Source organism: Scardinius erythrophthalmus, assembly GCF_964197995.2.
Source record: "Scardinius erythrophthalmus genome assembly, chromosome: 14".
NCBI classification, from domain to species: domain Eukaryota; kingdom Metazoa; phylum Chordata; class Actinopteri; order Cypriniformes; family Leuciscidae; genus Scardinius; species Scardinius erythrophthalmus.
Genome location: NC_138234.1, coordinates 4162610 through 4234698, shown reverse-complemented (window position 1 = coordinate 4234698; position 72089 = coordinate 4162610). Strand labels below are relative to the sequence as shown.

At 41.0% G+C, this 72089-nt stretch overlaps 1 protein-coding gene across 2 annotated transcripts; it reads right to left on the bottom strand.

Moving 5' to 3' along the window:
• Positions 1-20262: 20262 nt before the first annotated feature.
• On the bottom strand, positions 20263-62386 carry LOC308701469 (uncharacterized protein). 2 transcript variants are annotated; one of them, XM_081383783.1, is made up of 6 exons: positions 62154-62386; positions 55533-55580; positions 54509-54591; positions 54308-54436; positions 26460-27275; positions 20263-21522 (listed from the first exon to the last, which is right to left on the bottom strand). In XM_081383783.1, the coding sequence occupies exons 4-6, from the start codon at positions 54354-54356 to the stop codon at positions 20708-20710; spliced, it is 1680 nt and encodes a 559-aa protein (XP_081239909.1). In that variant the 5' UTR covers positions 54357-54436; positions 54509-54591; positions 55533-55580; positions 62154-62386; the 3' UTR covers positions 20263-20707. The 2 variants fall into 2 exon arrangements, with proteins under 2 accessions (XP_081239909.1, XP_081239908.1); XM_081383782.1 differs by lacking the exon at positions 62154-62386 and adding an exon at positions 55902-56046.
• Between the last annotated feature and the right edge of the window lie 9703 nt (positions 62387-72089).

The window sequence follows — 72089 nt, the reverse complement described above, 5'->3', positions numbered from 1 at the left end:
AGTTAGGATTCCAGTTGTTTCCTTCTTGTGGGTTCATTGAGAAGCGTGGCTGGTCCCATGGCTTTTCCATGCGGTTGGTGTGGTAGCCGTCATTGGCCTGGGGGTCACGTTCTCTGTGCACCTTGCGAAGGACTGTGGTGTTGTCCTGCCACTGGGTGTCTTCCAGTGCATAGCTTGTGTCTTGGCTGAAGGAGTTTGACACTGTGGATGTTTTCAAACCTTTCTTTGAGGACATCTTTTGTTTGATGTAGGCTTTGTGCGTCAGGTCACGTAGCTGTTGAATTGTCATTGTGTCTGCGCTGGCCATGACATGAAGATGATGACTCAATCCGGGATGCAGGTTCCTCAGAAAAAGGGTTTTGAAATTCACATCCTCTTCATGTTCAGGTGAGTTATGTGCACCAAAGAAGGCTTGTCGAAAACGCTGGTAGTAGGCTTGGGGAGTCTCGTGTCGACCTTGTTTGGTTTCCAAGGCGATTAACACACCGTGTTCCGACTCTGGGCCTGTGAATTCTTTTATCAGTGTCTCACATAGTAGCTGGAAGTTTGACTTTACATGAGCAGGTTGTCGGTCTAGGAAGCTTCGTACCTCTGGACCGGATGTGGATCGGAGGAGGTATAACCTGTCTCTGTCAGTCACATGTGGTCTCACCTCTAGGTGGAAGTTGATATCTCGGATGTAGGCTTCAATGTCTTGGCCCTCCGTGGAGTTCGGGTTGAACTGAGTGATATTCTTAACCAGCTGGTTGAGATCTTTAAAGGTCATCCCCTGTGCAGGTTTGGAGTCTGCCTGGATGAGCTCTCGTTGTTTGTTGGCAGTGAACAGTTCTGTGGTGAAGGCTGGTGATGTTTTGGGTTGCGGCCATTCACCTTTTCTGTTGTATGGCAGTTCTTGGATGGAGGACTCTGTTCTGCTCAGCAGTGGTGATGCTGAGGGAGGTCTCTCCCTTCTTGGCTCTGGTTTCTGTTGGAAGATGTGCTGGAGTTCATCTCTGACCGCGTAGAGCTCGTCGTTGGTGTCATCTCGCTGTTGGGTCAGATGATCAATGTCAGCACTGCACCTTTCCAGGTGGTCTTTCATAGCATTAATTTTAGAGTTCTTATCTTTAATGTCAGCTTTAGCTTTCTCTAGCTGATGTTCAGCAGCCTGGAGTTGGTTTACCAGGTGCTTCTGGACAGTCTTTAATTCTTGTTTGTCACGTTCAGTGACTGCAAGGGCTTCTTGGAGCTTGTCAACTTGCTTCTTTGTTTCTTGCTCCACTACATCAGGCATGAGTTTGTCTTGAGCTTTCGTTTTGAGCTGGTCTGTGCAGCGTTGGGTGTGCATCAGCTCTCTCAGGAACTCAGTGGTCTGACGCTTGAAGTCGTCCTGGACTTTCACATCAAGCTTGTCTATGCGGCTCTGAGCACGTGTCAGCTCCTCCTGAAGGTGGGTGATGTGCTGGTCGCTTAGTTTCAGCTGGGCTGTGAAGGCGTGGCTTAGGGAACAGGTGATCTTGGTTAGTTCCACGTGGTTGTGGTTTTGGCTTGAATCATTTGTCAGGAATCTTCTCAGCGTTATCATTATTATTAAAAATAATAACAGTTCAATTGTCTTTGGTGTGAGGCAGTCTGTGATGCCTCTGAGCCAGGCGTCCACGTCAGTGGGGTTTGTTGTCCGCGACATGTTGGCACGCTGGGGTGAAGAGACTGACACAGATCTGTGTGGGGTGTAAGCCTGTATGTGGTTGAACAGCTAAGTGTCGTTTCAGTGACTGTACAACAATAGTGAAGTGTTGTAATGTCTAAGTGTTGGTCTCAGTGTAGACAGGTAGGCTAGTGATGTGGACACTTCGTCACTCAACTGAGCGAGGGAAAGAGAGAAAAAGGTTAAAACAAATCTCAATTGAAAGGATTTTTTTTTTTTCAGTGGGAGAAATATTTTTATAAATATTTTCTATCAATGAAAAGCTGGTTTAAACTCGTGATGTGTCACTCAACTGAGTAAGGGGAAAAGAGAGAGAGGTTAAAACCAATTTCAATAAAACAAGAAAGAAAATTCTTAAGTAGGAGAAATATTATTTTTCTCGTAAATGCTTCCTATCGGTGAGAATCTGTTTCCAGAAAGGTAAACAATATTATTGTTTATGTTTACAAGGAAAAATAATACAATAATAATGCTGATACCTTTTTTCTAAGTTTGACAGCATTGACACACCTTCAGTTTGGACCGCTTACAGCTCTGCTGGGATGCTTTGAAGGCGACGGTTGCTCAACACTTGTCTCTGTTAATTGATCTTGGATAAGATGTCAAATTGTAAATTGCGTTTACAGATGCAGGGAGAGTATGGAGAACAGAGAGGGTTTGATTGAAAATCAAATACCTAATGACTGTTTTCTTTGGGAAGATTATCTTTCTTTCTTTAGACTCGATTTATGGTTCTTCCAGGTGTGTTCCCTACAAATGTGAAGAATGGGAAAGCAGGACAGAACAGGAAGGATGTAAGAAGGAAAGGAGGGAAGGAGATTGGATCCACAAATGGCTCTGGAGCCTTTGTCGAACTATGAGTATAGAATTGACAGTTGCCAACAACTAAACATTCAAAAAATAAAACTTTGTAAGAGAGGGTTCTCTCTGATTTATTTGAAACTTGTAGTGAGATGCCAATGTCTCCTATTGAGGCTCAGGTGTTTCACTCCCAAGCTAGGAATCAAAAGAAAGGAAAAGGTAATAAAGATTAAATAAAGTAATAATGTGATGGACAAAATAAGAAAAAGGGGAATTAAATACAGAGGTAAATAAGTAAAATAGAATGGTTAAGGTTATAACCACAACTGGAAAAGGAGGATATACCGCAATAATAAATGAGCAAGCATGAGTCTAACAATATTTGTAATAGGGAAATGTTGGTTGAATAAGTTTACTTAACTTCCAAAGTTTAAGACTTATTCACCTGAAGTGATTAAATCTAAAAGAGAAATTTAGAAATTATGAGAATTATGAAATTAGATTTATTAAAAATAAATCTAGAAATCGTTAGAAATTACCTGTTTAGAAAAATAAAACTTCAATCTTGATTTAATATTTCCCTTTTTTAGATCAAATTAGAATTTGACAATTAATAATCATAAACCAGTATTTTCTTTTCAAGTAAAATGCAGGTAAATTAAATTAATAATTGTGAACCGAAATTTCCTTTTCACAGAAAAATATGGGTAAAGTATGAGACAGGTAAAGTAGGAAAGAAGAAAAGACCAACAGGTGTAACTTAACAGTCGAGGTGTTTAAATGGTTAAATCACTTTAACGTTGTTCAAACAGACACGGTATTTAACCACTGATGTTAATATTAATGATAACCGTAAATAATGCTTAAGGCTTTAGCATAGGTTAGGCCTCAATGGTAAACAACTACTTAGCTTAGCTTTAGCTTAGCTAGCCTAGCCACCAAAGGGTTCGTTGGGGTCAGAGTTCTCCCGGAAGCGTTGGTTAAGACTTCCGTGTCACGATTGTAACTATGGCGACAAAACAAACGCTAGTGGGCGAACTGTGAATTGCAGTTTGTAAACAAATAAGCAGTTACATGAAATGTCGGCACATTTCAGCAATGTTTGGAGAATATGCACGTACAGTCGTATTACGTGAAATGACGGCGCATTTCAAACTGTGCACTAAAGGACACCACTCGTAGCTGTTTTACGACGTGGGGCTTCACTCAGTGGTTTAAGAGTGATTAACTTTAAAGGACAGCTTTGTGCTGTACTATAGCGATCTCGGCGGATCGACGTCTCTGTGCAATGTTATCCGAGCACACAAAAACAACAGGGTTTTTAACTGTTGGTTGAGTTTCAACATCAAGCTTTACTTGAACACAACTTTAAATAATTCCTATTTAACTACACTCGGACATACGCAGTGTTTACACGAATTAATTGAACAGACAAAGTCACAGATAAGCTTATATCACGGGGATTGCCGTGGAACACGCACTGACAATCTGAGAAATAAAGACTAATCTGTGAGGAGAATATTCGTCCCAGTGGAACACGCACTGAGTCAGACAAATATACACTCTAAAAACTGCTGGGTTAAAAAATAACCCAACCTTAACCACACCGCTGGGTCACTATTGGACAGAACACGCGCTGGGTTGGTTTGACCCAAGTGCTGGGTTTTACCATTTAACCCATATTTCTGGGTCATTCATTTGACCCAACCAGTGGGTGAAATTAACCCTCTTGCTGGGTTAAGTCTTACTCATGTGCTGGGTTATTTCTTGTCTCATTGCCTTAATAAAATTAGAAACAAATATTTGTTATATTATGAATGTAAAATAATTATTATCTCTGTAATACAATAAACCAGAGAGGCCACTGAATGATTTCAATCTCATTTTTTTATTTATTTTTTATTTTATACATTTCTTTAATACTTTTCTTTATCGAATACAAATGTTAATCAATGTCAAAGGTCTGACATGTCCCCCTCATTTCATCCCTGAGGCACAGAATGTGCAGCAATTCACCAGTCATCTCATTTTGTAAATATTCAAACATGTTGGTCCTCACCTGTTGATTACACAAGTCAAGTCAAGTCATCTTTATTTATATAGCGCTTTTTACAATACAGACTGTATCAAAGCAGCTTCACAGTGATACTGTAACGTGAATATAATACAACAAAGTTTGTTTCTAGAAGAAAATTGCGTCATCGTCCACCTTAAGGCAAATCAATAATATTGTTGAATATAAAATGTCCCCAACTAAGCAAGCCAAAAGCCAAGGCAACTGTGGCAAGGAACCAAAACTCCATCAATGACAGAATGGAGAAAAAAACCTTGGGAGAACCCAGTCTCAGTCGCTCAGTTCTCCTCTGGCCAACGAGCAAACAGTGTATGATTATGATCCAGGCAGCATTACAGGTCAGAAGTCAGATTGAATAAGAACATTCAGAATATTTATCCAGTTCCATCTGATTGGAAGTCGGAGTCATCACACCGGTATGGAGACGAGTTTGTTGAGGATCAGTCGTGTCGATGAGGCCTTCACAGGCAGGGGCGTGTCTAGAGCATTTTCAGTGGGGGGGCCATGCTGGGGCACTGCCTCCAAACGGGGTGGCCGCCAGTGACCAAAAAAAAAAAAGAAGCTAAATTCTACAGTAGCCTATATTACGTAAATCCTATTGATTTTATTATTTTTTTAACTTGAATAAAGTTACTTGTAAACAAATGTAGTAATAAAGCACATTTTTGATTAATTTAGTTTTTTGTTATCCCTATATATCCATTAAGTTGAATTTGAGAGCCAGTGTTTATTATTTTTAGTGTTTCCATAAAACTAACAAGTTTATAAAATAAAAGCAATTTTAATAATGAGCAATTTTAAAATCCCAGAAGCAGAAACGATGTCAATTATTTTCTTTTAATAAGTAGTTTGGCCATTACAATATACAGTAGTTTTATTCACAATCTCTTTCAAATAATAAATAAATAAATAAATAAAAATAAAAAATAAATCCCCCCACTGTAATAATTCAAATGGTTTGGCCAAAACATCATAGTGTTTCATTCAACATTTCTTTCAGATTAATTTACAAAAAAGCTGAGTAACACAGAGTTAAAGTTTTAGCACTGTAACACTTCAAATGAAAACACCACAGTTTAAAAATAAAATATGGAACCATTACATTTGTGCTCTACTAATATATTAAAGAACAGTCTTTAGTCTAGAAACAATAATAGCTGCCAACTTTTTTAGTTTAGCTTGGAGTGTATTGTGATTGTCACTAACATTTTAGTAATTAAACTGAATTTTATTAGGTTTAGTGACATGTTACAATGTTTTGGTACAATTTCTGGTAAACTACACTTTTTTATTATTTCAATTCAATTATTGTGATTTGATTTAATATTGACTCATTTGGATAAATATTAGGTAGGCTACACAAGATAGGCGTTTTTTTCTCAAGAAAAAAAACAACTCACCTGATGCTGTAAACATACAGAGAGCCCTATCAGCTGGTAGTAGGCTATTATTTAAGGTTAAAAATAACTCAAATTAAATATAATGCGTACATTTTTTAAAAAATTATAATAACTTTAATTAATGATATAAGTAAAATTATAATATGTAATAGAACACATATTTAGCTAATACTCTCTATAGCTATTTTTTTCTTGCCAATGTACTATAGCCTATTATATTAATTAAATGGCTTTCCTGAGGTAAATGGGACATAATTGTTCTCCAGCTATGTTATTGACCTCTTCACACTTATGAAAAACACTGATTGATCGATATTATGTATGAGGAATATACATTTCGGTAAGTTTTAGCTGTATCTTCAGTGTTCATTCATGTTTTTTTACTATTAGCTAGTAGAGATGATCGGTTCACGTGCGCTAGGGATCTGTCACGTAACATTTAACGTTACAAGCGCCAAAACGTTTGAATTTCGTAATAAAATTGACAGAATATGAGAGCTGAGATTTTTTTTATGTCATAAGTAACCTGCTCTGTCTAGTCTGGCGGTCTCCGTGTCCTCTTTGCTTTGCGATTTTTCTGTGCGTGAGAAAATGGATGTGGCGTGAGAGAGTGTGAAAATTGCGTGTGTCTCACGGTGAATGTGTGAGAGTTGGCAGCTCTGGAGTAACAGTCGCAGAAAGAGAGGAAAACAGTCGAAAAAGAAGGAAGGCAGACCTCAACTAAAACAGCTGAAACTTCTGGAACTAAAACTTCTGTTTCGGTGGTGATGACTGGCAGCTCTTTGTTTGGTGTCTTGACTTCCCCACTCTTGATTGATAAGGACAGTAAAAGTCCAAGTCCGCGATGACCGTTGTTTTTCTGGCGCTGCACTTTTTGAATCGCGAACTTCAGTAGAGTCTATAAACTGATTGGCCGTAAAATGAACCAATCACAAGACATCTTATAGGGGGGGCACCTGGGGTGGCCAACCGAATTTCAGGGGGGGCCGGTGCCCCCCCTGGCCACCACGTAGACCCGCCCCTGTTCACAGGGCTGATGAGGCTGGCCCTTCAGGGATGCGTCATGGATGGGTCCAGGCGCAGGTCCACCTTCTGATCTGGATACGGCCCGGATCCGGCTGACATCAGTAAACTTTAGAATGAACAGAAAGACAAACATTAGCATACATGCCATTCTTCTTATTAAATAATGAGTACATTAGGTGTTATAGGAAAGTGTCCCTGGTTCCGGCTGACCTATGCAGCCTAATAATCATTTAACTGATTTGAATAATAGAAATGTAAAATGTTCTATATGAATGCCAGGTAAAAGAGATGCGTTTTAGTCTAGATTTAAACTGACAGAGTGTGTCTGCTTCCCGGACAATCACTTAAGAGTGTTGAAATAAAACTGACATGCAAGTTAAGCTTTTTTTGTGGAAGTATCAATTTATTATTGAATATGCAATTAAAATTATTGCAAACATTACCAAATGACCAAATGTGAAAAACAAACAAAATGTGTATTCAGTATTTGCAAACTGAATTATAGTAATAGTAATAAAAGAGTAATTTGGACAAATATTATCAACATTAAGGCATTAAAATAAAACAGTATTTTATTAAAAGTAAAATATTACTGTAATGTTGATAGTGTCTTTAACATTAAAACTCACAAACCCACAAAGCTGCTCGTTAATCTCCTGACTGGCAGCGCTGATGATCGCCTCGTTTAGATGTTAACTTGCACACAATAAAATGAAAGATGACATGCATGGTGGTAGGGTAGGCTATCATGTAAGTTTACATTTTTTAAGTTTTAAATATTGACGATCATTCGTTCAACTAAACGGGTAGCCTATACTTTTCTTCTCAAAACTGGCGCCTGTCTATTTATTTCTCCTGTCCTCAGTCGCTGTTTATAAAGATTGCAAGTCATACATTTAGGCTACTAAAAAAAAAACTAGGCTATATCAAGCTCTTGAAAACCTTTTTTTTTGGCAGAAACGATGGTTCGAGACAGTACAGAAGACACACGCACCACACGCAGACTGTGCTGGAACTTACCTCAGTCATTTCTTCTGACGAGTATTTCTAAAACTACACCAGAAGACTTTTCACTCACAACTCACTAGCTAGCCTAACGTAGCCTACATTAGAGACTCATTTCCCGCTGATTTTACGTGCGAGAGGTCTGTGAGGGAAACTGCGCGTATGAATTTCATACAAAACGCTTACCTCACTTTTAAATATGCAACGTCCACAATGAATAGGCCTACGATAATTACATGATGAATTTAGAATTTAAACTGCATATTTCAAAAAGGCTGCTGATATAGCTGGTTTAATTTCAACTAAGGATTTAACGATGCAGCGTTTGATTTTGTCAAAAATTCTAACCGGCTAGCTGTGGCTAATTAATGTTTCACAGAATAAATACGTTACCCCTCACACTTCCATATCAAAGACTGTATGTTGAACAGTGAAATTAGCTTGCTGCTACCACAACAACTTATTAAAAATATAGGTAAATATTCATATTAACTTACCATAAAACAGCTGCCTGCTCCGAGTGGCGTGCTCCTCGATTCAGAAGTGAAGAATCCAGAAAGTTCCACAAAGAATGAAAAAAGTAACCAGTTGCTGGGTCAAAATAACCCAACCAGCGGTTTATTTGTGAATGACCCCCTTACAACTCATTTGACCCAGCATGAGCAACCCAATAATGTGTTTACAGTACCCCAAACAACCCAACTTTTTGACCCAGCACAATCAACCCAACAATTTGTTTACAGAAACAACCCAGCATTTTTTTGAGTGTAAGGTTATACTTATGATGTTTATCACGCATCGCCGTGGAACACGCACGGTGAATCAGATAAATAACGTTAGAACCACGCTCATCGCTCTATGAGGAGAATATTCGTTCTAATATGGTTATTTTAATTACTGCAGTTTTAATTTCATTCAGCTCTCTGACTGATACAAACACACATAACGTTATAGCTATTTGAAAGACTCTGGAACACGCAGATGTCTTAAGCTATAATTAAAGTATTTCAGAATCGAGGGACACGCTCAATTGTTACCTTATCGTTGCGTGGGATCTTATATCTTGGGTTATTTTACTGCAGTTTGAATAAAATAACAAATAAAAAGAATAAAATGGGGAAGCAGACTAGACTAGAGTAACAGCTCAAGCACAGACATTCATTCAAACAGAGCGCGCGGCGCGCGCTGCATACGTCATACACACAGACTCGGAGGTTCGGATCTCTCCTCCGCATAGGCTACTATGAAAATATAATTACTTCGTATATGCTTACAATTTTAGGTTAAACTGCCCGCATTCTCCACCAATATAATGTAGGATATTTGTAATTTGTAGTGATTACAATTTAGCTCAAAGGAATTATTAATTAATTTATAGGGAATTCAAAAGAGTCACTTACAACCGAGCAAATGACTCGTTCGCGGTTCATTTGAACTGGCTGCAATTATCAACTCTGCAGCGGATATAAATATCCGAACTATAGTGAAACACTATATAGTTAGCAAGGTAACTTAGATCAGAAGTTTAAGACATTAAATTTGTAAGCACAATAACACAAGTAATATTTCTCTTTAAAATACAAACAAGACTTTATTGATTATTCTAACACATACAACTAATATCTAACACAGACACACACATTCATACGTGTTGCAGAAAGAAAGAGAGTAAGGAAAGATTAAGTTTTAAGAGTGAGTTTAAGAGTGAGATGATGTAATCCCAAGTTTCTATGCACTTATAAAACACAACCTGAATGAACCATCAATCATTAGTTTAACCCTTTTATCGTTTCCTAGGTTATTAAATCAGTATCAAATACACCAGTTCAGTTTAAGAGTCTGGAGGCAGTACTTGCTTGTCTTTGCTTTTGGGGATTCCCTTTTTGTTGCGTGAAAGGGGTTTTCCCGGTCGTTCTTGGCTGGTCTCCGTGCCTGATGTCTGGGTCACGTGGTCAGTGACGTGGCGTGTTGGCGGAATGAAAGTCTTTGTTTGAAGCTGGCTTTGCAGAAGAAACGTGGCTCGAAATCTTGTCGCAAAACTTAACTTAGAACCGAGACTCACAACGGAAAAGAAAGGAAACTAAGAAAAGAAAGGAAATTGAGAAGAGTAGATGGCTTGAATGAAGCTGTTTAACCCATGTTCTTCAGATCTTGATTTGGGTTATTTCGTCTGCGCGTTTTACATGGTTACTTGTCTGTCTTAGATCTTCATCTCCCGCTGCATTTTTGGTTCTGCCCTAAAACTCTACAAACTTTGTTCTGGTGTTAAGATTTTAAACTCAAATGTCCGCCCAGCCTCCTGGATCAGTTCTAACCAATTAGACACTGTCTTTGTTTAGGAGGTGGCGTTCTCTTCACTTCTTATCATAAATCAAGCTTATCTGTGCTCTCCTTACTCTCTAAGCTCTAGCAAAGAGTACAGAGGCCACAGCTAAGACATTATTACTATTATAAGAATCCGAAACATTTTCCACAGATTTCAATCAAGCCATCCTTTGAATTAAGAACATACGATAATATTGATATGAAACACAACACATTTTCATTCAAACATCTAACAATAATAACAATTACATGAATTGTATGGCATCTAAGCATATCAGATACACCCATCTATTGTAGGAACAATATAGAATCATGTCGTTGCATGATGCTTGATCTATAAGTCCATTGAAAATTGTTCTTGAATGATTTTATTTATGTTATAGGTAAAATCTCAGCTCTGTGGTTTGAAACGATTTTACACCCTGAGGTCTATCAGAGGTCCTTAAGGAGGGGTCTGGAATGTTGTGGGCTCGAGCAGCTTCTGCTGTTATCTTGATCGGGCTGAATTGTGCTATCTCTGAGCCAATCATTCTTTTCCAAGCTATCTTACATTGACCAGTTCTTTCTTTAGTTGGGCTCATCTTCTTTGAAGCTTGCATGGCCATAAAGTTCTTAGCTGGGGGTTTTCGTTGGTCAACGGAGACTGGCTGGCTGGAGCCTTCTTTTATGGCTCTGGGGTTGGTGATTTGGTGTCTGGAATGTTCAGTTCTGTGAGAAATTACGTTTGAACAATTCACCTGGAAGATTCATTTGTGTTTGTTTCGCACTCAATCCTACATAACGTTACTGTTTTCAATCCATACCAGCAGCCTGAGGGCGCCCTATGCACAGTATAGTCCATATATGGAATACATGAAGAAGAGCCATAATCATGTGACATTCCAGGAAGTCCCTGACACAAACAAAGCTAACAGAGATCTGTAACATGCAGATACTGACGTTTTGAAGACAATAAACATGATTGCAATGATATTTGATTTACCTGTGTTCTTCGAACCATGTCAGGTATTTTCATAATAATAGATTATATTTATAATGTAATGCTAATCGATATAGATTTTATCATCGTGCAGAATACTATAAAATAATATATTTTCTGTCAGATTTTTTTTAAATCTGAAGCCAAATCAGGTATGCATCCACTTTCCCAGCATCTATGATTGACTATCCAATTTTGAAAAATGGTCGAGATGCCAAATTAAACTGAGATATCTAAGCGGTGTCATAAGCTGGTGATGCACAAGCACTGCAAGTTTGACTTACATGGACACCTGTTATCAACAACGTGACCGTTTTCTCTCTGGTTGACCACGCATTTTGCAGTTAGCCCTACATGACTGAAATTCTACTCAATCACAACAAGTAAAAGTAGCCCACTACTTTCAAGCCCTACTCAGAGTAGGCTACTAGTCTAGACATTTGAAGCTGATAGTCAACACATCATTATCGTAATTGCTTAGATAACAGTTAAATATTTCATTGGGTTTGCTGGTAGATGAACCAACAGAAAGCTGAGGCCATCACAGCATCTGATGCATGAATAACCACATTTTTCTTAGTAGCTTATGCAATTTGAAATGTATTTCTGTACAATTACTTCAACTTACTGAAGTGAGTGCCTTTTTGTTAAAAACAAAAATTCCATTACATTCCACATCTGAACACCACCAAAGTCTTCAACCAGCAGAAATTTGGCAGACTTGGTACAAAACTGTCGGTTTATTGAAGACTGGTAAGTCATACAATGTATCAGTGCCATGACCAAACTTGTAAAAATCGTGATCAACTAGAAAGAACATAAACAGTAACATTGTTAACAGCTGTTCATGGCTCTGCAGCATTGTTAGTTAAAAAAAAACTTCTCATAGGAATACACAATAGTATGTATCTAGTCAAAGTATTTACATTTTACTAAGGATTAAGATTCAGTTGACATGGATAGATGAATTGGAATTGTACGACATGGTTTTAACCAACATGCTATTTTTACGTTTGACAAACTGCAGGTCAGATTAGGATGCAAGATGAAAAGGTTTGGCATAGCCAAGTTCTTTCAACCCAAGAAAAAAGGGGGGAACTGGACACAGGTGGAGAAGACAGGGAGAGAAGGAGGGAGACTGGAGAGAAGTTAGACAAAGATGAGCAGCACAAGAGACTGGAGCAGACAGAGGGCCAGAAGCAGACCAAGGTTCAGGAGCAGCAGGAGACACTAAGGCGGACCGAGGGTCATGAGCAGCATGAGGGGCAGAATCAGTATGAGGGTCATGAGCAGCACAAGAGACTGGAGCAGACCAAGGTTCAGGAGCAGCAGGAGACACTAAGGCGGACTGAGGGCCAGAAGCAGACGGAGGGTCATGAGCAGCACGAGGGGCAGAATCAGTATGAGGGTCATGAGCAGCACAAGAGACTGGAGCAGACCAAGGTTCAGGAGCAGCAGGAGACACTAAGGCGGACCGAGGGTCATGAGCAGCATGAGGGGCAGAATCAGTATGAGGGTCATGAGCAGCACAAGAGACTGGAGCAGACCAAGGTTCAGGAGCAGCAGGAGACACTAAGGCGGACTGAGGGCCAGAAGCAGACGGAGGGTCATGAGCAGCACGAGGGGCAGAATCAGTATGAGGGTCATGAGCAGCACAAGAGACTGGAGCAGACCAAGGTTCAGGAGCAGCAGGAGACACTAAGGCGGACTGAGGGCCAGAAGCAGACGGAGGGTCATGAGCAGCACGAGGGGCAGAATCAGTATGAGGGTCATGAGCAGCACAAGAGACTGGAGCAGACCAAGGTTCAGGAGCAGCAGGAGACACTAAGGCGGACTGAGGGCCAGAAGCAGACGGAGGGTCATGAGCAGCACGAGGGGCAGAATCAGTATGAGGGTCATGAGCAGCACAAGAGACTGGAGCAGACCAAGGTTCAGGAGCAGCAGGAGACACTAAGGCGGACCGAGGGTCATGAGCAGCATGAGGGGCAGAATCAGTATGAGGGTCATGAGCAGCACAAGAGACTGGAGCAGACCAAGGTTCAGGAGCAGCAGGAGACACTAAGGCGGACTGAGGGCCAGAAGCAGACGGAGGGTCATGAGCAGCACGAGGGGCAGAATCAGTATGAGGGTCATGAGCAGCACAAGAGACTGGAGCAGACCAAGGTTCAGGAGCAGCAGGAGACACTAAGGCGGACTGAGGGCCAGAAGCAGACGGAGGGTCATGAGCAGCACGAGGGGCAGAATCAGTATGAGGGTCATGAGCAGCACAAGAGACTGGAGCAGACCAAGGTTCAGGAGCAGCAGGAGACACTAAGGCGGACCGAGGGTCATGAGCAGCATGAGGGGCAGAATCAGTATGAGGGTCATGAGCAGCACAAGAGACTGGAGCAGACCAAGGTTCAGGAGCAGCAGGAGACACTAAGGCGGACTGAGGGCCAGAAGCAGACGGAGGGTCATGAGCAGCACGAGGGGCAGAATCAGTATGAGGGTCATGAGCAGCACAAGAGACTGGAGCAGACCAAGGTTCAGGAGCAGCAGGAGACACTAAGGCGGACTGAGGGCCAGAAGCAGACAGAGGGTCATGAGCAGCACGAGGGGCAGAATCAGTATGAGGGTCATGAGCAGCACAAGAGACTGGAGCAGACCAAGGTTCAGGAGCAGCAGGAGACACTAAGGTGGACTGAGGGCCAGAAGCAGACCGAGGGTCATGAGCAGCACGAGGGGCAGAATCAGTGTGAGGGTCATGAGCAGCACAAGAGACTGGAGCAGACCAAGGTTCAGGAGCAGCAGGAGACACTAAGGCGGACTGAGGGCCAGAAGCAGACCGAGGGGCAGGATCAGTGTGAGGGTCATGAGCAGCACAAGAGACTGGAGCAGACCAAGGTTCAGGAGCAGCAGCAGACACTAAGGCGGACTGAGGGCCAGAAGCAGACCGAGGGGCAGGATCAGTGTGAGGGTCATGAGCAGCACAAGAGACTGGAGCAGACCACTGAAGAAGAGGGAAATGTAGGACGAGAGAGAGGGCAAATCAGTGAAGAGTGTGAAAGTGAAACTGGAGCGATGGCTAGGAGGAGCAAATGTCAAGCTGGCCCTCATGGTACGTTGAATCACTGCTGTGATAAAGACATATCCAACTCTAGGCGGCAAAATTAAAACTGATCTTGTTTAGATAAATGCAACAAAAATTGTAACATGTTGTCAGTGCTGTGATTGTGTTTTTTTGTTTTCTCTTCTCAGATATATCAAAGCTGAAGGCAGATGATCCGACACAACCTGTGTTAAAGGTATTTCCCAAAACCATGCAGGGAGGGGCAAGGAGGAGCTTCCAAGGACAGTGGTATGAGGAATATCCTTGGTTGGAAATTTTCAGTGGCCATGGACGCTGCGTATTGCTTTGCATGTCGGCATTTTTCGTCTAGCAAAACTGTTTATACCTCTTCTGAGGGATACAAAAACTGGCGCAAGGCCACTTTTAAAGATGGTGGCTTTTGTGTACATTCCAAATCTGAGGCGCATTTGAATGCAATGACCACATGGCGAGATCATCAAAAGATGATGAAACGCAACATATCAGTATTAGGCATGATGAATGATGAGAATCGCAAACAGATAAAAGAGAATCAACAATACATAAAGACTATAGGTCAGGTATTGCGTCTTACTGCAGTACAAAATATCGCTCAGCGTGGACATAATGAAAATGATGAGTCTAGGAACAGAGGCAATTTCCTTGAGATTTTGCACGTAGTAGGAGATCATGATTCTTTTATTCAAAAAAGACTATCAGAAGGCCCCCACAATGCGATGTATACTTCCAAAAATATCCAAAACGAAATATTACAAATCCTGGCAGGGATGGTCCAGGAGGACATACTAAAAGAAGTCAAATCTAGTCAGTACTTCTCTGTTACATCTGACGAAACAAAAGATCTCAGCAAAAGGGAGCAATTGTCCATAGTCTTAAGGTATTATTATGAGGGAGCAGTACGGGAGGGCTTCTTAGGCTTTTGGGAAGCCGAACATTTGGATGCCAGCTCCTTAGCTAACAAAATCATCTCTTCTTTGGAGCAGTGTGGCCTTGAATACAAGGAGAATTTAGTGGGCCAAGGGTACGACGGCGCTGCAGTTATGAGTGGCCGGTGCTCAGGGGTGCAGACAAGAGTTAAACAGGTGGCCAAATATGCTTTTTATGTCCACTGCAACGCTCATTGCTTAAATTTAGTCATTGTCGATTGCGTCAAAAAGGTCCCTGAGGCTGGGGAGTTTTTAACTTTGCTCCAGCAATTGTATGTGTTTCTTTCCGGCTCTTATGTCCATCAAAAGTGGATGGAAGTACAAGCGGAGATGTTTAGTGGCCCCCCTAGAGAACTTCAAAGCCTCAGCGACACCAGATGGGCCTGTCGCGGCATTGCGTGTAGGAACCTTTTTGATAGATTGCCTGCAGTACTCAAAGTGTTGGATGACATATCAAATGAGGTTGATCCTGAAAGATCTACGAAGGCCCGAGGGTTAATGTTTCAAATTGACCTGAACTTCATTGGGCTACTTGCCATATTTAGACAGGTGCTTGGTGACGCAAAGTTTTTGTCTGAGCTGCTACAGTCCCCAAACTTGGATCTCCTAGGAGCTGTAGACTTAATTGAGAACCTCAGGGAGACCTTTGAAGAGCATCGCAATGAGGATGAGTACTTTAATGAGCTGTGGAACACAGTAATCCACACATGTGAAACCTGCAACATCCCCATCACTGTTAGACTAAAAAGAGCCAAACAGACACCCAGAGCACTAAATGACAGTTATGTCACATCCACACTTGGTCACAGAAGCCAAGTTAATGGCAAGGATACCTTTAGAACAAACATATTCCTGCCCATAATGGACTCCATTATTGGGGAAATGCAGAAGTGTTTTTCAACGCCCAGTTGCAATATAATGAAAGGCTTACAGGGGCTAAACCCAGTTAGCAATCACTTCCTAAAAGAGGATATTGTCTTGCTGCTTGCTGAAGCATATGGCTCAAATATTGAGGATCTGAAAAATGAACTCACTCAGGTTGAGAGGCTTTTAGCAAGGAGTAAAAGAGATGGAAAAAATTGCCCTTCATCTTTGATTGAACTGCTAGGTTATTTGGACCCTTTTAAAGAGGTGTTTTATGAGATGCATCGTTTATGCAAGATTGCAGCTGTTTTACCAGTTACCACAGCTGGATGTGAGCGCAGTTTTTCCACTCTAAAACTCGTAAAAAATCACCTGCCCTCAACTATGCTAACTGAGAGATTGTCCCATTTAGCTGTGCTCAGCATTGAGAGTGACCGTGCAAAAGCAGTTGACTTAAACGAGTTTGTTCAACGCTTTGCTAGCATTCATGGAAACCGCCGTCTGCAATTGATTTAACCTGTACAGTTTAATAGTCATGTGCAATAAAATAACAGCATCTTGCAAATAAGAAAATTGCATTAGGTTATAATTTCTTTGAGGTCTTGCCTCAGAAATTTGTGTTTTTGATGTTTGCCCTCAAGTGATCAGCAGTTTAGAGAGAGAGAGAGAGAGAGAGAGAGAGAGAGTGTGAGTGAGTGTGTGTGATTATGAATGACATTCTTATGTACATTTTAAATTGTTGTATGTAATATTTTAATAAATCCAAAAATAATGTTTGACTAAAAAGGTACTTCACTGAGTCTTTATTGAATCAGAGGGAAATGTTTTGACAATCATGGTTATCATTGCAACAATCCAGCATTATAATCTTGTTTCAATCCAGATAACCTAAATCTATTGATGGCTTATGTTGTATAACTAAATCTGTCCACATTTCCTCAAAACTCACTAGAAGACATCATTTGAGTTTTTTTTTTTTTTTTTTTTATCTCCTGGGGAGCATACTCCCAAACCCCCCAAGAATTGCTTTTTCACACAGTACAATTCAAGTATAGACTACACAGACTGTTGATAGTGATTACACACAGAAAGGGTCCACAATTCACAAACACAAATTTACCGTTTTCGAATCCATTCAGCCGATCTCCGGTTCTGACGGTGCCACTTTTAGCATAGCATAGAATAGATCATTGAATCGGACAAGACCATTAGCATTTCTCTCAAAAAATGACCAAAGAGTTTCGATATTTTTCCAAATGCGAGACATTTAAACTGACCAATCAGCAGATTACAGCTTCCCATATCATACTTTATGTGTGACATTAGAGGACATTAGGGGCATGAAGGAACCTTTTCATAGTTCCTAGAACTATTGGTTGAAGTTCCCCCGATTTTGGCGTGTTCACACCCGGAAACTAGGAAAGATTTTAGTTCTAGGAACTCCTTTTGGAGGAACTAATTTAATTTTTACTAATTTACTTAAACCAGCACTATAGGAACTATCCATGACGTTAGTGTTCGCTGTTTGGCCGAACGCACGCTAAACACCAGCATCCGTCTTTTAAAAAAAATGGCTGTGTAAACATACAGATTAAAGCTTATATATTTATTCTAGAAACTAACTCTACAAACATGTAAAACAGTGATAGATGAAGCTCTTAAAGGTGCTCTAAGCGATGTCACAAATTTTTTAGGCCAAAACATTTTTTGTCACATACAGCAAACATCTCCTCACCATCCACTAGCTCCCCTGAACACACTGTAAAAAAGCACAGTCTATGTAGACACCCCAGGCTCCACAAACAGCAAGAAAAACAAAGTGGGCTAACCCGCACCACAAAACATAACAAACTGTTCAAGATTATGTATGTATAGAAACATGATTATGTATTTCTACTCATTATGACTTTTAGATGTAACTGAAGTAAAATTATAAAATTATTTATTCTTGATGCAAGAAGGAGCAGACAAAAAAAAACGGACAATAAAAGTTTAATACTTGGTGCAGAAAATACAAAAAGAAAGTAAAATTGGAAGCAAATAAGACAGATCTCTCCCTCTTTATTGACTAACAAGATATCAACGCATCTCAATCAGCCTCTTCTTCAGCTTCCTGAGAAAGAACAGTTAGTAAAAAATGTAAAAAAAAAAAAAACACTTGTACTTTTAAACATATAGATTATATTAAGCAAAATTATATACTGTATGCGATATTGCTCTTTTGGGGAGGAACTTTATCTTTGAGTTGATGTTAATCTCACAGTTAAATATAAACTATTTAATGTGACAAATGTTGACAATGTTTCTTTTATACTGTTGATGGTTGTGGCCAGGGCTGTAGAGTTCTAGAATCGCCGGTGTCCCAGATATGAGGTAGTTCAGGGGGTTCGGGGTCATGCTCCCCCGAGAAAATACATATGTGCATTTCCAGACATATGAAGGCTAAAATCTCCATCACTCTTTCTTTTTCTCTCAGTGTCCCTACTATGGTCTGTCTCTTCCTCTCCTAAAGCTGAGCTGCGAAATTCTTTCTCTCTGATATTCTTTTGTCAGTGAAGAAAGTAAACATAGGCTCAACTGATATTTATATGTATCAGTTTTCCTGATTATTTTTGTCGGCCGTTTAACATTTCTATCCTAAAATAGCTATATTTGATCTCACACTTCATGACCGTTAACTGAAGCGCTAGAATATGCGCTCAGCAGCTTCTGTGAACATAAAGCCTGTCTACTTTAATTTGATTGGTCATCTCAATATTCTGATGTTGATGAGCGGCGACAGACCGCAGAGCTCAGATGAGAAGATCTTGGAGCTGTGCAATATCCTTGCAGAACTAAAGTAGAGTTAATACTATATTAGCATCAGAGCATGTGAGCGGAGTGGAGCGGGAGCGAGCGGGGAGCGCGAGCGGGCGGATCTTGGACAGAGCGCAGAGCGGCAATTTCAAAAGGACGGAGCATCGCATTTCCCGCTCCAATTTCGCTCCGCTCCGCTCACACCACGAGTCTGAAGCATGCTCAGTCAAGCCTGACCCTGAATCCATTTGTCTTGCACAGTCATCAACAGTAGACTATTTTCAGGCAAAACTCGGCTAAATAATGGAGTTCAAAAAGTAAAATGAGAATTCATACAGGTGTAGCCTATCAATATAAGTCGCTCCGAAGTAGCCTATAAGGCGCATCAGTCAAAAAATGTGCCATGAAGAAGAAAAAACATAGGCCTAGCCTCGCACTGGACTATAAGTCGCATTTATTTAGAAATTTATAAAAAAAATAAATTAAAAAAAATATTTTTATGGACGGGACAGTTCTCCGTTACGGACGTGAGCACTCTGAAAGCGGCACTAAGACTGCTTTAAAACTTTCACTCAGACCTCAAACAGAAAGTACAAAGCCTGTCTTTAAATTTAATTTCGTTTTGTATTAATTGTATCTTAATTTTAATCAAGGTTTCATCAACCAATTGTCTGGATTTAATAAGAAGTAAATATATTAGAAAATAGATAACCACGATACGAAGGCGCCGGCGTGAGCCTGGAGTTTGTCTCATGAATGAACCAAAACTCAGCGTATAGCCTACTTGCCTCACACACCTGAGACATATATATAAAGCTTGAAATGTCTACTTTTAAACAGAACAATTCAAAACGAAAGAAAACAGACTGCTCTCCCGTATGAAATGTGCATTTCTTTCAGGCGCGTTCACTACTGCGAAGATCACGAGTCAGCATCTTTCCAGCCGACAGACATAAAATTTTTTTAAATGTCTTCTGCTATATTTTACATATTAATAATCATTTTGCCGGTTCGTTGTGACAGCTTTAAGGGTGCCCTTACATGTTACGTGAACGCATCAGCACTGAAAACATAGAGATTTTTTTTCTTTTGGGGGCATTTTGTTTGTGTTCAGACTTTCTCATTTGCCTGCGCGATGTTAGAGGACGCGGTTAATAAAGTTGCGAGTAGGCCTACACATTGGATTCACGTTTATTATTATAGGCTATATATTTAAAAAAATATTTAAATTATATTTAAAAAAATACCCCAGTTTTTATGCCAGTCGTATCATTTTATTTTTGTTGTATTTATCCGCCACACACCTTGAAGGCCGAACGCCACACACCTTGATATTGTCTGATAATAAACCGGTCCGTGGCGCAAAAAAGGTTGGGGACCGCTACAAGTGGTATACATGTAGATTTTTTTCCTTTTTTGGAGCGAGCGGGGGGTGATTTGAGTGGAGCGCGAAGCAAACTGCGTTGAGCGCTGAGCGCAAATGAGCGGAGCGGCCTGATGTAGCTTTGAGCGGGGGAGCGGAGGGGTGAACAGTTCAGTGAGCGATGAGCGGAGATTCTCACCGCTCCACTCCGCTCATATACTCTGATTAGCATATTATTTCACAACCTTTGTTAAATACACCTCAGAAATATACTGAAGTCTGTACCTCAGTGACTTCATAACTGGCTGGTTTAGACAAGCTAATAGGAAAGAGAGGTGGCATCGCACTTGAAAGTGCTGAAACTGAAGATAAGCTACTTAATGTGAGATTTTGTATGAGTGTGTAGATTAGATAATTGAGTGAAGCTCTTCCCACATGCAGTGCAGTGATACGGTTTCTCTCCAGTGTGGATCCTCTTGTGTGTTTTCAGGGATTCTGACCGATTGAATCTCTTGTCACAGTGTGAACACTTGTAAGGTTTCTCTCCAGTGTGGATTATCTCGTGTGTTTTCAGGGATCCTGAATGACGGAATCTCTTGTCGCAGTGTGAACACTTGTAAGGTTTCTCTCCAGTGTGAATTCTCTGGTGCTTTTTCAAATCTCCAGCTGTGATAAAAGTCTTCCCACACTCAAAGCACATATGATTTCTTACACCAGTGTGTATTTTCTGATGTCGTTTTAAACTCTGCAGATGTGAAAAACTCTTTCCACACACAGAACATGAATGTGGTTTCTCCTGTGAATGAACTAACATGTGTTTCTTCAGGGCTGAAGCCCACAAAAATGTTTTGCCACATTGATCACATTCATGCAGTTTCTCTCCAGTGTGGATGAGCATGTGTTCCTGAAGGGTTCCTTTATGTGCAAAACTCTTCACACACTGATTACATGTGAACGGTTTCTCTCCAGTGTGGATCCTCATGTGAACCTTCAGACTCTGTTTGCTTATGAAACTCTTCCCACACTGATCACATGTGAACGGTTTCTCTCCAGTGTGGATCCTCATGTGAACATTGAGATTCTGTTTGTATGTGAAACTCTTTCCACACTGAGTGCAAGTGAAAGATTTCTGAGATCTTCTTTGATGTTTCTCCTCTTCATTCACTTCTTCATTCTCATCCATCGGGCCTGAAATTAAAGTTAAAAAAGTGCTCAGTAAATCAATAAAAGATAAATGATGTAGTGAAAAATATATATATATAAAACCCAGATGTAATAGCAGAAAGTATTGAGTTGTGTTCAATCAACTGTTATACAAGATTATGATGATTTTGATCCATTATGTCCCTGGAATTTTCCATGAAAGGGGTACATTATAAATGATTAAATGATTCCATTTCAAAAATGTCTTGGACTAGAAAATGTACTTTATAAGCAGAGGCGGACAGAGTACACAGCTTCAGTACTTGAGTAAAAGTACAGATACCCCTTGCTAAATTTTACTCAAGTACAAGTAAAAGTACTGCAGTCAGATGTCTACTTAAGTAAAAGTACTGAAGTACTTGTTTTTAAAAGTACTTGAGTATCAAGAGTACATTTTCTAAATATTGCATTACTACTGCCACAGTGCTTACATTGGTAAACACAGCAAACACTTGAAGCGAAAACTATAATTAACTTGTTCAGAAAATTTAAATAGTCTGGCGAGGTGGGGCCATGGGTTGGCACATTCCCGTGATGGATCTGCTGCGTCTTCATCCATTGTTTCGTCCATGGTTTCGTCTCTTATCTAAATCTGACCATGGAGTTGACTTTGGCAGAAAGCTGAAGGTGACTGAAGGGACTCAAATCCTGCAGTGCCAGACATGTCCCCGTGCTTAAGCCAGTACATGTCCAGGCCCGTCTGAAGTTTGCTAGAGAGCATTTGGATGATCCAGAAGAGGATAGGGAGAATGTCATATGGTCAGATGAAACCAAAATAGAACTTTTTGGTAAAAACTCAACTCGTCGTGTTTGGAGGAGAAAGAATACTGAGTTGCATCCAAAGAACACCATAACTACTGTAAAGCATAGGGGTGGAAACATCATGCTTTGGGGCCAGGACGACTGATCCGTGTAAAGGAAAGAATGAATGGGGCCATGTATCGTGAGATTTTGAGTGAAAACCTCCTTCCATCAGCAAGGGCATTGAAGATGAAACGTGGCTGGGTCTTTTAGCATGACAATGATCCCAAACACACCGCCCGTGCAAAGAAGGAGTGGCTTCGTAAGAAGCATTTCAAGGTCCTGGAGTGGCCTAGCCAGTCTCTAGATCTCAACCCCATAGAAAGTCTTTGGAGGGAGTGTTGTCAGCCACCATTGTGAAGACTTACAAAAAACGTTTGACCTCTGTCATTGCCAACAAAGGGTATAACAAAGTATTGAGATGAACTTTTGTTATTGACCAAATACTTATTTTCCACCATAATTTGCAAATAAATTCTTTAAAAATCAGACAATGTGATTTTCTGGATTTTTTTCTTTCTCATTTTGTCTCTCATAGTTGAAGTGTACATATGATGAATGTATTTGAGTGTTGATTATTATATCTAAAAATAAATAACACATAACCTTTATTAATTTTCACCTTTAATAATACAGCAATGTGTAATTAAGGGCTCCCCATACACTGTAAAAAAAATTACATCCCCAAGTCAAAAATTTCAAGTGACCGATAACATCTGACATTTTATTTCTCATTGAGCCAATGTTAACAGACTATTGCAACAAGAATTTCACTTGGGCCAATTGAAAAAACTTAGATGTTATCGGTCACTTGACATTTTTGATTTGGGAGGGTTCGAATTTTTTTTTTACAGTGTATAGTTTACAGCATTAGCTAAGATAGATTTTCAGAGGCCTCTAGTGGTGATGTTTTAGATTGCAACCAATAAGTTTACAAGCGCGTGCGCGTGCTCGAACTCATGAGCGAGCACTCTGGGTACCGGCCAGACTGAGACCCAACACACCGGAGAAAGCATCCCACAACATCGATTGCTCCTGTCTGCCTCGCTGCCTGCTGTGAGTTTGTTTGCTTCGGTGCTGTAAGCTCCGTCTTAGCCTCGTATTTCTTTGTTTTGAACCATCATTTACTACAATTTCTAGTTGTTTATACTACTAAATACAGCTTACCCAACATCTCAGATTAACCTGACATCGCTAGCTTCTGTTCCTACCAGCACAACACGCTAGTAATTCGCTAGCCTGTTAACGCGTCACCCGTGCATAGCCCACCATAGTCACATGTTTGCCGGGAGCCAGAGCGCCAGACATCAAAGCAAATTTAAAAGTGCTGGCTAATGCTAATTGTAAATTTTCTAAGATCATTATTCACTTCGGCACTAATGATGTTCGACTCCGCCAGTCAGAGATCACCAAAATTAATATTAAAGAGGTGTGTGAACTTGCAAGTACAATGTCAGGCACTGTAATTTGCTCTGGCCCCCTTCCTGTTCGCAGGAGTGATGAGATACTTAGTAGATTGTGTTCACTAAATCGCTGGCTGTCTGAGTGGTGTCCGCTTAATAATATAGAATTCATAGACAATTGGAAAAGTTTTTGGGGCAAACCTGACCTGTTGAAAAGAGATGGTATTCATCCCTCCTGGGATGGTGCTGCTCTTCTCTCTAGTAATATGGCTCATAGTCTTAGAGCTCAAACATGACAATCTGGGGCTCAGGTCAGGAAGCAGACAGACTGGCTTAACCGACCGTCTGCTAGCGGCCTCGCGTCACCAAGGTCAGATAAATCCTATCACATAGAGCCTCTTTCACCTAGATATCATCATATAGAGACTGTCTGTTCCCCGAATTTGGAAATCCAAAAAATGTTTAAACCCATTTAAGGTTAAAAATTTAATTGATGTTCAACAAATAAAAAACAGCTATAATACAGATGAGCAAATGCTAAAGCTTGGGTTGCTGAATATTCAATCGCTTACTTCAAAAGCACTCATTGTTAATGATATGATTTAAGATAATAACCTAGATGTGCTGTGTTTGACAGAAACCTGGCTAAAACCAAACGATTACATTACTTTAAATGAGTCCACCCCGCAAGATTACTGTTATAAACATGAGCCTCATCTGAAATGCAAAGGGGGAGGAGTTGCTGTAATTTATAGCAATATTTTCAAAACCACTAAGAAATCAAGTTTTAAATATAATTCTTTTGAAGCATTGGTGCTTAATGTAAAAATATATAGTATAAATGATAAATCACGTTTGAGATTTGTGCTGGCTACTGTATACAGGCCACCAGGGCACCATACAGACTTTATCAAAGAATTTGTGGAATTTCAATCAAAATTAATATTGACTGCAGATAAAGTACTAATTGTTGGTGAAAAAGATAATGAAAAAGATGCATTGGGATTGGCATTTAAAGACATTCTTAACTCAATTGGAGTTAGACAACACATGTCAGGACCTACTCATCGTCGTAATCATACTCTAGATCTAATATTATCACATGGAATCAATGTTGATGCCGTTGAAATTCTGCAGCAGAGCGATGACATCTCAGATCATTATCTAGTCTCGTGTAAACTTCATTTAGCCAAGGCTGCAAAGCCGACTCAGTGTTATAAATATGTTAGACCTATCACTTCTAGCCGATATTTGCGTTTTTTAATTCAATCATGTGTTCTCTTTCCTGGGATGTATGTATGTATGCTTGTGACGGGAACAAAAATAACACACAGTAAAACAAATGGTCAGATAAGCCTTTGAACTCTTTAGTATGGATAGTTTGTATTCAGGCCATAAACAAAGACTTTTCGGCCGCACAGGTGGTAAAACAGTAAAAACCCAGGGGGTCAGAAAGGCCACTGTCTTCAGAGGAGATTTGATCTCAGGTGTGAGGACAGTAAAACCAAGGGGGTTGAAGGACCATTGTATTTCTAAAAAAGCTAGCTCGATATGGTTTTACGGGGGAAGTGGAAAATTACAGGAGAAGAGACTAGGTATAAAAGACTGTTTTCTGTGTGATGTTACGTACCCCTTTAAAAAAAAAGATCTAGGGGTGAAAGGGGTGTAACAAATAAACGGTGGGGAGAGACTGAGAGAACTGCCGTCTCCAAGTCCCAGGGCTGATACACAAGAAAGCTCAGTAACACCAGTTTGAGCAAACAAACAGAGGTAATTTATTTAACAGAATGTGGAAAAGATACTTAAGGCTTCAGGAGGGGAAAGGTCAAAACAATAAACAAAAGGTTCCTCTGGCTAAGGATAACTTACCTATCAAAATAAAATAAAAATACAGAGATACTTCCCTGACTTCCTCTCTAACTCAAACACAGGAGAAAAAGGGTAATTTCTAAAATAAATGACATCCACCTCCCTACAAGAAAAAAAGATATTCCACTTCCACTTAAGCAGTTACAAAAATAAATAAATAAAACTGAAACACTCTGCTACCCTCAATAACTTCACGTTAACACTATAGGTGACGCAATCAACAAACACTTAGGCAAGAGTTTAAACCAGAGCTTAAATCACAACGCTGGAACTGGAAGATGGCATTTGCAAGGGTGGAACACCTCAGCCTCTCTCAGGCTACGTCTACATTAATCAGGATACATTTGAAAACGGTGTTTTCAATTATAAACGCTCTCCGTCCACACTAGCGTTTTCAGGTGTTTTCGGATGTTTGTGGATAAGAAACTTTTGAAAAACACCTGAAAACGCTTACTGCGCATGCGTAAAATCCCATAAAAGCTCACTGATATGATTCAGATAGAAAATAAATAATGAAGTTATCGCGCAATTCTTCTGGCAGGATCTCACCATTCACTGATGCGGTCCAGGTCGCACGCAGTCACCACATGTTTGGTCTAAAACACTAAAACTGCTCTCATGTATTGGCGCAGGACAGCAAATGTGAGTAAATTCTGTCATCTTTGCAGGACTGTGATATGAAGAGTGTGCAATGCAGAATATTTTTAGCAACAGTGTGAAAGTGAACATCAGTGCTGTTTTGTTAGGTATTGTTTTTGCCACGACACTGGCTACAGCCGTGGTTGAGGCTGGTTAAGACAAGCTAATAGGAAAGAGAGGTGGTGCTGGAACTGAAGATAAGCTACTTACTGTGATTGTATTTTGTATGACTGTGTAGAGTAGATGAATGAGTGAAGCTCTTCCCACATGCAGTGCAGTGATACGGTTTCTCTCCAGTGTGGATCCTCTCGTGTGATTTCAGAGATCCTGAGTCCCTGAATCTCTTGTCGCAGTGTGAACACTTGTAAGGTTTCTCTCCAGTGTGGATCCTCTCGTGTGTTTTCAGATGTTCTGACCGACTAAATGTCTTGTCGCAGTGTGAACACTTGTAAGGTTTCTCTCCAGTGTGGATCCTCTCGTGTGTTTTCAGGTTTACTGACCAACTGAATCTCTTGTCGCAGTGTGAACACTTGTAAGGTTTCTCTCCAGTGTGAATTCTCTGGTGCTTTTTCAAATCTGAAGCTGTAAAAAAAGTCTTCTCACACTCAAAGCACATATGATTTCTTACACCAGTGTGTATTTTCTGATGTTCTTTTAAATCATGCAGACGTGAAAAACTCTTTCCACACAAAGGACATGAATGTGGTTTCTCCTGTGAATGAACTGTCATGTGGTTCTTCAGGGTTGAAGCCCTCGGAAATGTTTTACCACATTGATCACATTCGTGCAGTTTCTCTCCAGTGTGAATCTTCATGTGTTCCTGAAGGTGTCCTTGTCGTGCAAAACTCTTCCCACACAGATCACATGTGAACGGTTTCTCTCCAGTGTGGATCCTCATGTGAACATTGAGATTCTGTTTGTATGTGAAACTCTTTCCACACTGAGTGCAAGTGAAAGATTCATGAGATCTTCTTTGATGTTTCTCCACTTCATTCACTTCTTCATTCTCATCCATCGGGCCTGAAACTAAAGTTAAAAAAGTGCTCAGTAAATCAATAAAAGAAAAATATGTATTGAAAATATAAATATATATAAAACACAGATGTACTGGCAGAAAATACTGAGTTGTGTTCAAACAACTGTTTTTCAAGATTATGATGATTTTGATCCATTATTTCCCTGGAACTTTCCATAAAAGGGGTACATTAATGTACTAGACATTATTTTTTATTCATTAGAGTCACAGATCTATAGAGCCCCTAATCAAGGGACATTTGGTTGTAAGAAAGAAAAAAAAATTCAATGCTTTTGTGTTCCCGCAAGAAACGTTGATACTTTAACCTGTTAGTAATGTTTTGATTATTTAATGTATTTATTTAATAGTTTATTTAATTTAAATAAATTTGTCATGAAAACAACAGCCAGTGTAAAAGATTCTATTTCAAAAATGAATTGAAGCAGAAAATTTACTTTTTAATTAGATTTAGCAACAAAACTTGCCGTATGTGCAATTTAGCGTACATATTTTTTATTTGTGTTGGTTATTATATCTAAAAATAAATAGCACATAGTTTGAGCTCTGTTGTTAATTGTAACCTTTAATTAAAGCTGCAAGCAGCGATGAAAGGGCCCTCGCACCCCTGCCACCGCCACCAAGCGCCTTTAGGAAATGCCTTAAGATTACACTCACCAAATTTGAAGAGGATCAGATCAAAACTGTAGGAGGAGTTTGTTAAAGTACAACATCAGGAAATGGCAAAAACTGCACAAAATCTGAGAGGAAGTTCAAAATAGCTGACTTCCTGTTGTGTTTAGGGCTACACTCCAAGAGACTTTTTTGTAGGCATTGGGTCTTTACATGTATGTACCAAATTTCATACCTGTACGTGAAACGTCGAGCCGGGGCAAAATGTAGGGGCAATAAGTAAGCCATTTTGCCCCACCCAATTTTGAAAACCACATCACACGTAAATTTTCACCACTTCTGAAGCGTGTGCAAAGTTTCATGATTTTTCGAGCACGTTTTGTATTTGCCACACTTCCTGCTACCAGCAGGTGGCGCTATTGCTATAACCAAATATGAGCATGGTCATGTGTTCATGACAGGACTCTTATCAAACATGTGAAGTTTGGGGCAGATTGAAAATTGTATGCCTAAGTTACTGCAGGCTGTCTGTGGTTGCCTAGCAACATCGGAACTGCAAGCAACATTAATACTGAACTTATCTGATCATGCATATATCACCAAAAGGCCGAAATTGGGTGAACGTTTGTCAGGCAGCCGAGGGCACACCCTTCGACGAAAACTCAAGATCTTCGCAATTTAACGTCGCAAAGGCCTTCAGATTACACTCACCAAATTTGAAGAGGATCAGATCAAAACTGTAGGAGGAGTTCGTTAAAGTACAACATCAGGAAATTACGAAAAATGCCCAAAATCTAGGAGGAAGTTCAAAATAGCTCACTTCCTGTTGTGTTTAGGGCTATGCTCCAAGAGACTTTTTTGTAGGTATTGGGTCATTACATGTACGTACCAAATTTCATACCTGTAAGTGAAACCAGGAGCCGGGGCAAAATGTGGGGGCAATAATTTACCGAATTTGCCCCACCCAATTTTGAAAACCATATCACACGTAAATTTTCACCACTTCTGAAGCGTGTGCAAAGTTTCATGAGTTTTCGAGCATGTTTAGGCCCTCTAAAAAGCGATTCACTTTGGAGAATAATAATAATTAAAGCTGCAAGCAGCGATGAAAAGGGCCCTCGCACCCCTGCCACCGCCACCCGGCACCTTTAGGAAAGGCCTTAAGATTACACTCACCAAATTTGAAGAGGATCAGATCAAAACTGTAGGAGGAGTTTGTTAAAGTACAACATCAGGAAATGGCAAAAACTGCCCAAAATCTGACAGGAAGTTCAAAATAACTGACTTCCTGTTGTGTTTAGGGCTATGCTCCAAGAGACTTTTTTGTAGGTATTGGGTCTTTACATGTGTGTACCAAATTTCATACCTGTACGTGAAACGTCGAGCCGGGGCAAAATGTAGGGGCAATAAGTAAGCCATTTTGCCCCACCCAATTTTTAAAACCACATCACACGTAAATTGTCACCACTTCTGAAGCGTGTGCAAAGTTTCATGATTTTTCGAGCACGTTTTGTATTTGCCACACTTCCTGCTACCAGCAGGTGGTGCTATTGCTATAATCATAATGAGCATTGGCATGTGTTCAGGACAGGACTCTTATCAAACATGTGAAGTTTGTGGCAGATTGAAAATTGTATGCCTGAGTTACTGCAGGCTGTCTGTGGTTGCCTAGCAACATCAGAACTGCAAGCAACATTAATATTGAACTTATCTGATCATGCATATATCACCAAAAGGCCGAAATTGGGTGAACTAGTGCAAAAAATGCCCGTGCAAAATCAGTTTTTGTGTGTGTTTTTAGTAATTGTTGGTTTGGTGTGTGCTCATTGTTACAATTACACAGCAAAAGTTCAGTGACATTTTTATTTGTGCATGGTAAAAAGCACACAGTGAACTCCGAGAAAACGCTATGCTTGAGCAAACAGTTTGTGAATAGGCAACTACAAATGATGCCCGTGAAAGAGACTGTGAACGCATTGAATAGGATATGTTTAGTTGGTGAATAGCATAGGCTACTATTACACAGTAGCGACAACGTTAAGCGCACCAGAATGAAATATAATATTCAGAAGTAAACACTAACAGCATAGCTGACTTACAGATTCAGTTTACATCCACAAATGAATAAGCACCTCGATTCAGGGAGCAGTGCAAAGTGCCCGTGCAAAATCAGTTTTTGTGAGCTGATCGCCGTCAAAAAAGTTCAGGAGATATTTCTTGCGATGGCAATATGATCAAAAATAACTTTATATTGATTCAATGGATTAATAGCATTAAAAAAAAAAAAAAAGTCATGAATTTATTGCATTTTTGGGAAAAAATAATCCGTTTTTAGAATAAATCTTAAAAAATTCAAATCCAGATTTTGATTTTCAATGTTGTTATAACCTAAAGATGCTATGTGAAAGTTTGAAACAGAAAATAGTGGTTTTCACACATTTAGTGGTTATCTCACATTCGAGAGATATGCGAATAACACACAGACAGACAGACGGACGTTTCTGTAATTTATAGATAGATGGATTTATCACGTTCGGGAACCAAACTATAATATTCAGAAGTAAACAGTGTAGCTGACTGAGTGTTTATGTCAGAATGTTTATTTTTAAACCACAGCCTTCTTGGGGCTTCTTTGACCGATACAACTCTCTAATGTCAGAATGTTTATTTTTAAACCACAACCTTCTAAAAATGATATATTTAACGATATCTTTTGCATTTCTCATCCAAACAATGTCAAACTTGGCACTGCACTTACTCGTGCCCGTGGCAAGACACCTGTCGAGTTTGAAATCAATCGGACTAACGGTTCGAGAGATATGCGAGGAACAGACACACACACACACAGACAGACAGACAGACAGACGTTCCTGTAATTTATAGATAGATGTTTGTCAGGCCGCCGAGGGCACACCCTTCGACGAAAACTCTAGATCTTCGCAATTTAACGTCACAAAGGCCTTAAGATTACACTCACCAAATTTGAAGAGTATCAGATCAAATCTGTAGGAGGAGTTCGTTAAAGTACAACATCAGGAAATTACGAAAAATGCCCAAAATCCAGGAGGAAGTTCAAAATAGCTCACTTCCTGTTGTGTTTAGGGCTATGCTCCAAGAGACTTTTCTGTAGGTATTGGGTCATTACATGTATGTACCAAATTTCATACCTGTACGTGAAACCAGGAGCCGGGGCAAAATGTGGGGGCAATAATTTACCGAATTTGCCCCCCACAATTCTGAAAACCATATCACACGTAAATTTTCACCACTTCTGAAGCGTGTGCAAAGTTTCATGAGTTTTCGAGCATGTTTAGGCCCTCTAAAAAGCGATTCACTTTGGAGAAGAAGAATAATAATAAACGGAGCAAAAACAATAGGGTCCTCTCACCATCGGTGCTCGGGCCCTAATAATTAAAGCTGCAAGCAGCGATGAAAAGGGCCCTCGCACCCCTGCCACCGCCACCCGGCACCTTTAGGAAAGGCCTTAAGATTACACTCACCAAATTTGAAGAGGATCAGATCAAAACTGTAGGAGGAGTTTGTTAAAGTACAACATCAGGAAATGGCAAAAACTGCCCAAAATCTGACAGGAAGTTCAAAATAACTGACTTCCTGTTGTGTTTAGGGCTATGCTCCAAGAGACTTTTTTGTAGGTATTGGGTCTTTACATGTGTGTACCAAATTTCATACCTGTACGTGAAACGTCGAGCCGGGGCAAAATGTAGGGGCAATAAGTAAGCCATTTTGCCCCACCCAATTTTTAAAACCACATCACACGTAAATTGTCACCACTTCTGAAGCGTGTGCAAAGTTTCATGATTTTTCGAGCACGTTTTGTATTTGCCACACTTCCTGCTACCAGCAGGTGGTGCTATTGCTATAATCATAATGAGCATTGGCATGTGTTCAGGACAGGAGTCTTATCAAACATGTGAAGTTTGTGGCAGATTGAAAATTGTATGCCTGAGTTACTGCAGGCTGTCTGTGGTTGCCTAGCAACATCAGAACTGCAAGCAACATTAATATTGAACTTATCTGATCATGCATATATCACCAAAAGGCCGAAATTGGGTGAACTAGTGCAAAAAATGCCCGTGCAAAATCAGTTTTTGTGTGTGTTTTTAGTAATTGTTGGTTTGGTGTGTGCTCATTGTTACAATTACACAGCAAAAGTTCAGTGACATTTTTATTTGTGCATGGTAAAAAGCACACAGTGAACTCCGAGAAAACGCTATGCTTGAGCAAACAGTTTGTGAATAGGCAACTACAAATGATGCCCGTGAAAGAGACTGTGAACGCATTGAATAGGATATGTTTAGTTGGTGAATAGCATAGGCTATTATTACACAGTAGCGACAACGTTAAGCGCACCAGAATGAAATATAATATTCAGAAGTAAACACTAACAGCATAGCTGACTTACAGATTCAGTTTACATCCACAAATGAATAAGCACCTCGATTCAGGGAGCAGTGCAAAGTGCCCGTGCAAAATCAGTTTTTGTGAGCTGATCGCCGTCAAAAAAGTTCAGGAGATATTTCTTGCGATGGCAATATGATCAAAAATAACTTTATATTGATTCAATGGATTAATAGCATTTTGAAAAAAAAAAAAAAAAGTCATGAATTTATTGCATTTTTGGGAAAAAATAATCCGTTTTTATAATAAATCTTAAAAAATTCAAATCCAGATTTTGATTTTCAATGTTGTTATAACCTAAAGATGCTATGTGAAAGTTTGAAACAGAAAATAGTGGTTTTCACACATTTAGTGGTTATCTCACATTCGAGAGATATGCGAATAACACACAGACAGACAGACGGACGTTTCTGTAATTTATAGATAGATGGATTTATCACGTTCGGGAACCAAACTATAATATTCAGAAGTAAACAGTGTAGCTGACTGAGTGTTTATGTCAGAATGTTTATTTTTAAACCACAGCCTTCTTGGGGCTTCTTTGACCGATACAACTCTCTAATGTCAGAATGTTTATTTTTAAACCACAACCTTCTAAAAATGATATATTTAACGATATCTTTTGCATTTCTCATCCAAACAATGTCAAACTTGGCACTGCACTTACTCGTGCCCGTGGCGAGACACCTGTCGAGTTTGAAATCAATCGGACTAACGGTTCGAGAGATATGCGAGGAACAGACACACACACACACAGACAGACAGACAGACAGACGTTCCTGTAATTTATAGATAGATGTTTGTCAGGCCGCCGAGGGCACACCCTTCGACGAAAACTCTAGATCTTCGCAATTTAACGTCACAAAGGCCTTAAGATTACACTCACCAAATTTGAAGAGTATCGGATCAAATCTGTAGGAGGAGTTCGTTAAAGTACAACATCAGGAAATTACGAAAAATGCCCAAAATCCAGGAGGAAGTTCAAAATAGCTCACTTTCTGTTGTGTTTAGGGCTATGCTCCAAGAGACTTTTCTGTAGGTATTGGGTCATTACATGTATGTACCAAATTTCATACCTGTACGTGAAACCAGGAGCCGGGGCAAAATGTGGGGGCAATAATTTACCGAATTTGCCCCCCCCAATTCTGAAAACCATATCACACGTAAATTTTCACCACTTCTGAAGCGTGTGCAAAGTTTCATGAGTTTTCGAGCATGTTTAGGCCCTCTAAAAAGCGATTCACTTTGGAGAAGAAGAATAATAATAAACGGAGCAAAAACAATAGGGTCCTCTCACCATCGGTGCTCGGGCCCTAATTAAAGCTGCAAGCAGCGATGAAAAGGGCCCTCGCACCCCTGCCACCGCCACCCGGCACCTTTAGGAAAGGCCTTAAGATTACACTCACCAAATTTGAAGAGGATCAGATCAAAACTGTAGGAGGAGTTTGTTAAAGTACAACATCAGGAAATGGCAAAAACTGCCCAAAATCTGACAGGAAGTTCAAAATAACTGACTTCCTGTTGTGTTTAGGGCTATGCTCCAAGAGACTTTTTTGTAGGTATTGGGTCTTTACATGTGTGTACCAAATTTCATACCTGTACGTGAAACGTCGAGCCGGGGCAAAATGTAGGGGCAATAAGTAAGCCATTTTGCCCCACCCAATTTTTAAAACCACATCACACGTAAATTGTCACCACTTCTGAAGCGTGTGCAAAGTTTCATGATTTTTCGAGCACGTTTTGTATTTGCCACACTTCCTGCTACCAGCAGGTGGTGCTATTGCTATAATCATAATGAGCATTGGCATGTGTTCAGGACAGGAGTCTTATCAAACATGTGAAGTTTGTGGCAGATTGAAAATTGTATGCCTGAGTTACTGCAGGCTGTCTGTGGTTGCCTAGCAACATCAGAACTGCAAGCAACATTAATATTGAACTTATCTGATCATGCATATATCACCAAAAGGCCGAAATTGGGTGAACTAGTGCAAAAAATGCCCGTGCAAAATCAGTTTTTGTGTGTGTTTTTAGTAATTGTTGGTTTGGTGTGTGCTCATTGTTACAATTACACAGCAAAAGTTCAGTGACATTTTTATTTGTGCATGGTAAAAAGCACACAGTGAACTCCGAGAAAACGCTATGCTTGAGCAAACAGTTTGTGAATAGGCAACTACAAATGATGCCCGTGAAAGAGACTGTGAACGCATTGAATAGGATATGTTTAGTTGGTGAATAGCATAGGCTATTATTACACAGTAGCGACAACGTTAAGCGCACCAGAATGAAATATAATATTCAGAAGTAAACACTAACAGCATAGCTGACTTACAGATTCAGTTTACATCCACAAATGAATAAGCACCTCGATTCAGGGAGCAGTGCAAAGTGCCCGTGCAAAATCAGTTTTTGTGAGCTGATCGCCGTCAAAAAAGTTCAGGAGATATTTCTTGCGATGGCAATATGATCAAAAATAACTTTATATTGATTCAATGGATTAATAGCATTTTGAAAAAAAAAAAAAAAGTCATGAATTTATTGCATTTTTGGGAAAAAATAATCCATTTTTATAATAAATCTTAAAAAATTCAAATCCAGATTTTGATTTTCAATGTTGTTATAACCTAAAGATGCTATGTGAAAGTTTGAAACAGAAAATAGTGGTTTTCACACATTTAGTGGTTATCTCACATTCGAGAGATATGCGAATAACACACAGACAGACAGACGGACGTTTCTGTAATTTATAGATAGATGGATTTATCACGTTCGGGAACCAAACTATAATATTCAGAAGTAAACAGTGTAGCTGACTGAGTGTTTATGTCAGAATGTTTATTTTTAAACCACAGCCTTCTTGGGGCTTCTTTGACCGATACAACTCTCTAATGTCAGAATGTTTATTTTTAAACCACAACCTTCTAAAAATGATATATTTAACGATATCTTTTGCATTTCTCATCCAAACAATGTCAAACTTGGCACTGCACTTACTCGTGCCCGTGGCGAGACACCTGTCGAGTTTGAAATCAATCGGACTAACGGTTCGAGAGATATGCGAGGAACAGACACACACACACACAGACAGACAGACAGACAGACGTTCCTGTAATTTATAGATAGATGTTTGTCAGGCCGCCGAGGGCACACCCTTCGACGAAAACTCTAGATCTTCGCAATTTAACGTCACAAAGGCCTTAAGATTACACTCACCAAATTTGAAGAGTATCAGATCAAATCTGTAGGAGGAGTTCGTTAAAGTACAACATCAGGAAATTACGAAAAATGCCCAAAATCCAGGAGGAAGTTCAAAATAGCTCACTTCCTGTTGTGTTTAGGGCTATGCTCCAAGAGACTTTTCTGTAGGTATTGGGTCATTACATGTATGTACCAAATTTCATACCTGTACGTGAAACCAGGAGCCGGGGCAAAATGTGGGGGCAATAATTTACCGAATTTGCCCCCCCCAATTCTGAAAACCATATCACACGTAAATTTTCACCACTTCTGAAGCGTGTGCAAAGTTTCATGAGTTTTCGAGCATGTTTAGGCCCTCTAAAAAGCGATTCACTTTGGAGAAGAAGAATAATAATAAACGGAGCAAAAACAATAGGGTCCTCTCACCATCGGTGCTCGGGCCCTAATTAAAGCTGCAAGCAGCGATGAAAAGGGCCCTCGCACCCCTGCCACCGCCACCCGGCACCTTTAGGAAAGGCCTTAAGATTACACTCACCAAATTTGAAGAGGATCAGATCAAAACTGTAGGAGGAGTTTGTTAAAGTACAACATCAGGAAATGGCAAAAACTGCCCAAAATCTGACAGGAAGTTCAAAATAACTGACTTCCTGTTGTGTTTAGGGCTATGCTCCAAGAGACTTTTTTGTAGGTATTGGGTCTTTACATGTGTGTACCAAATTTCATACCTGTACGTGAAACGTCGAGCCGGGGCAAAATGTAGGGGCAATAAGTAAGCCATTTTGCCCCACCCAATTTTTAAAACCACATCACACGTAAATTGTCACCACTTCTAAAGCGTGTGCAAAGTTTCATGATTTTTCGAGCACGTTTTGTATTTGCCACACTTCCTGCTACCAGCAGGTGGTGCTATTGCTATAATCATAATGAGCATTGGCATGTGTTCAGGACAGGAGTCTTATCAAACATGTGAAGTTTGTGGCAGATTGAAAATTGTATGCCTGAGTTACTGCAGGCTGTCTGTGGTTGCCTAGCAACATCAGAACTGCAAGCAACATTAATATTGAACTTATCTGATCATGCATATATCACCAAAAGGCCGAAATTGGGTGAACTAGTGCAAAAAATGCCCGTGCAAAATCAGTTTTTGTGTGTGTTTTTAGTAATTGTTGGTTTGGTGTGTGCTCATTGTTACAATTACACAGCAAAAGTTCAGTGACATTTTTATTTGTGCATGGTAAAAAGCACACAGTGAACTCCGAGAAAACGCTATGCTTGAGCAAACAGTTTGTGAATAGGCAACTACAAATGATGCCCGTGAAAGAGACTGTGAACGCATTGAATAGGATATGTTTAGTTGGTGAATAGCATAGGCTATTATTACACAGTAGCGACAACGTTAAGCGCACCAGAATGAAATATAATATTCAGAAGTAAACACTAACAGAATAGCTGACTTACAGATTCAGTTTACATCCACAAATGAATAAGCACCTCGATTCAGGGAGCAGTGCAAAGTGCCCGTGCAAAATCAGTTTTTGTGAGCTGATCGCCGTCAAAAAAGTTCAGGAGATATTTCTTGCGATGGCAATATGATCAAAAATAACTTTATATTGATTCAATGGATTAATAGCATTTTGAAAAAAAAAAAAAAAGTCATGAATTTATTGCATTTTTGGGAAAAAATAATCCGTTTTTATAATAAATCTTAAAAAATTCAAATCCAGATTTTGATTTTCAATGTTGTTATAACCTAAAGATGCTATGTGAAAGTTTGAAACAGAAAATAGTGGTTTTCACACATTTAGTGGTTATCTCACATTCGAGAGATATGCGAATAACACACAGACAGACAGACGGACGTTTCTGTAATTTATAGATAGATGGATTTATCACGTTCGGGAACCAAACTATAATATTCAGAAGTAAACAGTGTAGCTGACTGAGTGTTTATGTCAGAATGTTTATTTTTAAACCACAGCCTTCTTGGGGCTTCTTTGACCGATACAACTCTCTAATGTCAGAATGTTTATTTTTAAACCACAACCTTCTAAAAATGATATATTTAACGATATCTTTTGCATTTCTCATCCAAACAATGTCAAACTTGGCACTGCACTTACTCGTGCCCGTGGCGAGACACCTGTCGAGTTTGAAATCAATCGGACTAACGGTTCGAGAGATATGCGAGGAACAGACACACACACACACAGACAGACAGACAGACAGACGTTCCTGTAATTTATAGATAGATGTTTGTCAGGCCGCCGAGGGCACACCCTTCGACGAAAACTCTAGATCTTCGCAATTTAACGTCACAAAGGCCTTAAGATTACACTCACCAAATTTGAAGAGTATCAGATCAAATCTGTAGGAGGAGTTCGTTAAAGTACAACATCAGGAAATTACGAAAAATGCCCAAAATCCAGGAGGAAGTTCAAAATAGCTCACTTCCTGTTGTGTTTAGGGCTATGCTCCAAGAGACTTTTCTGTAGGTATTGGGTCATTACATGTATGTACCAAATTTCATACCTGTACGTGAAACCAGGAGCCGGGGCAAAATGTGGGGGCAATAATTTACCGAATTTGCCCCCCCCAATTCTGAAAACCATATCACACGTAAATTTTCACCACTTCTGAAGCGTGTGCAAAGTTTCATGAGTTTTCGAGCATGTTTAGGCCCTCTAAAAAGCGATTCACTTTGGAGAAGAAGAATAATAATAAACGGAGCAAAAACAATAGGGTCCTCTCACCATCGGTGCTCGGGCCCTAATAAACGGAGCAAAAACAATAGGGTCCTCTCACCATCGGTGCTCGGGCCCTAATAAACGGAGCAAAAACAATAGGGTCCTCTCACCATCGGTGCTCGGGCCCTAATAATAAACGGAGCAAAAACAATAGGGTCCTCTCACCATCGGTGCTCGGGCCCTAATAAACGGAGCAAAAACAATAGGGTCCTCTCACCATCGGTGCTCGGGCCCTAATAAACGGAGCAAAAACAATAGGGTCCTCTCACCATCGGTGCTCGGGCCCTAATAATAAACGGAGCAAAAACAATAGGGTCCTCTCACCATCGGTGCTCGGGCCCTAATAATACAGCAATGTGTAATTAAGGGCTCCCCATATAGTTTACAGCATTAGCTAAGATAGATTTTTTATCCTTTCGAAAAAAAACATTGTAATAGAATTTATTTAAACACATACAAACATTTTTTAAAAAACAGTTTAATAAAAAAAAGTATGTTTAGTTTTATCCCTCCTGCTGTACCGAACCATCATGTTTGGGTTCCATTACAGCCACATTATATTGTGTTGCAATCAGTGATGGGAATAACCGCATTATAAATAAACGGAGTTACTAACGGAGTTATTTTTTTCAGTAACGAGTAATCAAACTAATTACTAGTTAGTTTCCCCCTGTTGACAATAAAATGCGGTGTTACTATAATTGAGCTCATTGAAGCGGTTTTCATCTGAGTAGGCTCTCTCTCAGCCATTTTCTCTGGTGTGTGTGTGTTCATGAGGCGCCGGACTGCACAAAAGCAGAGCCTGTCTACGGAGAGCCTGGCAACTCCTATTAAGTCCTATTGTACCGAATTTTGGTTGCAGTTCCACCAGAGCTCCACTGGGGGCGATCGCCCATGAGTGCAGAATGAATGGGAGTCTATGGGGCTAGATGGCTAAATTTGTCTCTTTCACCCGATTGCCGTTGGGAAATCTCAGATTTGATTAAGATAAGATAAGATAAGACAAACTTTATTTATCCCGAGGGAAATTCTTTTGTCACAAGCATGCTCAATGCAGCAAAAGAACAAGAAAAGTACATTAAATAATAATAACAACAATGAAATAGTGCAAATAAAATATAAATAAAATACAATAAAATACAGTAATATAACTATTAGTGCAAATTAGTGCTGCACGATTAATCGTATCGAAATCGCGATGTCAAGCCTACGCGATTATATGACGCAAAATGCTGCGATTTTATATTAAATAAACAAATTAGCGCTGTTAACGCACTTATTAATGCAAATGCTTTTAAACCATTCATGCGCGATAACAAGACATAAAAGAACGAGCTGCCTGTGAATGTCCTCCTGACACACACACACACACACACACACACACACACACACACACAGAGAGAAAGACGCGCGCCAGTATCAAGTTCTCTTTCGCGGTAGAACGTTCAACACACATGTATGCCATAATGAACGCGCTGCCAGTGAATGTCCTGACTGTGACACACAGAAAGACTCGCGCTAATATCGTGCGTGCGCACAAAACAGCATGCCAGAATACAGTTATCTTTCGAGCTTGAACGAACAATAACACACACAAATATGCAAAAATGTCTTTTTGTCGAGTGTCTTCATAACATAAGAGTAGTCTTATGATGAACATGAAGAGTTGTGATGACTCGTGAAAGAATGAGGCGTGTGTGAGATCCGCGTCTCTGACAGCGGCTGGTCTTAAAGGGACAGTACAGTACAGTTGTCCATGATACCGAGAAGCTTTTTTAGCATTCTCCTCTCAGTTACCTCTGTCAGGTTCTCCAGACTGACTCCCAGGACAGCACCAGCCCTTTTAATCAACTTGTTCAGCCTGTTTGCATCAGCTGTCTTCACCCCACTGCCCTAACACACAACAGCAAAGAACACGACACTCTCTACCACAGAGTAATAGAACATGGTCATCATTTTCCTACATACGTTAAAAGACCCAAGAAGGAAAAGCCGACTCTGCCCTTTCTTGAAAACAGCGTTGATGTTGTTAGACCAGTCCAGCTTACAGTCAATATGTACCCCCAGATACCTGTAGTCCTCAACTACCTCCACATCAGTCCCTCTAATGATGACAGGGGTGGGAGGAGCCTGCCTCCTAAAGTCCACAATCAATTCCTTTGTCTTTGTGATGTTAAGCTGTAAATGGTTTAGCTCACACCACTCAACAAAGCTGCCCACCACACTCCTATATTCCTTTTCCAGTCCATGCCTGATACAGCCCACAATGGCAGAATCATCAGAGAATTTCTGCAGATGACATGACTGAGACTTGTACCTGAAATCAGACGTGTAGAGGGTGAAGAGGAAGGGTGATAAGACGGTCCCATATGGCACACCCGTACTGCTCAGGATGTTATCAGAGCAGCAGCTCTTCAGCCGTACATACTGTGGTCGATTTGTTAAATAGTCCGTAATCCAAGCTACCAGTGAGTCATCCACCTGCATTTCCGTGAGCTTATTCTTCAGCAGTGATGGTCTGATCGTGTTAAAAGCACTAGAGAAGTCGAAAAACATTGTAGGTTTTGCAAGTTCAACATGGGTTATAGGTCGAAAGTTGAATGAACGAGTACTTATGTCCTTTCGATTTCTTACAGGTTGAGCTGTTGTTGCCCATAACACGCTAGCATTCTGCTAATGAACGCTGATTGGTCAGTGAAGGACTGATGACGACCAGAGATACCGCTTGATGGCATCGTGGCATCCGAAGCGGGGACAGAAACAAACAAAACCTCTTCTAACACTTGTGTTTACCTGTGTCAGCTGTGTTGTGTGTTTACCTGTGTCAGCTGTGTTGTGTGTTTACCTGTGTCAGCTGTGTTGTGTGTTTACCTGTGTCAGCTGTGTTGTGTGTTTGCCTGTGTCAGCTGTGTTGTGTGTTTCCCTGTGTCAGCTGTGTTGTGTGTTTCCCTGTGTCAGCTGTGTTGTGTGTTTCCCTGTGTCAGCTGTGTTGTGTGTTTCCCTGTGTCAGCTGTGTTGTGTTGTGTGTTTCCCTGTGTCAGCTGTGTTGTGTGTTTGCCTGTGTCAGCTGTGTTGTGTGTTTGCCTGTGTCAGCTGGGTTGTGTGTTTCCCTGTGTCAGTTGTGTCGTGTGTTGTGTGTTTACCTGTGTCAGCTGTATTGTGTGTTTACCTGTGTCGGCTGTGTTGTGTGTTTACCTGTGTCGGCTGTGTTGTGTGTTTACCTGTGTCGGCTGTGTTGTGTGTTTCCCTGTGTCAGCTGTTTTGTGTTTGCCTGTGTCAGCTGTGTTGTGTGTTTACCTGTGTCGGCTGTGTTGTGTGTTTCCCTGTGTCAGCTGTGTTGTGTATTTCCCTGTGTCAGCTGTGTTGTGTGTTTCCCTGTGTCAGTTGTGTGTTTACCTGTGTCAGCTGTGTTGTGTGTTTCCCTGTGTCAGCTGTGTTGTGTGTTTCCCTGTGTCAGCTGTGTTGTGTGTTTCCCTGTGTCAGCTGTGTTGTGTTGTGTTGTGTGTTTCCCTGTGTCAGCTGTGTTGTGTGTTTGCCTGTGTCAGCTGTGTTGTGTGTTTGCCTGTGTCAGCTGGGTTGTGTGTTTCCCTGTGTCAGTTGTGTCGTGTGTTGTGTGTTTACCTGTGTCAGCTGTGTTGTGTGTTTACCTGTGTCGGCTGTGTTGTGTGTTTACCTGTGTCGGCTGTGTTGTGTGTTTACCTGTGTCGGCTGTGTTGTGTGTTTCCCTGTGTCAGCTGTTTTGTGTTTGCCTGTGTCAGCTGTGTTGTGTGTTTACCTGTGTCGGCTGTGTTGTGTGTTTCCCTGTGTCAGCTGTGTTGTGTATTTCCCTGTGTCAGCTGTGTTGTGTGTTTCCCTGTGTCAGCTGTGTTGTGTGTTTCCCTGTGTCAGCTGTGTTGTGTGTTTCCCTGTGTCAACTGTGTTGTGTTTACCTGTGTCAGCTGTGTTGTGTGTTTACCTGTGTCAGCTGTGTTGTGTGTTTCCCTGTGTCAGCTGTGTTGTGTTTCCCTGTGTCAGCTGTGTTGTGTGTTTCCCTGTGTCAGCTGTGTTGTGTTGTGTGTTTCCCTGTGTCAGCTGTGTTGTGTGTTTGCCTGTGTCAGCTGTGTTGTGTGTTTGCCTGTGTGAGCTGTGTTGTGTTGTGTGTTTCCCTGTGTCAGCTGTGTTGTGTTGTGTGTTTCCCTGTGTCAGCTGTGTTGTGTGTTTGCCTGTGTCAGCTGTGTTGTGTGTTTGCGTGTGTCAGCTGTGTTGTGTTTCCCTGTGTCAGCTGTGTTGTGTGTTTCCCTGTGTCAGCTGTGTTGTGTGTTTCCCTGTGTCAGCTGTGTTGTGTGTTTGCCTGTGTCAGCTGTGTTGTGTGTTTGCCTGTGTCAGCTGTGTTGTGTGTTTCCCTGTGTCAGCTGTGTTGTGTTGTGTGTTTCCCTGTGTCAGCTGTGTTGTGTGTTTGCCTGTGTCAGCTGTGTTGTGTGTTAGCTGTGTTGTGTGTTTCCCTGTGTCAGCTGTGTTGTGTTGTGTGTTTCCCTGTGTCAGCTGTGTTGTGTGTTTGCCTGTGTCAGCTGTGTTGTGTGTTTGCCTGTGTGAGCTGTGTTGTGTTGTGTGTTTCCCTGTGTCAGCTGTGTTGTGTTGTGTGTTTCCCTGTGTCAGCTGTGTTGTGTGTTTGCCTGTGTCAGCTGTGTTGTGTGTTTGCGTGTGTCAGCTGTGTTGTGTTTCCCTGTGTCAGCTGTGTTGTGTTTCCCTGTGTCAGCTGTGTTGTGTTTCCCTGTGTCAGCTGTGTTGTGTGTTTGCCTGTGTCAGCTGTGTTGTGTGTTTGCCTGTGTCAGCTGTGTTGTGTGTTTCCCTGTGTCAGCTGTGTTGTGTTGTGTGTTTCCCTGTGTCAGCTGTGTTGTGTGTTTGCCTGTGTCAGCTGTGTTGTGTGTTTGCCTGTGTCAGCTGTGTTGTGTGTTTGCCTGTGTCAGCTGTGTTGTGTGTTTCCCTGTGTCAGCTGTGTCGTGTGTTGTGTGTTTGCCTGTGTCAGCTGTGTTGTGTGTTTACCTGTGTCGGCTGTGTTGTGTGTTTCCCTGTGTCAGCTGTGTTGTGTGTTTGCCTGTGTCAGCTGTGTTGTGTGTTTCCCTGTGTCAGCTGTGTTGTGTGTTTCCCTGTGTCAGCTGTGTTGTGTTGTGTGTTTCCCTGTGTCAGCTGTGTTGTGTGTTTCCCTGTGTCAGCTGTGTTGTGTTGTGTGTTTCCCTGTGTCAGCTGTGTTGTGTGTTTGCCTGTGTCAGCTGTGTTGTGTGTTTGCCTGTGTCAGCTGGGTTGTGTGTTTCCCTGTGTCAGTTGTGTCGTGTGTTGTGTGTTTACCTGTGTCGGCTGTGTTGTGTGTTTCCCTGTGTCAGCTGTGTTGTGTGTTTACCTGTGTCAGCTGTGTTGTGTGTTTACCTGTGTCAGCTGTGTTGTGTGTTTCCCTGTGTCAGCTGTGTTGTGTGTTTCCCTATGTCAGCTGTGTTGTGTGTTTCCCTGTGTCAGCTGTGTTGTGTGTTTTCCTGTGTCAGCTGTGTTGTGTGTTTCCCTGTGTCAGCTGTGTCGTGTGTTGTGTGTTTGCCTGTGTCAGCTGTGTTGTGTGTTTACCTGTGTCGGCTGTGTTGTGTGTTTCCCTGTGTCGGCTGTGTTGTGTATTTCCCTGTGTCAGCTGTGTTGTGTGTTTCCCTGTGTCAGCTGTGTTGTGTGTTTCCCTGTGTCAGCTGTGTTGTGTGTTTCCCTGTGTCAGCTGTGTTGTGTTTACCTGTGTCAGCTGTGTTGTGTGTTTACCTGTGTCAGCTGTGTTGTGTGTTTCCCTGTGTCAGCTGTGTTGTGTTTCCCTGTGTCAGCTGTGTTGTGTGTTTCCCTGTGTCAGCTGTGTTGTGTTGTGTGTTTCCCTGTGTCAGCTGTGTTGTGTGTTTCCCTGTGTCAGCTGTGTTGTGTGTTTGCCTGTGTCAGCTGTGTTGTGTGTTAGCTGTGTTGTGTGTTTCCCTGTGTCAGCTGTGTTGTGTTGTGTGTTTCCCTGTGTCAGCTGTGTTGTGTGTTTGCCTGTGTCAGCTGTGTTGTGTGTTTGCCTGTGTGAGCTGTGTTGTGTTGTGTGTTTCCCTGTGTCAGCTGTTGTGTTGTGTGTTTCCCTGTGTCAGCTGTGTTGTGTGTTTGCCTGTGTCAGCTGTGTTGTGTGTTTGCGTGTGTCAGCTGTGTTGTGTTTCCCTGTGTCAGCTGTGTTGTGTTTCCCTGTGTCAGCTGTGTTGTGTTTCCCTGTGTCAGCTGTGTTGTGTGTTTGCCTGTGTCAGCTGTGTTGTGTGTTTGCCTGTGTCAGCTGTGTTGTGTGTTAGCTGTGTTGTGTGTTTCCCTGTGTCAGCTGTGTTGTGTTGTGTGTTTCCCTGTGTCAGCTGTGTTGTGTGTTTGCCTGTGTCAGCTGTGTTGTGTGTTTGCCTGTGTGAGCTGTGTTGTGTTGTGTGTTTCCCTGTGTCAGCTGTTGTGTTGTGTGTTTCCCTGTGTCAGCTGTGTTGTGTGTTTGCCTGTGTCAGCTGTGTTGTGTGTTTGCGTGTGTCAGCTGTGTTGTGTTTCCCTGTGTCAGCTGTGTTGTGTTTCCCTGTGTCAGCTGTGTTGTGTTTCCCTGTGTCAGCTGTGTTGTGTGTTTGCCTGTGTCAGCTGTGTTGTGTGTTTGCCTGTGTCAGCTGTGTTGTGTGTTTCCCTGTGTCAGCTGTGTTGTGTTGTGTGTTTCCCTGTGTCAACTGTGTTGTGTGTTTGCCTGTGTCAGCTGTGTTGTGTGTTTGCCTGTGTCAGCTGTGTTGTGTGTTTCCCTGTGTCAGCTGTGTCGTGTGTTGTGTGTTTGCCTGTGTCAGCTGTGTTGTGTGTTTACCTGTGTCGGCTGTGTTGTGTGTTTCCCTGTGTCAGCTGTGTTGTGTGTTTGCCTGTGTCGGCTGTGTTGTGTGTTTCCCTGTGTCAGCTGTGTTGTGTGTTTCCCTGTGTCAGCTGTGTTGTGTGTTTCCCTGTGTCAGCTGTGTTGTGTGTTTGCCTGTGTCAGCTGTGTTGTGTGTTTGCGTGTGTCAGCTGTGTTGTGTTTCCCTGTGTCAGCTGTGTTGTGTGTTTCCCTGTGTCAGCTGTGTTGTGTGTTTCCCTGTGTCAGCTGTGTTGTGTGTTTGCCTGTGTCAGCTGTGTTGTGTGTTTGCCTGTGTCAGCTGTGTTGTGTGTTTCCCTGTGTCAGCTGTGTTGTGTTGTGTGTTTCCCTGTGTCAGCTGTGTTGTGTGTTTGCCTGTGTCAGCTGTGTTGTGTGTTAGCTGTGTTGTGTGTTTCCCTGTGTCAGCTGTGTTGTGTTGTGTGTTTCCCTGTGTCAGCTGTGTTGTGTGTTTGCCTGTGTCAGCTGTGTTGTGTGTTTGCCTGTGTGAGCTGTGTTGTGTTGTGTGTTTCCCTGTGTCAGCTGTTGTGTTGTGTGTTTCCCTGTGTCAGCTGTGTTGTGTGTTTGCCTGTGTCAGCTGTGTTGTGTGTTTGCGTGTGTCAGCTGTGTTGTGTTTCCCTGTGTCAGCTGTGTTGTGTTTCCCTGTGTCAGCTGTGTTGTGTGTTTGCCTGTGTCAGCTGTGTTGTGTGTTTGCCTGTGTCAGCTGTGTTGTGTGTTTGCCTGTGTCAGCTGTGTTGTGTGTTTCCCTGTGTCAGCTGTGTTGTGTTGTGTGTTTCCCTGTGTCAACTGTGTTGTGTGTTTGCCTGTGTCAGCTGTGTTGTGTGTTTGCCTGTGTCAGCTGTGTTGTGTGTTTCCCTGTGTCAGCTGTGTCGTGTGTTGTGTGTTTGCCTGTGTCAGCTGTGTTGTGTGTTTACCTGTGTCGGCTGTGTTGTGTGTTTCCCTGTGTCAGCTGTGTTGTGTGTTTGCCTGTGTCGGCTGTGTTGTGTGTTTCCCTGTGTCAGCTGTGTGTGTTTCCCTGTGTCAGCTGTGTTGTGTTGTGTGTTTCCCTGTGTCAGCTGTGTTGTGTGTTTCCCTGTGTCAGCTGTGTTGTGTTGTGTGTTTCCCTGTGTCAGCTGTGTTGTGTGTTTGCCTGTGTCAGCTGTGTTGTGTGTTTGCCTGTGTCAGCTGGGTTGTGTGTTTCCCTGTGTCAGTTGTGTCGTGTGTTGTGTGTTTACCTGTGTCAGCTGTATTGTGTGTTTACCTGTGTCGGCTGTGTTGTGTGTTTACCTGTGTCGGCTGTGTTGTGTGTTTACCTGTGTCGGCTGTGTTGTGTGTTTACCTGTGTCGGCTGTGTTGTGTGTTTCCCTGTGTCAGCTGTTTTGTGTTTGCCTGTGTCAGCTGTGTTGTGTGTTTACCTGTGTCGGCTGTGTTGTGTGTTTCCCTGTGTCAGCTGTGTTGTGTATTTCCCTGTGTCAGCTGTGTTGTGTGTTTCCCTGTGTCAGTTGTGTGTTTACCTGTGTCAGCTGTGTTGTGTGTTTACCTGTGTCAGCTGTGTTGTGTGTTTCCCTGTGTCAGCTGTGTTGTGTGTTTCCCTGTGTCAGCTGTGTTGTGTTGTGTGTTTCCCTGTGTCAGCTGTGTTGTGTGTTTGCCTGTGTCAGCTGTGTTGTGTGTTTGCCTGTGTCAGCTGGGTTGTGTGTTTCCCTGTGTCAGTTGTGTCGTGTGTTGTGTGTTTACCTGTGTCAGCTGTGTTGTGTGTTTACCTGTGTCGGCTGTGTTGTGTGTTTACCTGTGTCGGCTGTGTTGTGTGTTTACCTGTGTCGGCTGTGTTGTGTGTTTCCCTGTGTCAGCTGTGTTGTGTGTTTACCTGTGTCGGCTGTGTTGTGTGTTTCCCTGTGTCAGCTGTGTTGTGTGTTTGCCTGTGTCAGCTGTGTTGTGTGTTTCCCTGTGTCAGCTGTGTTGTGTGTTTCCCTGTGTCAGCTGTGTTGTGTGTTTCCCTGTGTCAGCTGTGTTGTGTTGTCAGCTGTGTTGTGTGTTTCCCTGTGTCAGCTGTGTTGTGTTTCCCTGTGTCAGCTGTGTTGTGTGTTTCCCTGTGTCAGCTGTGTTGTGTGTTTCCCTGTGTCAGCTGTGTTGTGTTGTGTGTTTCCCTGTGTCAGCTGTGTTGTGTGTTTGCCTGTGTCAGCTGTGTTGTGTGTTTGCCTGTGTGAGCTGTGTTGTGTTGTGTGTTTCCCTGTGTCAGCTGTGTTGTGTTGTGTGTTTCCCTGTGTCAGCTGTGTTGTGTGTTTGCCTGTGTCAGCTGTGTTGTGTGTTTGCGTGTGTCAGCTGTGTTGTGTTTCCCTGTGTCAGCTGTGTTGTGTTTCCCTGTGTCAGCTGTGTTGTGTGTTTCCCTGTGTCAGCTGTGTTGTGTGTTTGCCTGTGTCAGCTGTGTTGTGTGTTTGCCTGTGTCAGCTGTGTTGTGTTGTGTGTTTCCCTGTGTCAGCTGTGTTGTGTGTTTGCCTGTGTCAGCTGTGTTGTGTGTTTGCCTGTGTCAGCTGTGTTGTGTGTTTGCCTGTGTCAGCTGTGTTGTGTGTTTCCCTGTGTCAGCTGTGTCGTGTGTTGTGTGTTTGCCTGTGTCAGCTGTGTTGTGTGTTTACCTGTGTCGGCTGTGTTGTGTGTTTACCTGTGTCAGCTGTGTTGTGTGTTTGCCTGTGTCAGCTGTGTTGTGTGTTTCCCTGTGTCAGCTGTGTTGTGTGTTTACCTGTGTCGGCTGTGTTGTGTGTTTACCTGTGTCAGCTGTGTTGTGTGTTTGCCTGTGTCAGCTGTGTTGTGTGTTTCCCTGTGTCAGCTGTGTTGTGTGTTTCCCTGTGTCAGCTGTGTTGTGTTGTGTGTTTCCCTGTGTCAGCTGTGTTGTGTGTTTGCCTGTGTCAGCTGTGCTGTGTTGTGTGTTTCCCTGTGTCAGCTGTGTTGTGTTGTGTGTTTCCCTGTGTCAGCTGTGTTGTGTGTTTGCCTGTGTCAGCTGTGTTGTGTGTTTGCGTGTGTCAGCTGTGTTGTGTTTCCCTGTGTCAGCTGTGTTGTGTTTCCCTGTGTCAGCTGTGTTGTGTGTTTCCCTGTGTCAGCTGTGTTGTGTGTTTGCCTGTGTCAGCTGTGTTGTGTGTTTGCCTGTGTCAGCTGTGTTGTGTGTTTCCCTGTGTCAGCTGTCAGCTGTGTTGTGTTTCCCTGTGTCAGCTGTGTTGTGTGTTTCCCTGTGTCAGCTGTGTTGTGTGTTTGCCTGTGTCAGCTGTGTTGTGTGTTTGCCTGTGTCAGCTGTGTTGTGTGTTTCCCTGTGTCAGCTGTGTTGTGTTGTGTGTTTCCCTGTGTCAGCTGTGTTGTGTGTTTGCCTGTGTCAGCTGTGTTGTGTGTTTGCCTGTGTCAGCTGTGTTGTGTGTTTGCCTGTGTCAGCTGTGTTGTGTGTTTGCCTGTGTCAGCTGTTTTGTGTGTTTCCCTGTGTCAGCTGTGTCGTGTGTTGTGTGTTTGCCTGTGTCAGCTGTGTTGTGTGTTTACCTGTGTCGGCTGTGTTGTGTGTTTCCCTGTGTCAGCTGTGTTGTGTGTTTGCCTGTGTCAGCTGTGTTGTGTGTTTCCCTGTGTCAGCTGTGTTGTGTGTTTGCCTGTGTCAGCTGTGTTGTGTGTTTCCCTGTGTCAGCTGTGTTTTGTTTACCTGTGTCAGCTGTGTTGTGTTTACCTGTGTCAGCTGTGTTGTGTGTTTACCTGTGTCAGCTGTGTTGTGTGTTTACCTGTGTCAGCTGTGTTGTGTTTCCCTGTATCAGCTGTGTTGTGTGTTTCCCTGTGTCAGCTGTGTTGTGTTGTGTGTTTCCCTGTGTCAGCTGTGTTGTGTGTTTGCCTGTGTCAGCTGTGTTGTGTGTTTCCCTGTGTCAGCTGTGTTGTGTTGTGTGTTTCCCTGTGTCAGCTGTGTTGTGTGTTTGCCTGTGTCAGCTATGTTGTGTGTTTGCCTGTGTCAGCTGGGTTGTGTGTTTACCTGTGTCAGCTGTGTTGTGTGTTTGCCTGTGTCAGCTGTGTTGTGTGTTCCCGTGTGTCGGCTGTTTTGTGTTTGCCTGAGTCAGCTGTGTTGTGTGTTTGCCTGTGTCGGCTGTGTTGTGTGTTTCCCTGTGTCAGCTGTGTTGTGTGTTTGCCTGTGTCAGCTGTGTTGTGTGTTTACCTGTGTCAGCTGTGTTGTGTGTTTACCTGTGTCAGCTGTGTTGTGTGTTTCCCTGTGTCAGCTGTGTTGTGTGTTTCCCTATGTCAGCTGTGTTGTGTGTTTCCCTGTGTCAGCTGTGTTGTGTGTTTCCCTGTGTCAGCTGTGTCGTGTGTTGTGTGTTTGCCTGTGTCAGCTGTGTTGTGTGTTTACCTGTGTCGGCTGTGTTGTGTGTTTCCCTGTGTCGGCTGTGTTGTGTGTTTGCCTGTGTCGGCTGTGTTGTGTGTTTCCCTGTGTCGGCTGTGTTGTGTGTTTCCCTGTGTCAGCTGTGTTGTGTGTTTACTTGTGTCAGCTGTGTTGTGTGTTTACCTGTGTCAGCTGTGTTGTGTTTCCCTGTGTCAGCTGTGTTGTGTGTTTACCTGTGTCAGCTGTGTTGTGTTTCCCTGTGTCAGCTGTGTTGTGTGTTTCCCTGTGTCAGCTGTGTTGTGTGTTTCCCTGTGTCAGCTGTGTTGTGTGTTTGCCTGTGTCAGCTGTGTTGTGTGTTTCCCTGTGTCAGCTGTGTTGTGTGTTTCCCTGTGTCAGCTGTGTTGTGTGTTTCCCTGTGTCAGCTGTGTTGTGTGTTTGCCTGTGTCAGCTGTGTTGTGTGTTTCCCTGTGTCAGCTGTGTTGTGTGTTTCCCTGTGTCAGCTATGTTGTGTGTTTGCCTGTGTCAGCTGGGTTGTGTGTTTACCTGTGTCAGCTGTGTTGTGTGTTTGCCTGTGTCAGCTGTGTTGTGTGTTTACCTGTGTCAGCTGTGTTGTGTGTTTGCCTGTGTCAGCTGTGTTGTGTGTTTGCCTGTGTCAGCTTGTTGTGTGTTTACCTGTGTCAGCTGTGTTGTGTGTTTCCCTGTGTCAGCTGTGTTGTGTTGTGTGTTTCCCTGTGTCAGCTGTGTTGTGTGTTTGCCTGTGTCAGCTGTGTTGTGTGTTTGCCTGTGTCAGCTGGGTTGTGTGTTTACCTGTGTCAGCTGTGTTGTGTGTTTCCCTGTGTCAGCTGTGTTGTGTGTTTGCCTGTGTCAGCTGTGTTGTGTGTTTACCTGTGTCAGCTGTGTTGTGTGTTTACCTGTGTCAGCTGTGTTGTGTGTTTCCCTGTGTCAGCTGTGTTGTGTTGTGTGTTTCCCTGTGTCAGCTGTGTTGTGTGTTTCCCTGTGTCGGCTGTTTTGTGTTTGCCTGTGTCAGCTGTGTTGTGTGTTTCCCTGTGTCGGCTGTGTTGTGTATTTCCCTGTGTCGGCTGTGTTGTGTGTTTCCCTGTGTCGGCTGTGTTGTGTGTTTCCCTGTGTCAGCTGTGTTGTGTGTTTCCCTGTGTCAGCTGTGTTGTGTGTTTACCTGTGTCAGCTGTGTTGTGTTGTGTGTTTCCCTGTGTCAGCTGTGTTGTGTGTTTGCCTGTGTCAGCTGTGTCGTGTGTTTGCGCGTGTCAGCTGTGTCGTGTGTTGTGTGTTTACCTGTGTCGGCTGTGTTGTGTGTTTACCTGTGTCGGCTGTGTTGTGTGTTTACCTGTGTCGGCTGTGTTGTGTGTTTACCTGTGTCGGCTGTGTTGTGTGTTTACCTGTGTCGGCTGTGTTGTGTGTTCCCGTGTGTCGGCTGTTTTGTGTTTGCCTGTGTCAGCTGTGTTGTGTGTTTGCCTGTGTCAGCTGTGTTGTGTGTTTGCCTGTGTCAGCTGGGTTGTGTGTTTACCTGTGTCAGCTGTGTTGTGTGTTTACCTGTGTCAGCTGTGTTGTGTGTTTCCCTGTGTCAGCTGTGTTGTGTTGTGTGTTTCCCTGTGTCAGCTGTGTTGTGTGTTTCCCTGTGTCGGCTGTTTTGTGTTTGCCTGTGTCAGCTGTGTTGTGTGTTTACCTGTGTCGGCTGTGTTGTGTGTTTCCCTGTGTCGGCTGTGTTGTGTATTTCCCTGTGTCGGCTGTGTTGTGTGTTTCCCTGTGTCAGCTGTGTTGTGTGTTTCCCTGTGTCAGCTGTGTTGTGTTTACCTGTGTCAGCTGTGTTGTGTGTTTACCTGTGTCAGCTGTGTTGTATGTTTACCTGTGTCAGCTGTGTTGTGTGTTTCCCTGTGTCAGCTGTGTTGTGTGTTTACCTGTGTCAGCTGTGTTGTGTTGTGTGTTTCCCTGTGTCAGCTGTGTTGTGTTGTGTGTTTCCCTGTGTCAGCTGTGTCGTGTGTTGTGTGTTTACCTGTGTCGGCTGTGTTGTGTGTTTACCTGTGTCGGCTGTGTTGTGTGTTTACCTGTGTCGGCTGTGTTGTGTGTTTACCTGTGTCGGCTGTGTTGTGTGTTCCCGTGTGTCGGCTGTTTTGTGTTTGCCTGTGTCAGCTGTGTTGTGTGTTTGCCTGTGTCGGCTGTGTTGTGTGTTTCCCTGTGTCGGCTGTGTTGTGTGTTTGCCTGTGTCAGCTGTGTTGTGTGTTTACCTGTGTCAGCTGTGTTGTGTGTTTACCTGTGTCAGCTGTGTTGTGTGTTTCCCTGTGTCAGCTGTGTTGTGTGTTTCCCTATGTCAGCTGTGTTGTGTGTTTCCCTGTGTCAGCTGTGTTGTGTGTTTTCCTGTGTCAGCTGTGTTGTGTGTTTCCCTGTGTCAGCTGTGTCGTGTGTTGTGTGTTTACCTGTGTCAGCTGTGTTGTGTGTTTACCTGTGTCAGCTGTGTTGTGTGTTTACCTGTGTCAGCTGTGTTGTGTGTTTCCCTGTGTCGGCTGTGTTGTGTGTTTCCCTGTGTCAGCTGTGTTGTGTGTTTCCCTGTGTCAGCTGTGTCGTGTGTTTGCCTGTGTCAGCTGTGTTGTGTGTTTCCCTGTGTCAGCTGTGTTGTGTGTTTCCCTATGTCAGCTGTGTTGTGTGTTTCCCTGTGTCAGCTGTGTTGTGTGTTTGCGCGTGTCACCAAAGCGAGTGAAGGATTGCCGTAAAGCAGTATCTCTGGTCGTACGATGTGTATGACGCCACTGACATTTTAAAAGACTTTTTAAAGCAAATAAGTGACTCTAAAAAATCTAACACCCAGCAGTGTGTCATTTCTTTGCATCTCCTTTCGAATACAACATTCAAATTACTAGACAAAAAATTATATCCTGAGAAAAGTGGATTTTGGGGGGTATAGCGCCATAGACCTCCATTCATTCTGCACTCGTCCTGTGAGCGCCCTCATGTGGAGCCAGTTCAGAAGCCGGAAGTTCACTGAGAGTGGAAGTTCTCCTCTTATTAGACATTCTCTGACAAAAACGAGGCAAACTCGACAGTGCGCGAGAGAGACCGAGTGTTTCCGGGCATAAATAAATTACACATTTCAGCATTAGAATAATCTCTGTAGCACATTGGTATCATATGCAATGTTTTAATCAGTTTACATAACATGGTTATAAAAAAAACCCCTCCAAAATAACCTCTGATGATGACGTTCTAGGTTATAAAAATAAAACTCCCAAAAGATTATATTTTATCATTATTATTTATGTTGGTACATTGTTCAGTATTATATTGAGAGCACTTTTTGTTAAAATTACTTCAAGTAGGCTATACAGTATGTCTACCAGCTGTAAAGGTGTGTGAGTTTTATCATTTTAATTATATACACTAGTGTGTGTTTGTATATTTTTTATTTCTATTTTTTTATTTTTGGTACATTTCTTAAGAGGCATAATTTATTTGTTAGCCAGTGGTGGTCTGTGCAATAAATATTAGAAGTTCTAAACCATCTATTGTTTTGTTGTTCCACTATAGTAGTGATAATATTTTAATATTTAAGTTAATAGGTGTCTCTCACATTGTCCCACAGCAACATTAAACTAGTGTAGATTAGTGTACAATGTTTTATAATAATAAGATGTTCTATTTAGTGTCTATTTCATTCATTTAACATTTCACATTAGGGGTATATCCAAGACATTTCTTATATTTTTACTTTTTTTTTTAAGTAACGCAATAGTTACTTTCCCTGGTAACTAGTTACTTTTGTAATGATGTAATTCAGTTACTAACGCAGTACTCACTTTATTTTGGCCAAAGGGCTTTTAAGAAGAACAGAGAGCAGAAAAAGAAGAGTTAGAGCAACAGTTAGACCCTGTTTACACCTGGTATTGAGAAGTGTTTTCGACAATCCGATCACTAGTGGACGTACTAAACACTGGTGTAAACAGGGTCTAAAACAATTTGAGCTTGTCCACTTTTGACCACTTCCAGAGGTAGTGGAAAACACATTCAACCGGATTGCTTTGGTAGTGTAGACGCTCATGTGGTCGAGTGTGTTCAAACAGACACAAATGCGGAAACATTATGGGAAGCGCTGTAGTGAAACCAAATGTGAGACATTTAAACTGATCAATCAGCAGATTACAGCTTTCCCACATCGTACTGAAGGTGTGACATTTAGCAAACCTCAGATGTACACACACATCTTGGCCGACAGACCTTTATCACTATCAGCACTTCTTTACGGGTCACTAATGGCCCTTGTGGTAAGAAAGAGGGGGTTGGAGCAGGAAAACAAATGTCAATGAACGCAAATATAGTTTTTCCATCACCATGTCCCTTTAGGGGCTCTGAATAAATCACATTTTTGTAGTGAGATATTTGGACGAGTGTAGTGACTATTAAATATTTGATAAACTATGCAACTACTTAAAATATTTACATTTTAAAAATAATGCTATAATTTTAACACTCCCTGTTTTTACACAAACTAAACCACGTGTAGCAAAGTCTATTTATTTGATAATTGCTTTTAAATGTTGGTGTTTTAGCAAGATAATAACAATATTTTGGAATGCGCAAAAACTGTATTAAGACATATCCATAATTTGGTTGCAGTAATTGTGAACCAGATGTAAAATAAACAGAAAAAAATGCTCAGATAAAACTTATATTGACTTACAGATAACAAACATCCTTGTTTTTTTGTGTTTTTTAAATGCACCCGGTTCATATTATTTGCTGGTTTAATTATAATTCACAACTATTTTTCCTACTATAACAGAGCTAAATCTGATGAACTGCTTTATAACCTTAATGTTCTTCAGCCTCACTAATGAAGAATCAGGAATAAACACCAACCTCTTTGTTCTCCAGTGTGTTTCATTCTGCAGTGTTCTGGATCTCTCATGTTCTCACTGTCCTTCAATAAACTCTGTCTTTGCAGATTTCAGCTCTTCCTGATGGTTTGATGCTCGTCTTCACTTGTAGCTGATGGGAATATTCCAGCATTTATTGGTGAATTGCAGTGGGAGGAGCTTCACTGAAGGAGGAGGGGCTTACCTGAAGGAGGAGGGGCTTCTTTTAGGGAGGAGGAGCTTCACTGCAGGAGGAGGAGGAGCTTCACTTAATGAGGAGGGGCAGATCTGACAAAATCAATAAAAATCACTTACTGAGTTTAAAAAAATAGTCCACCCACTTTAAGTATTTATGGTCACATTATAAAAAAATTAAGAATAAAAAAAGAATATTAAAACTAGGGATGGGCATTTTTCAAAAATATTGCATTCGAATATTCGGGCTCATAAAATTTGAATATTCGAAAATTCGTTTATGTAAATGACGTTTAACGAAAAAGACGTTATTTTTTAAGGTAATTTTTTTTTTTAGTTTTGTCACCATTTCTGAAGAAGCTTACGATTAGGCAATATACACAACAAGCTTGCAATATACACAACAATCCTACAATATATGTTAAAGTTTTCTTTTAATTGAAAACATTAAACAGTAGGCCTATGTGTAAACAAAAAAATATAAAGAACAAAGGGATATAAGCTCAAGCAGCGCGAACGGAAAAAACGCCTAATAAAGCAGAGAAAAGCAGATTGCGCCAGTTATCGTACAGAACGTACACATACACTCGAGTCAGCATATGATTATCGTGTTTATATTGTTTCACGTTTATGTTGAGAAAAACAATAATATCCACATGGAGGGGGGCCGCCAGCAATTTATGCTCAAGTGAGAAAACGCGCTGCGCTGACAGACGTTTCAGAGAAATAAAGATAACGGTGTTCTAGTTCTAAGTTTCTAACAGCACTTTGCGTTTTCTGTTCTTAAACCTCTCCCTCAATGAAACTTAAAGGAAGAATATGTCTCAAAATCATTTTGCTATTAGCTGTTGTTTTGTATATTTACAGATTTGCAAGAAATAAATGGCGCACCAATACAGTTTTTTTTTCACAAATTTTATTAACAATTTTGTCAAAGTTAACGAATACAGTTAACTCAACTTTTTGTGTGTGTGTAGCATTATGAAACATGGTTCATCACAGATTATTGAAATAAAAGCCATTATACAACTTACCTATATCCTGCAGATGTCACAATAGCTGATCGTGTCGTTTGCTCAAATCTGTTGACAATAAAATGAGCTTAATGTGTCAATTTACAGATCTGAAGACATCAGCATAATGAATGAGGAGAAAACAGGATCTATTGACATGAAATAAAGAGGCTTTTCAGCTGCTCTGATAATAGTGATGAGCCATAGACTATCAATACTCATTCAACAGAAATATAGAGAATACAATAATGATACTGTAAAATAACAACAGTAATATAAATGTAAATATAAAGACAGCCACTGACGACATTATCAACCCTTGTAATTTGTCCACATGAATCCGATTCCCTAATAACTTCATAAAAACAAAGTAGTTCGCTAACATCTTACCGTTTTGTATGGGAAAAGAAACAGACACACGATGAAAAACTTTCTGAAAAGCGCCCGTAAAATGTTGAGCAAACCGTGTAAACTTTATAGTGCAGTTACGTGATTTAACGTGTGAACTGTTTACCTCAAAAGACTCAGGAGACGCGCGACCGCGAGAGTGGTGACGTCATCACCGCGAGACGAAATAAATGACAGATTATCAAAACTCATTTTTAAGCTTAACTTTTCTCCACTCAACACTGTGATTTGGAACAAAAAAATGTATTACGTTTAAAAATAAATCTTTATTTTACAGAAACTGGTACAATAACGGTATAATTTTGGTCAGTTATAGAATAATGAACATCTCTTTACTGTGAATTCCTTAATCATTATAAGATCCCTGTAACTACTAAAGAGTTTGCTGTAGTATTTGATGCCATTCCCAGTGGCCTTAGTCAACCTTAATCAGCAATGTTTTTAAAAGTCTCTTCTGCTCACAAAGGCTGCATTTAACAAAAAAAGTAATGTTGTGAAATGTTATTACAATTTAATATATATATATATATATATATATATATATATATATATATATATATATATAGTCAAGTCAAGTCAAGTCAAGTTTATTTATATAGCGCTTTTCACAACATAGGTTGTATCAAAGCAGCTTCACAGTAATAAAACAATACATCAATGTTTGTTTCTAGTGGAACGTCCACGTTTGGTAATGCTGATCAATAGTATCGTTGATTGATTAATTAAATTAAATATTCCCAAATATCCCCAACTGAGCAAGCCAAAGGCAACAGTGGCAAGGAACCGAAAAACTCCATCAGGTGACCTAATGGAGAAAAAAAAACCTTGGGAGAACCCGGGCTCAGTCGGGGGCCAGTTCTCCTCTGGCGTTTATGAACTAGAGGTCGGATTTAACTGTAAGATTAAAAGTATTATATGAATGCCTGGCTGAAGAGATGCGTCTTTAATCTAGTTTTAAACTGGGAGAGCGAGTCTGAGCAACGAACAGTATCAGGAAGGCTATTCCAGAGTTTTGGAGCTAAATGTGAAAATGCTCTCCCTCCTTTGGTGGATCTGGATATCCTAGGTATGACCAAAAGCCTCGAATTTACTGACCTTAAAGAGCGCAATGGATTATAGGGCGATAGAAGATCGGTTAAATAGACTGGAGCTAAGCCGTTTAGGGCTTTATAAGTCAGTAGCAATACCTTGTAATTAATACGGAACTTTATAGGTAGCCAATGTAGTGATGATAAAATTGGTGTTATATGATCATATTTTCTTGATCTAGTTAGAACTCTAGCGGCGGCATTTTGGACTAACTGTAGCTTGTTTATTAAGGATGCAGGACAACCAGCCAATAAAGCATTACAGTAATCTAGTCTCGAGGTCATGAATGCATGAACTAACTTTTCTGCATCAGAAACAGATAGCATATTACGTAGCTTAGCAATGTTTCTAAGGTGGAAAAAGGCTGTTCTTGTAACATATGAAATATGATTTTCAAAAGACAGGTTGCAGTCTAATATAACACCCAGGTCTTTTACTGTAGAGGATGAAGTAACAGGACATCCTACGATGTTAAAGTTGTATTGTAAGAGGTTTTGTGGGTGGTTTTTTGAACCGATGATTAGTACCTCTGTCTTGTCTGGATTTAATAAAAGAAAATTGCGCGTCATCCAATCTTTTATATCTTTAACACACTCTGTCAATTTGGATAATTTAGCGTTTTCATCTGGCCGTGATGAAATATAGATTTGAGTGTCATCAGCATAACAATGGAAACTAATTCCATGTTTCCTTATAATATTTCCAAGTGGCAGCATATATATTGAGAATAATAGAGGGCCTAACACAGATCCCTGCGGCACTCCATAGTTTACTGGAGTTATGATCGATTTTTCTCCATTTAAATAAACAAAATGGTAGCGGTCAGATAAATACGATCTAAACCAGCTTAGTGCTTGTCCTTGAACACCAGTATAATTTTGTAGTCGATCTAAGAGTATTGTATGATCTATAGTATCGAACGCAGCACTAAGATCAAGTAAAACTAGTATTGAGATACAGCCTTGGTCAGAAGATAAAAGTAAATCATTTGTAATTTTAACAAGCGCAGTTTCAGTGCTATGATGCGGCCTGAATCCAGACTGAAACTTTTCATAGATGTCATTTTCTTGCAAGAAAGAGCCCAGTTGAGCGGACACAGCTTTTTCTAGTATTTTAGACATAAAAGGTAGATTTGAAATGGGTCTATAATTTGCTAGATTATGTGGATCTAATTGTGGTTTCTTAATGAGAGGTTTTATAACTGCCAGTTTAAATGTTCTTGGAACATAACCTAAAGATAAAGACGAGTTAATAATATTGAGGAGAGGCTCCTCCACTATAGGTAACACTTCTTTCAAAAGTTTAGTTGGTATAGGATCTAGTAAACATGCTGTTGTTTTAGATGAAGTGATAAGTTTATTTAACTCTTTTTGTTCTATAGTTGTAAAGCATTGTAATTGTTCTTGCGGGGTGATAATTGAGGCTGAATTATAAGACGCAATTGAGGATTGAACGTTTACAATTGTGGTTCTGATGTTTTCTATTTTCTCAGTGAAGAACTTCATGAAATCATTACTACTAAACTGGAACGGAATATTTTGTTCAGGAGACATCTGTTTATTTGTTAGTCTAGCCACAGTGTTAAATAAGAACCTAGGATTGTTTTGGTTGTTTTCTATTAGTTTGCGGAGATGCTCAGCCCTGGCCTCTTTTAGGGCCTTTTTGTAACGTGACATACTGTCTTTCCATGCGATTCTAAAGACCTCTAAGTTAGTTTTTTTCCATTTACGCTCTAAATTACAGGTTTCTCTCTTTAGAACATGCGTAGTATTGTTGTACCATGGTGCTTTACTTTTCTCTCTAACCTTTCTTAATCTAATGGGTGCAACAATATCCAATGATCCAGAGAGAATGGTGCTCATAGTGCTAGTTAATTCCTCAAGTTCATCTGTTTGTTTAGGTTCACTGAGCAGCTGAGACAGATCAGATAAGCTATTTGAAAAATTATCTATGGTAGATGGAAGGATTGTTCTGCCTAATCGATAACGCGGCGCAGCATGACATATTACAGGAGTACGTAATATGCAAGTTACCATGTAATGGTCAGTGACATCGTCACTTTGTGGAATGATATCTATATCGGTTGGATCGGTTCCATGTGATATAATTAAATCGAGTGTATGATTAAAACGATGAGTTGGTCCGGTAACGTTTTGCTTGACCCCAAAGGAGTTTAATAAATCTGTAAACGCAGCCCCTAGCGCATCATTTGAATTATCTACGTGGATATTAAAGTCTCCAACAATTAATGCTTTATCGAAATTAACTAATAGGTCTGAGAGAAAATCTGCAAACTCTTTTAGGAAATCAGCGTAAGGCCCAGGCGGTCTATATACGGTAGCCAAGGCTAGAGATAATAGGGATGTTTTTCTAGCATCTAAGAGCGTAACATTTAGTACAAGTACTTCAAATGAAATAAACTTATAACCCGTTTTCTGAGTAACATTGAGAATATCTCTATAGATTGTTGCAACACCGCCGCCACGACCATTCAGACGGGGCTCGTGCTTATAGGAGTATCCTGATGGAGTAGACTCATTTAGACCGAAATAATCATTTGGTTTAAGCCAGGTTTCAGTAAGGCAAAGTACATCGAAGCTATTATCTGTGACTATTTCATTTACAATAACTGCCTTAAGTGTGAGTGATCTAATGTTTAGAAGACCTAGCTTTAGAAATTGTTTTTGATTACTAATAGCAACATTTTTCTGGTTTAATAACAATTAGATTTTTTCTAGATCCTGCAGTAGATTTATTATTTAATCTCACTAAACGAGGAATAGACACAGTTTCTATGCAATGTTCTACACTATTTATATCAGTTAAATTGGTGCAGCAGAGACTATGATTTGGACTTTTGGTTACTAGTCAAAAGGTATTTAACATTTTGGAGATGTTATCCGACAGAAGATCCGATCCGAATCTGCTTGGGTGTAAGCCATCAGCACGGTAAAGCCTAGGACCCTCCCAAAACAGATTCCAATTATTTACAAAGAGTAGTTTCTGCTCATTGCACCATGACATTAACCATTCGTTTAGCGCGAATAATCTACTAAACTTTTCATGACCTAGACGGTACGTGGGAAGCGGTCCTGACACAATGATCGTTATATCATGCGATGTGCTGCGTACCGTATCGATCAGATTCCTGAAGTCTTTCTTCAGAACTTCCGTCTGGCGCAGCCTGATGTTGTTCACTCCCGCGTGCAAGACCACAGTTCCGACGCGCTCGTTATCGTTCAGAATCTCGGGAACGCGAGCGGCGATTTCAGAAACACGAGCACCAGGAAAGCAGTGACTATGCACCTTACTTTTATTTAACGTAGCGTGTACGTGTCGAACGATGGAATCGCCAATGATCACAGCATCGCGTTCTGTTTCGCGAAGAGGGGAGAAGCGGTTTTGTGTGGATATCTCGAAAACCGGGAGGGTCGGAGAGAGTTTTCTTGGTCTAGGCCTGACTCGCGTCTTCCGCTGCGGAAATATCCAGGCTTCGTGATGGCATGTTGGAGCCGGAGTGAACGAGACCATGGCTGATCGCGACCTCGGCGCGCGGGACCGATGCTGAGTAACGCACGGAGTAGACGAGGTCGGAGTCAGCGGGTTAGTAACGTTAATCTCTGATTTGTGTGCATCCGCGCGTGATGTTTCAAGAGCCAAACGCCGGTCTATCAGCTCGGCCTTTCTCACTAAAAGGTCGTGGATCTGTTTCTCAACAGCTTCCAGCTCAGACTGCACCGCGTGCAGCTCAAATGTGTCTTCACCTGCACCAAAAGGTAGACTACTTACATCTAATATATTCGCCATTTTAACAGATGGACAGTACGTTAAGTTAGCAACGACGCTACCAGTGATGCTATCAATATTAATACTAATTTATGGCTGAGGTCTTGGATATAATCCGTCTTTTTAGTGGTACGGTGTAGAGTAGACGCACGATAGGCGAAAAAAAAATGTTTGTTTGTAAATGAGTGCGGAGAAGACGCGTTCAGCCGTGATCCACGGACGTAACCTATAAGAGTATCCAGCGTTGGATCACTAGGCTTGAGACACGTCTGCTCAACAGTCCGCGTTGTAACTATGAGGTGAGGAAAAGTAGAAAATGTTCGTTGTAAATGAGTTTAGAGAGAAATCAAGAATTATAAATCAATCGAGCTCCAAAGACAACAACGCGTTCAGACGCGACGCATTCGAAACAGGAAGCTTCACCAAAAAAAATGTTTTGTTTGTAAATGAGTGCGGAGAAGACGCGTTCAGCCGTGATCCACGGACGTAACCTATAAGAGTATCCAGCGTATATAGGCCTATATATATATATATATATATATATATATATATATAGTGACGTATCATTTGTTCCTGTGACCAAAGCTGAATTTTAGCATCATTACTCCAGTCTTCAGTGTCACATGATCCTTCGGAAATCATTGTAATAAGATGATTTGATCCTCTCAAAAACAACCATTTTTTTTTCAGGATTCTTTGATAGAAAGTTCAAAAATAGAAATCTTTTGTAATATTAATCACTACCGTTCAAAAGTTTGGGATCAGTGAGAAATTTTATTCATTTTTTGGCAGGGGAAATAAATCAAATACATCAATAATTTTATTCAAGGATGAATTAAATTGATAAAAAAAGTTACAGTAAAGACATTTCTAATATTACAAAAGATTCTATTTCTAATAAATGCTGTTATTTGTATTTCTATTTAGATATCTAAAATGGGATCATCAACATGTGAAAAACTATTAAACCCAAAATCGTATCAATTTATTTAGAGTTCATTTCTGTAACTTATCCAACCATACACAGAACAGATCAGACATCCAAGAAATGCATGCTTACTCAAAATGACATTACACAAGCAGATTCGCTCTTGGAACCCTTGTTATCTTCAGTTATAAGAAGGATTAATAGAATTGCTCTGTCCTTTGCTGTTAGAACTGTTTTAGCAGCTGAAGTAAGACTTAACAGTGATTGTCTTTAGAAATAAAAATTTATTTATACAAAAGATTAAAACACTGATTATACAAAAATGAATACTCGTAGCAAATCAAAAGAAAATGTTACAGAATATAAAACTTCAGCTTATTCAATCTCAACAGGGCAGTCCTGTATGAGTGAATATTACAAAGACTAATTACCTTGTAAGCAGTTCAAGCAGTTAGGAGTAAATATCAACTTGTTCTCATCCGAGGTTTTCCAAGTTACTGTAATACAGCAGAGCAGTTCAAACCAAAAGAAATTAAGCTAGAATTAAACTAGAAGAGATTTTAATTTCTCTCTAGCGATGCAATCGACATCAAAATAAAAAATACAGCAATCAACAGTCAGAAAGCAGTCATATCTATACGGAACTGGGTTACATTGTTTCTATGCAGTTTCTTGGGTTTTTCCAGAGGAACTAAGTCTCACGACAGGGTCTTGCAACATTAACCGTCTATAGTCTCTAAGGGGGTTTTTGGTGACACTGCTGTTTCCCATATATGGGCATTCTTGCGTCCCTTCCGTCCTCTGCACTTCGGGCTTATATGTATGTGTGTGCGTGAATATGTATCTGGAAGTGTGTTTGTAGGTCCAAAATACCTATTAAAATTCACAAATCCCTGCACAGTTAATAAAGAGCTTTGTAAAAACTGTATTTGTAGTTTCTTTTTCATGTTTGGCTTTTCATTTTAATATTGGCAGTCTTGCGTCGAGACTGTAGTGAAAATGAAATGTGAAATCACCAATTGCATTTTATTTTTCAATCTGACAGGGATAATAATAATAATAATTAATTACATTTAAATAGCGCTTTTCTAGGCAGGCCTACTCAAAGCGCTTTTACATAGATGGGGGAATCTCCTCAACCACCACCAATGTGCAGCATCCACTTGGATGATTGCGCCAGAACGCCCACCACACACCAGCTTTACTGGTGGAGAGGAGACAGTGATGAAGCCAATCAGTATATGAGGATGATTAGGCGGCCATGATGGACAGGGGCCAAGGGGCAAATTTGGCACCCCTACTCTTTTTCGAAGGACATCCTGAGATTTTTAATGACCACAGAGAGTCAGGACCTCGGTTTAACGTCTCATCCGAAGGACGGTGCTCATTGACAGTATAGTGTCCCCATCACTACACTGGGGTGTTAGGACCCAGACAGGCCATAGGGTGAGCGCCCCCTGCTGGCCTCACTAACACCATGTATATGTCACCGTGAAAATGAAATAATTTAATTTCATTCTCAATTTTGTCACATATTTTGCGTACAGTTTTCTGTAATGAAATCGTTAATCTGGTTTTAATTTTCATTTTAATCATTTAATTTATTTATTTAAATTTGGCAGAAAATGCCTTCCATACCAGTGTTGCACAGCCGCATACCTAATCAAAACAAAAAGCAGCATGTAGGCGACATCGCGGCAAAGCAGCAAGGAGGCGGTGATGATCATTTATCACATGATCATGGTATATTTTTCCAGGATTCCAGTATTCCTTTTTAGTATGTTCTGAAATGGAAAATTATTAAAATTGAAAAACATTTGCACCCTAAGGACTACTGTTGTCACCATGATGTCATGAGCACCTGTGCCCGTTAGTCCCTGATTAGTTTACCTTTTGCACCTGTGTCTAGTTAGTTTCCTCCTGTGTGTTTATACTCCCTGTTCTGTCCAGTCCTTTGTCGGTTCTTGTTTGTGTTGAACGTGGTTGTGTCTGTCCTGCCTGAGTTAGTTTAAATAAACACTGTTGTTACCCTCATCGTCGTCTTGTGCCTTCAACGACCACCTACAGCGTGACAACTGTCTTGTTTTTCTTTTAATAATTCCTCATTAAAAAAAGACCATTCAAGCGGCACGTTTCTCCTCATGTTTTTTAGAATATACTGCAAGTGTGAAAGCTGCAGCTGCTACTAGTGTGGACTGAATGGACAGCAACAAAGCGTCAAAGCAACAATGGGGAAATGCTGTCCCCTCAATGCTAATGTAAACTCTGGTTGGATAAGGATTCAAAATTGGATATGAAGATGAAATCTGATGCATAGCTTCAGTGTTAAAACTGATAAAGTAATTGCTGTCTGTGGTTCTATATGGGCTGTGGCAATAATTTTGAAAAATAATAGTTCGCAGCAACATATGGAAAAAAAGAACTATGAACTAGTTCATTTTAAAATTTGTGAACTAAACTTTGAAATAGTTCATGTAGAAAGTGAACTTTCCCAACATTGTCCATTCACACGTGGGGGTTGCCCAACGGGGGAACCATGCACATGAAGGCACCTAGCCAATCACAAGGGCTGATCGAGCGGGCATACACTCTGGTGACGGCATCAACAGTGCAGGAGAAACTCAGGGTCTAAGAAGAACTCATCTGAGTGAAATAGCGCACACATCCAGTCCGTGGAGTGTAATGGCACAGCAAGCGATGACACCAAGCAGGTCCTACTTACTGGCTAGTGAAAGCGAGTACATGAGAGGACACTGGCTCTACCCGGAGATTATAGAATCTCACGAAAGTGTTGGGTGTCACCCAGCCTGCAGCTCTGCGGATGTCTGTTAGCGAGGCACCATGCGCTAGAGCCCAGGAAGAAGCCACACTCCTGGTGGAGTGTGCCTTCACTCCTAGGGGGCATGGACAACCCTGCGTCTGGTAAGCCAAGACAATGGCGTCCACTATCCAGTGAGACAACCTTTGCTTGGAGAGAGCTGTTGTAGAAATTTTAAACTGTATATTAAACTAACCATGTCTCTAACATCTAACCTAATTTCTCTTTTCAGGCCTAACATGATAACACTTTGAAACACAATGTACTAAAAAGTTCTGTCCTGTGTTTTTGGATGTTGTATTTTTGCCATACCCCTTTGACTTTGGTTGTGTGAGTGTATAAATAACACCTTTGGGAAATGAAACTAGACAGATGACTAAATTTGAACCTTGTGATTAACAATGAAGTAATCATTAAAACAAAGTTTGCTTTACCTGGTAACAAAAGGGTTTGTCTCTGAAAACCAATCAAACTGTGGGGAAATTATGTAATGCGGTATGACATTTTTGCCATACCTCCTTATTCTATAAAAACTGTTGTATTATTCTGTACTGTGGGATTCTCAATGGAGTTTGTCAGAGATCCTCCGGCCTTGCTTCTTCTTGGGGGAGATTCTCTGAGAACTGCTCGAGAGATCCTCCGGCCGTGATTAAAGCATTTAAAGGACAAAGCTAGTTAGGGAAGCAAGTTAGTTAGGTAGCTATATAGGGAGATCGTCGACTGGAGACGGCCTCGGCATTTATTAGCGTCGATTGGAGACGTTAGGGATCGTTGATTGGAGACGTTAGGGATCGTCGATTGGAGACGGCCCCGGTAGGGTAGGCCTTAGGTAGGCTACTTAGGGCGTTTTCACACCTGAAAGTCCACACCAAGGTCCGAAACAAAGGTCATGTTTTGATACATTGTATACATTTGGTTAGTTTTGGTTTGGTTTCACATTGCAATTATGCGAGCGCACTAAAGAACTTTACATTACGTACTTGCGTCCTGTCATCATAATCTATATGGGCTGCATCTTGACATTGATTGGTTTGTAAACGGACGTGCGTCCGACGCCAGCGTGTTTTCAAGTAGGCGGGTAACTTTGACAAGAATGAATGAACAGAGCAACGATATGCGTCTGTTCATTTATTCTTGTCAAAGTTACCCGCCGACTTGATAACACGCTGACGTCAGACTACTATACTGTTATTATTACGGGCACAGACTATACTCGAGGCGAGTTCAAATTCGCCAAATGAACGTCCTCGTTGTGCGAACATTTTATCATCGCCGGCAGGACGCAGGAAAAATGTGCGTGTGTGTGTGTGTGTGTGTGTACGCGCAATCATCTGGAAGAAATGCGGTGGGCAGGACTGACAGATCTGCTCATAAATATTCTTCTTCAGTTGTTAAGGGTACGCGGGAACCACGGAACTTCCTGTAAATGGTCTGAAAGTCCGAACCATACAGAAATTGCTTTCACACTAGAAACAAACCAAACCTTTGTTCAGTTTGATCCGGACCGAGACTACCTCTTTTCGTCGGACCAAATTTCGTCTGTTTGGTCCGGACTGTGGTCCGGGGGAGGTTTCACACCTGTAGTTTTGATTCGGACCAAACTGAAAAGTCCGAAAGTCCGGACCAAACAAGGTAGGTGTGAAAGGGCCCTTAGTTAGGTTTAGAGAAAAATCTACGACAGAGCCTTTCCCTTCCGCTTACCACCATAACAGACAAAGAGCTGGTCTGAGGTCCTGAAACACTGCGTTCTGTCTACATAAGCACGGAGGGCACATACTGGACAGAGCAGTGCCAAGGCTGGGTCTGCCTCCTCCGAGGGCATCGCTTGCAGGTTCACCACCTGATCTCTGAAAGGAGTGGTAGGAACCTTGGGCATGTATCCAGGCCGGGGTCTCAAGATGAGAGTTACGTGAGAGTTAGCCGGCCCGAATTCCAGGCACGCTTAGTCAATTGAAAATGCCTGCAGGTCCCCTACCCTCTTTTTTATTTTTTTTAATTTTTTTTTATTGCAAGTTAAAACATTGTAGCTTATACAAGGTAAAAGATCAATGACATATATACACATACAGAAGAGAGAGGGACATACAGAACACTAAAAAAAGAGAAAAGAAAAAGAAAACAACTAAATATAAATATATCAATATAGTGATGTATGCACATTGGTAAGTTTAAGCAATGAGATATTTTAGTGATATAGATAGAGGCAATTTAAGAGAGTCGTAGTAATTGTGACAGAGTTGTAGTAAAAGTAGTATTCATACTACTAATTATAATAATAATTATAACAATAATAATAATAGTAGTAGCAATATTAGTGGTAGTAGTAGTAACAATAATATTCATGATAATAATAGTAGGAGTAGTGGTAGCACTGTAATTTATAATAATAATAGTAGTAATTATAATAATAATAATAATAATAATAATAATACTATATTTTAGGCCAGTCATTGACTCAAGTTAAGTTAACTCAACTCAAACCGATTGAGGAAACTAATTGCGGCAAACCATTTAAGTTTAAAAATAAATACATATGAGTATTGTGAACATATATATTGAGTCATATATATAATATCATTATATATAAGTTCACAATACTCATATGTATTTATTTTTAAACTTAAATGGTTTGCCGCAATCAGTTTCCTCAATCGGTTTGAGTTGAGTTAACTTGTTGGGTTTTACAGTGAATTATTGTAGATAAACACTATTCTCTAGGCCTGGGGCCACCACTGCCAGTGAGCACGACCAACAGACCCCCCACCCCCCCGACATAGACACCTCCCTCAGATTCACCAATCCACCTGGCCCCTCCCTCCCCCACCATCAGCAACACTCAACCCCAGCAGTTAAGCCTCTATGTTTCGCTGAGTCTTCCTCCGCAAGGTACACTTTGGCACCATTACAGGCACCTCCAGACCAAGCTCACCTAGTCTGGTTGTGACCTGACAGGACAAAAGTCAAAAAATTATTTATTTTATTTTGTGATCTATGGCTTGGACCCTAGTGTGCACCGGTTAGCTCCCTAGCCAGAGACACCACAGCCAGCCCAGATATCCGTCCAACACATTTATTTTGCATAACAGAAGCCTGGGATTGGGGCAAAAGCGGTAAAAATGAGAGGCCAGTCAACCCAGAAACCGAGTTACTAATGAACATGCCGACAGGACATGCTAGTCACACCCACCGACAGCACCCAGAATAGTCGCCTGACCCAGATCATTTATATTTAAAAAGAATACAAATGTTTTTATAATATCAATACCAATACCAATACCACCATCCCTACTACCACCATCACCAACAACAACAATAAATAGTAATAATACGCAGCTTTTACATGTAAAATGAAAAGTATAGCTTATAGAACACAATACACACACATATATATATATGTATACACGAATGATATATTTAATAATACTCAGAAATTATTTTTTATAGAAATAGTTTGTATTTATTCATATTGCGCTTCCTTATTATTAATCCATTTAATATCCCAAAGATTTAGTTGAGGCATAAACTACCTAGCTAGTTTTAATCAATATTTAAGGATGAGAGCAGTGGACTGAAAATGTTATTAAATTTGTATAGTTGGTTTTTAATTGCTGACGTTTGTTTCTCTTTAGCCATTGTGTCGTTGATATTTGGTAGAGATATGAGCAGAGGTTTGGAATGTTCAAAGGGAGGGTTAATTTGAGATGTGTCACCTAAAAGACATAGACAAAAGACAAAGACATAATGGGAGTGCATTAATTGTAATTTTAAAGAAATCTGATAGTTTATTAGCGACATCTATCTAGAACTGATGAACCGGTGGGCATAGCCAGAATGCATGAAGGAAAGTGTCTGATGTATTTAAACTGCAGTTAGTACATCTATCGGAAGTTACTAGTCCCATTTTAAACATCTTACGCTGTGTTCTGTGTGTTCTGTGTATTATTTTATACTGAATTAACTGGATGTTTATGTTTGTACTTATGATAAAAGTGTTTCTGCAAATTGTTTTCCAAAATTCCTCATTTGTGTTGATATTGAGATCTTTTTCCCATTGTTTAACTGGTTCTACTATTGTTTTAGAGTCTATAGATGATATTAGGGTGTATAATTTACTAAGTGTTTTTAATGAGTTACTAATTGTGGTGATATGTTTTAGAATTGGGGGAGGTTGTGCAATGTCTTTGTTTCCAATTGTGGTTTTAAAAGAATTCCTGATTTGTAAGTAATAGTAATACTGTTCTTTTCCTAAATAAAATTTCTGAGTTAATTCTATAAAAATAACGAAGGTGTTGCCAGTAAACAGGTGATGTAGATGTGTGATACCTTTCTTTTTCCATTTAATATTGTTAAGCGGAATTTTGTTGATAGTAAAATCAGGATTATGCCATATAGGTGAGTTAATGTGTGGTATCAGCTCATGTTTTGTCAATGTATTAATTTGCCACCAAGCGGTGAGAGTTGTTTTAATCATTATGTTCTTAAAAAGATTGTTCTGGTTGTTTTTTTTTTTGTGAGGGATGGGAGATCAGATATGGTTATTTCTTTGCATTCTGTTTGTTCTAACTCTAGCCATGGGTTTTGGGGGTTGTCACCTTTGATTGTATTGTAGATGGGATGCTAATGTAACGGAGTTGTATATAAATGTGTGTGTGTCTCCACTTGCGGGTAATGTTCTGTTAAATTATCACACTTGGGGATGATTGGATAGAATATATGAGTGACATGGTTTCCTATTGTTTGGCTGGTTCTCTTTGCTGCGTGCGTCCTGTGTCGTAACTACCAGTTCACATGTGTAAAGCCAGCGGCAGTGTTGTGCCTGAACGCGGTCATTCAACGATAGTTCATGAACTCGTTCATATTTTGGGCGAACGTGAACTGAACGTACCGTATTACTGCCTGATGAACGTTACTGTGAACTCGTTCATTTTGGTGTCTGTGAACGGCACACTCTCTCAGTTTAACTTCATTCAATAGGATGCCAGATTTCTATAGAGCCTTCCAGGCGAAAACCCACCTAAAACACACCGTAAACCGGCCTTAATATGTAGCGGAAAAAACACCCAATCTAGCAACCCCTGCCACCAGTGTCTACTGAGTCTCTTGTTCGATCTCGTTCATCAAAATGAACAAATCTTTTTTCGAGTCATTTCGTTCATTTAAGGGGCATTAAATGTTATACTATTAACTGGCAAATTCCCCGAACACATCCACCTACGCAATCCTGATCATATTCTGAATTAAGAAATCATTATAATGCAGTCAAAAATCGTTTACAGGGAACATATATAATTATTTTACCTCAAGTCTTTCGTTCATTTGTCACGTGACAGACACAATGAATGGATCGTTCATGAACGACTCAACCGGTTGGATATGAGGTAGTTCAGGGGGTTCGGGGTCATGCTCCCCCGAGAAAATACATATGTGCATTTCCAGACATATGAAGGCTAAAATCTCCATCACTCTTTCTTTTTCTCTCAGTCTCTCTACTATAGTCTGTCTCTTCCCCCCCTAAAGCTGAGCTTTCTCTGATATTCTTTTGTCAGTGAAGAAAGTAAACATAGGGTCAAATGATATTTATATACATCAGTTTTCCTCATTATTTTTGTCTGTTGTTTTTAGTTGAGCTATTTTTGATCTCACACTTCATGACCGTTAACTGAAGCGCTAGAACATGCGCTCAGCAACTTCTGTGAACATAAAGCCTGTCTACTTTAATTTGATTGGTCACATTATTTCACAACCTTTATTATATACACCTCGGAAATATACTGAAGTCTGGACCTCGGTGACTTCATAACTGGCTACAGCCGTGGTTGTGGCTGGTTAAGACAAACTAATAGGAAAGAGAGGTGGCATCGCACTTGAAAGTGCTGGAACTGAAGATAAGCTACTTAATGTCAGTTTTTGTATGTCTGTGTAGAGCAGATGAATTAGTGAAGCTCTTCCCACATGCAGTGCAGTGATACGGTTTCTCTCCAGTGTGGATCCTCTCATGTGTTTTCAGATGTCCTGACCCACTGAATCTCTTGTCGCAGTGTGAACACTTGTAAGGTTTCTCTCCAGTGTGAATTCTCTGGTGCTTTTTCAAATCTTCAGCTCTAATAAAAGTCTTCCCACACTCAAAGCACACATGATTTCTTACACCAGTGTGTATTTTCTGATGAACTTTTAAATCCTGCAGACGTGAAAAACTCTTTCCACACAAAGAACATGAATGTGGTTTCTCCTGTGAATGAACTGTCATGTGGCTCTTCAGGTCTGAAGCCCACAAAAATGTTTTGCCACATTGATCACATTCATGCAGTTTCTCTCCAGTGTGGATGATCATGTGAGACTTAAGGTTTCCTTGTTGTGTAAAACTCTTCCCACACTGATCACATGTGAACGGTTTCTCTCCAGTGTGGATCTTCATGTGTTCCCAAAGGTGTCCTTGACGTCTAAAACTCTTCCCACACTGATCACATGTGAACGGTTTCTCTCCAGTGTGGATCCTCATGTGAATATTGAGATTCTGTTTGCATGTGAAACTCTTTCCACACTGAGTGCAAGTGAAAGATTTCTGAGATCTTCTTTGATGTTTCTCCACTTCATTCACTTCTTCATTCTCATCCATCGGGCCTGAAATTAAAGTTAAAAAAATTGCTCAGTAAATCAATAAAAGAAAAATGATGTAGTGAAAAAAACTAGATCACAAGTGGACGTGATCTACGTTCAACCGGATTCAACCGGATTGCTTTGGTAGTGTAGACGCTCATGTGGTCGAGTGTGTTCAAACAGACACAAATGCGTAAACATTATGGGAAGCGCTGTAGCCAGACGGCATTTAAACTTTGTTGGCTGAAGACCAAAGTTTGGTTTGAAGAAGGAAAACTCTGTGTTTGACGTGGACTTGCAGCTTTAAGAGCAGAAACAAAACTCTTCGTATATTTTTCTGTCCGTCTCTGGTCATGCTCACATGCAAATTGCATGAGCTTATTTCACCCATTATATTGAAAGCTCGTACATTTACCAGCCCATAGACCGTCCCCTCAAAGAAACAGGACAAAAGTGGACAAGAGAGATGGATTTGAAACACCAGGTGTAAACGGGAATGGGCCCTTGTATACTTGTGATCCAACTGACCAAAACGCATCTTAACACCAGCTGTAGACAAAGCCTCACAATCTTCTTTAATCCTTTTGAACATGTGATTGAAACCAAATGTGAGACATTTAAACTGACCAATCAGCAGATTACAGCTTTCCCACATCGTACTGAAGGTGTGACATTTAGCAAACCTCAGATGTACACACACATCTTGGCCGACAGACCTTTATCACTATCAGCACAGCTTTACGGATCACTAATGGCCCTTGTGGTAAGAAAGAGGGGGTTGGAGCAGGAAAGCAAACGTCTTTGTTCATTTGCAACCCTAAAGAACGCAAAAACAATGAAATATAGTTTTTCCATCACCATGTCCCTTTAGGGCAGGGAACGACAACTGGCGGCCCGCGGGCCAAAACTGGCCGGACGCGAATAGCGCGTCAAATTCGCGCCTGCCGCGTCT

Bases quoted from the DNA above. Each gene is read 5' to 3' on its own strand.
- LOC308701469 (XM_081383783.1), bottom strand. From the start codon at position 54,356: ATGAGAGATCCAGAACACTGCAGAATGAAACACACTGGAGAACAAAGA. The intron at 27,276-54,307 runs GTTGGTGTTTAT...TTTTAACTTTAG, and splicing joins ACACACTGGAGAACAAAGAG to TTTCAGGCCCGATGGATGAG. The intron at 21,523-26,459 runs GTAAGTAGCTTA...CTTTAATTTCAG, and splicing joins TCATACAAAATACAATCACA to GCCCGATGGATGAGAATGAA.